Source organism: Saccostrea echinata, unplaced genomic scaffold (genome assembly GCF_033153115.1).
Source record: "Saccostrea echinata isolate AGI-Se365-2 ecotype Australia unplaced genomic scaffold, CSIRO_AGI_Sech_v1 ptg000038l, whole genome shotgun sequence".
Classification (NCBI taxonomy): domain Eukaryota; kingdom Metazoa; phylum Mollusca; class Bivalvia; order Ostreida; family Ostreidae; genus Saccostrea; species Saccostrea echinata.
In genome coordinates this window covers 1,843,034-1,915,122 of record NW_026889787.1, presented here as the reverse complement: position 1 = coordinate 1,915,122, position 72,089 = coordinate 1,843,034, and the positions used below count along the sequence as shown (strand labels likewise).

The window sequence follows — 72,089 nt, the reverse complement described above, 5'->3', positions numbered from 1 at the left end:
TATAAATCATTGTTTTATTAGGCGAGTTTAACGGAAGACTAATACAAAAACAACAACAATCAAAAAACCAAAACAAACAAACAAAAACTAATAACTGGTCCACTGATAAATATATATTTTTTTTAAAGTTGTTTTCAAATACATGTAAATGATCACTTGAATAGTTTGTGTTCCTTACTGGTTCATGACCCCCCAACCCCCCACCCCCCGCCCCACTACATACATGTACATACTGGAGCGGCATGAAAACAAACAAAATTCTAAATGTTTAAAAATGAATAAATACACGAAAGAAAACAAACAAAACATGAATTCAATAACTGTAAACTCGCATGATTAAGTAGATGAAATTGAGATAATAACGCCCGATGTTTGTTTGTTTGTTTGTTTGTTTGTTTGTTTTTTATTGTTTTATTTGGATGAGCGCCCCCCCCCCCCCCCCCTCTCCGTACTTGAATTGTTTTCTATGGGCCGGTTGTATCGATTTTAATTTCAAATAATATACAGTGATCTCTCTCTCTTTCTCTCTCTCTCTCTCTCGTAAAGCTATTTTACTGATTTTCAGCATTCAGGTGGCAGCAAATTACATGCATTGAACATGTACTCTTAATGCAACGTACCAAAGAACTATGACGTTTCCAAATTCAAAAAAAAAAAAAAAATAAGAATAATAATTGAATTTCTCATTGATAACGTGCCCAGACGAGGTACATGTAACTTAAGGGGCATCGAATGTAGGGGGAGTATATACTCAGGTATACCGTGACCATGGAGACAGTATACATCCAGCTAGCAAGTGTCAATTAAAAAAAACCCACAGCAATTGCTCTTAATACCCGCAATATTTTCGAAACAGGTGGATGATTACCGATACGTGATGGCTTTACTTTGAAACTACAATTATTAAAGTGTTGAAATTAAATAATTATGAAAATTACAAAGTTCAAATACAGGTACCTATGTAATGAAAAAAATATATGTTAGTTTTCGTATTAAGGTATCTTTGCAAGCTTAATTTATTAATGTTGGAATTACGTGTACTTTTCATGCACAAGTACCTAACGTACCCGTTTAGTATATTTTTTTATGTTCATATAAAGTATTTCGAAAATTACATGTAGTACATGTAAGAGGTTCGTGAACATGTAAACCTGTATAATAATATATATTGACACGAAGGAAAGTGACAAGCATTTTTGCGTTTTTTTTTTTTTTTGTTTTTTTTTTTGTTTTTTGTTTTTTTTTTTGTCTGACTTGCAAGTACATGTAGTTACAAAAATTCAAAAACATACAATGTAAGGTCTACAAGTAGGATAATTAGAATTGACAAAATAATCTTTCCCTGTATACATGTATTTAAATCAAGCTATTTATTAAATTTTGGTAAAAGATTAATTTAAAAAAATATCATAGTAGTTAAATGAGATTTTTTTTCTCCAATTTACGTATTGACATAATTCACATTTATTCTGTACAATGTACATTTAATTTTTTTTCATGATCATTTATAAAGATCGATATTTTCGAAGTTGATCTGGATAAATTAAAACGTGCATGTAAATTGAAATAACTAATAAAAAATAATTAACTTAAAGCACGTACATGTTCTTATACTAACTGTTCTGATACTAATGTTCTTATACTATATCTTGAGATAAAAAAAATTCTATAATTTATCGAAGACCATTTTTTTTTCTTTAGTAACATATGTTATAACCATTATTATCTTCTTTTTTCTATTATAAATTAAAGTACTAATTGTCTGATTAATTTACGCAATGTATATTTATATATTAATAGATTTTAAAAATATAAAGAAAATAAATATTTAACTATACATGTAACATGCTACCTGGATAATAAAAATATATAATGTTTCAATAGATTTTAAAAATAAAAAATAATGAAAATAAATGTGAAAATATTGCATGTTGTCTGGAGAATTAAAGTATATAAATGTAAAATCATGTTTAAAAATCATATTAATAATATTTTTACATTGTACATTCACACGCTTTGCTTGTTCAATGTTTAGATTATAAACTGGCATGTTGACTGGTCGATGCGCTGATGGTCAACGCATTTTATCACTTATCCTGATTGACAGACCTGTTCGGCATGTTGATTGGTCGAAGCGCTGATGAGTTAATCGATAATCCTGATTGACAGCTCTGTTATGCAATACCGAACGCGCGTTCGCTTTCTGGGACCGCTACTGAATTTGGGGTTCGCTTTCTGCGTTCGCTCTGGGTCCGCTCTGGGTTCGCTGCGGGTTCGCTACGGGTGCGCTCCGGGTTCGCTCGGGGTCAGCACTAGCGGACCCCAAGCGAACCCGCAGCGAACCCAGAGAGCGAACCCGGGGTGCGCTCTGGGTTCGCTTTCTGTTAGGTTGTGTCTGGTCGGTACTGTACTAGTTATACACAGACCGTAGTTTTATTTATTATGATACTGCAATCCAATAGCAGGCGTACAGCTGCAATTTTTTATTATGACTAATATTTTTTAAAAAAATATTCTCAAATGTTTTTTCGGATATCCTGTTTTCAATGATATAACGCCAGATTGCATTGCTACGAGAAAACCTACTTGAATTACAATAAAGTAGTAAAAACTTTGAACGATTTTAAGGTTTGTCCTTCAGATGATCTAAAATTCATATTTTAGAACAATGAAATAACCGTGTATCCTGTTATGATTATCACTCAAATCACAGTTTTAGTTTTGCTAACAATTGCGCCCCCTTATTAGCAGACCTATTTTGTTTTCATATGAAGCAGAATTTATTTAAAAACTTCTACATGAGAAGAGGAAAACACTTTTCTGTTTCCTTTTATTTTTATGACTTCTTAACTGTTTTCTTTGTCCTGAAGAAGGGACAGGGCGGCCCCAAAATTTGACAATTTCAATTAATTTTGTTCGTGTCGTTGGTCATTTTTAGTGAGAACCAGACTGGACAATCCATTACCTAACAGTGTCTTTAGAGCTTGCTCTGACAGAAGATGTTTTCTCTTTAAGCACAGCTGTGACACTTTTTGACACAGCTTTAACTGCCCCGTTATAGGCTGCAGATACAGAATTCTAGGGAATTTGTCTTGTCAAACAGAAAACTGCATATATCTCATCATTTGTAAAGTTTGTTCCAAACAGTATAGGGGAAACGGGAGATCTCCGTATAAGAATCAATAATCACCGTTCGACCATTTAGATCAAGAAACTCAATGAACCCACTGGGGAACATTTTAATCTTGAAGGTCACAGATGGGAGGACATGGCAGTAGTGGTTATTGATCATATTCTTTCTTTACAACTGGTTATAAACTTCAAATTAAACATTGTAAATACATAGTGTTTGGTAGTTAAGTAGTAGTGCTATTTGTTTTTTTTCTGTTTCCTTTGTTTTTATGACTTCTTAAACTTTTTCTTTGTCCTGAGGAAGGGACAGGGCGTCCCGAAAATTTTACAATTTCTGTTGTTCGTGGCGTTGGTCATTTTTAGTGCTTTGTATAAATTTCCATCCTTGACCTTGTATCTATTTAGTAGACTCGATACTTAGGATATGCAGTTTACAAATCAAGTACAAGCTATGTGTGTCTGTTCACTATCTCTCTCTCTCCTTAAATACCCTGTCTAACTGAGGTGCTCTCTCTCTCTCTCTCTCTCTCTCTCTCTCTCTCTCTCTCTCTCTCTCTCTCTCAATATCTATCTATCTATCTATCTATCTATCTATCTATCTATCTATCTATCTATCTATCTATCTATCTATATATATATATATGTGTGTGTGTGTATGTATGTATGTATGTATGTATGTATGTATGTATGTATGTATGTATGTATGGACTGTTCTCTGGGAAAAGGGGTCTTAATGACAAAATTCTCGAAATTGAATTTTTCAAATATTTCAAATCTACAACAAATTTAGGACACACAATCAAAATTTGAGGATTTAATTTGCTAAAGTTTTAAAAATATACGTGTTCGAAAACAACACGTTGTAATGAAACAATAATGTGATTGACGTTATTCAATAACGTCATCTTTTTAAAAAAAAAAAATGACGTCTTAGAAACAGAGACTTAGATTAATTTGATGATGAAATAAAATTTTAACCTAACTTTACATGTATCCTTACACATTTTGAATAAAAATATCACTAAGGACATTTATTATATTTATTACATTTATCAAATTATAAAGTGTGTGTGTCTGTACATGTTGCACAGTGAATGACTACAATAAATACATGTTTATGTATATCACCTTAATTTCATAAAGGTAGACTATTATTAAAGTAAAACATTTATTAAAGACGACATTTTTGTCGGTTTGGTGTTGACACAGTAAACGACATTTATGTCGCTTTGGCGTGGAAAGGGTTAATGTTGCACACTGCATATACTCCTTTTCTTATGATATCTGCAGAAAATTAATCTCATTTTCTTTTTAAGAAAATTAACGGCAGAGATACTGAATTTCATTATTTTATTTATGACCTAATATAAAAATGGACAAAGGTTAAAATGCCCTACCCCAGGAAAACATTCACATATAGTAGTAAATTATAAATGAATTTAAATGAAAATAAATTTTAAATAATTATACTAAACCAAGAACACATACAGGATATACTGTATTTACGTTTTAGACATTTAGATAATTCACACCATTTCACCATTTCTCTGAGTCAGTCTAGATTACAGAATATCTAATAAGTTATATGGCTGAATAACCAAATCTGGCGGCCATGGAGTATTCATTAAGGAGCGTTTTACCCTTTATATATTTACAAGAATACAAAAACTCTAGATTTAATATTAAAAAAATAAAAATCATTTTTAAATCATTTATAAAGTCAATAGACTAATATAAGGTTATAAAACTGTAGATTTTTACTTGTTATATTATGAAATGTTCTCTAAATATATTTACAGATCAATTATTTAAGGTTAATACAAGATAGTTAAACTGTTATTTTTACCTCTTATATTAGAATTTATTGACTTGTGATTATTATGTATAATGTTTGTATGTCAAAAATAAAGGCTAACTCAAAAGTGTAGATTTTTACTCCTTATATTTGATATTATTGTCTCATTTTTATAAGTCAATCAATCATAAACAAATAATTCTGACAAAAGAAAACATCTTTCATCACTCTGAAAATTTTCTATCCCAAAAAGTCCAAAACACTAACATGAATTGATGGGAATAAAACCAGAATAGTGGGTGAGAATTACAGAAAATGAAATAAATCTGTATTCTTGAGTTGCTTTATGCTTGAAATAAAATTGCTTCTGGAAGATGCTCTGTCCAATTAAAAACTGTGTATTTTTCAAAACTATGTAAAAGCTATTGAATAAAATGATTAATATATTTATTTATTTGGTTTAAACACCATGAAGTTGTGAAAATACATTATTTATTCTGTAAAATTCGCATACTTTCAAAATATCATTTGTCACATGGTATGAAGTCTTTGAACAATTCAAAATCATAATAATAATTATTCTTGAGATGATGATGATGAATTCATCCATGTTAATTCAATTTCCTTGAGGCTTAATGAGCACATCTTGATAATTATATATCTATATATTTGACCAAACTTATTTGTAATCAACAAAGTATTATTAAATCATAAATATTATTGTCACAATGAAATAAACCCAAAATTTAGATCTTTACAGTTTGTTCTCTGTTTATTTTCTATCACCAATCTCTTTATAATTTGCAATAATAAACATTTATTTAAAATAAAATTTCTAAAGATACCCCGTTTTTTAAGAAAAATGATAACAATCTCAGAAGGAAAACAAATTTTATTATATATGGTAATAATAAATACAGTCATGATTTACATTAAGAAATCTCAAAAGATAATACTGCAAGAATGCAAAATATTCATATCTTAAAAATACCCAGATACTAGAGCAGAGCTCGTTGCAAAGCAACGAGTAGGTCTTCCGTTGGAGCTGCGAACAGGAAGAAGTGACCTTGAGTCAAGGTCATGCCACATTCTAAGGTTATAAGCAATCTTGTAAGGGTATCAGCTTGCAATGTCTCACTAGAAGAAAGACAGTTAAGGAATGTTGTTTCTCCGTTGATGACCTTGAACTCGTTCAAATGACCTTGCATCAAACCATGACACACTCTGGTTATAAGCAAACCCCATCTATGTGTTACCGACTCGACAAGTTAACACATGTTCTTTCAGACCATTCATCCAGTCAAAACATTCTTTCCTTAGTGACCCTAAATTTAATCAACATGGCCGTAGGAACCGAGGGAGGGGGGTGTGCCCCCCAATAATTTGCCGATATATAGATTACTATAGTAGACATAGATACTATAGCTTGTGCCACCTCAATAAAAACGTCTGATAACCTTCTCTTTTTTGCTTGTCAAGGAAGTTTTGGTAGTTGGTGACCTTTTTTTTTTTTGCTTGTCAGGAAATTTATGGTAGTAGTGCCCCCTCAACTGTCAACTGAAAATGTATGGCTGTGCCCCCCCCCCCCCCCCAAAAAAAAACCCTGAATTTGCTTCCTATGGGCTTGATCAAGGCAATGATACACTCTGTATGATATCAGCAATACCCTTTTGTGTGTTTCGGAATTGACAAGTTCACAGTTTGCATTTATTGCATGATAGTGAGGGAGACATGAAGATTTCTTCGCCCATAAAAAATCATATTCCCCGAGGGCAACATGAAGATTTCTTCGCCCATGAAAAATCATGCTCCCCGAAGGCAACGCCCGAGAGAAATATGATTTTTCATTTGCGAAGAAATCTTTATGTCTCCCTCACTATTATGCAATAAATTGTTTATAATACCGAATTAACCAAAATGCAGGAATTACAAAGGAGATCCAATGAATAAAGCAAACATGCATTTGATGAGAACGATATGAAAGAGATGTAAGTTACAGGTACACCAATAGCCTCGTTTCATTAAAAAAATTCCTACGTGACAAGTTTGTGTGATCACACCAGTAACATTCAAACACCATTACATTTTTACACATTTAAATCGACACAATCAATCAACGATAATATGTTGACGGTGCGACAGTTGGGCGAGTGCATTGTTCACTTAATTTTAAGATCCGCCTCTTCAAACAGCACGAGACATTTGGAACGTCTAGACTGTGACGTCTCATGACGTATGTTAGCTGTATTTCCATAAACGAATTTTGAAAAGTGCAAATATTTTAACAAAGAACGTTTAATCTACTATCTGTATGCAATTCCATTAATTAAGGTGATTTTTTGGGGTGAATTTTTAGTTGTTGTTACAGCGCGAACGAAGTTAGCAGCGTCGCTATAAACAATCTAACTCCTTACTCGTTTAATTGTGACGTCACAATCGTGAAACACGACGTTTTGTTGCAGGGCAAACATGATGGACACGTGTCTTTCTCGGCCAATCAAATTCTATTTTACTAGTGATTTTTCACTTGTAAGCTAGTTTTCACAGAGGTATAATAAACGTTTTTTTTAGACCATACATCGAAGTAAATTATCATAATTTCTATAGTCGTAATTTATTAGGTTCAACTCACTGCTTTAAAGGATCATTGTAAATGTTTTATGCCCGATTTGGATACTGAACAACGTGTGATTTTTGAAACACTGATGCCCCCATATGCCATCTTATGGCAAAAGTTAAAAGTTTCTCAAATGCAAGTCAAACTCCATGGTCAAGATCAAAAGTTAAAAAAAAAATGTTATTACCCAAATAAAGGTCTTGAACAAAGAATATACTGTGAAATATATACTAGTATGAAAGCCACAGCAGCAACAGTTTAAAAGTTATGGCCAAGGTTAATTTCTTTAAAAGGTCAAACTCAAAGGTCAAGGGATCATAATTGTTTGTACTTGAGGGAAGGTCTTAATTGTTACAAGGAATACACATGTGGTATTAAAAAGCCTTAGCACCAACTGTTCAAAAGTTAAAACCAAGGTTAAAGTTTTTCAAAAGTAGGACATACTCAAAGGTCAAGGTAAAATGGTCAAAATTAAAGGTATACAATGACAGGCCTTGTCACAAGAAAATTACCTATGTAATATAAAAGCCTTAGTACTAGTCATTCAAAAATTATTGTCAAGGCTTAAGTTGTTTAAAAGTTGGTCAAACTCCAAGGTCAAGGTCAAATGGTCAAACATATTTATACCCAAGGAGGAGACTTATCACAAGGGATACAGATGTGAAGTGTAAAAGCCATAGCACCAACTGTTCAAAAGTTTTGGCCAAGGTTATAGTTTGGTAAAATTTTGCGAAAGAGGATCAAACTCCAAGTTCAAGGTCAAGAGGTCAAATATGTTGGTACCTGAAGGAAGTCCTTGTTACTAGGAATACACATAAGAAATGTGAAAGCAGTAGTTCCAACCAATCAAATTTTATGGGCATAGTTAAAGTTTTTGCGGACAAAGAGGCTAACACAGTCTAACAGACAAATAGACAGGTGGACAGGACAAAAACTGTATGCCCCCCGGATCTTCGATTACAGTAGCATAATAAAATGTCGGCGTCTTTGGGTTTTCGCATTGGCCTTAAATCTGAAAATCCAAAGGATTACAATGTGCATTACGATACGCTTTCACATCATGTTCTATAACCCAGAGCATATTGTCTGCAAAGATAAATATTTAATTCAGTATTTAATTAGCTATGCATAATTATCTATGTTGTTTTAAAAAGGAAATATAAAAAAAATATTTGTTTTATATTTTTCGATGTAGAGATATACAAAAATGTTTTCCAATTTTAAGTCCTATCGCAATACACATTTAAAGAAAAAAAGTGTGTGTTGGGGGGGGGGGGTCATTACATTTTTGCTGGGATTCGCCTATGTATGACCGTAGAGAAACAAAGAGTGGGGAGAGTGCAAGCAGCAATTAAATCAAAATTTACATATTAAAACTACAACAAAAGACTATTTTCAGAAGGTCTGCCCCCCCCCCCCCCCGTACAATCCGTACAACGGACCTGTGAGAAAAATACTGATCCTACATTTAGAGTCCCAGGGCACCAGGAAAGAGTGGCAAAAAGAGAATATCGGTTTATTTCAGTCTATAAGTCGAATCAAAATATCTTTTCCTCAAGAGTCTTCTTTCTTTGAGTTCTTCCCAGTGATCGTGTGATTTATTTCATTTAATTTACGTTCTGTACTGGACTTGGAAAATGAGGACATCTTTAGGTTCCTGAGCTGGCCTTGAAGCCCGCAGAACAGATTTTCTGCTTTATGATAAATTCAAGTGATATGTAATACGGTATTAATTTTGTGTTGATTTTATTAATGTTAATTTCATCAAGAAATATGAAAAATTAATGTTTTAACTATACATAGTGAGGCATTTTTTGTGTGGAACGATTATTTTGGGGTTTTCACGATTTTTTTCATATGGTACACATGATGAGTAAGTGCAATAAATATAATTTGTGGAAAAAATGTCCAACAAGCCCCGGGGTTGAATATCGGGGGGGGGGGGGTCTGTCCACAAGTACCTGTTGTCAAGCCCGTAGAAAACAATTTCAGTTTTTTGGGAAGGGGGGGGGCAAATAGAAATTTCCACAGGTACTTGTACTCGATTTTTTCCTATGGTACACATGATGAATAAGTGTAATAAATACACATAGACAAATAGACAGGTGGACAGGACAAAAACTGTATGCCCCCCGGATCTTCGATTACAGTAGCATAATAAAATGTCGGCGTCTTTGGGTTTTCGCATTGGCCTTAAATCTGAAAATCCAAAGGATTACAAGGTGCATTACGATACGCTTTCACATCATGTTCTATAACCCAGAGCATATTGTCTGCAAAGATAAATATTTAATTCAGTATTTAATTAGCTATGCATAATTATCTATGTTGTTTTAAAAAGGAAATATAAAAAAAAATATTTGTTTTATATTTTTCGATGTAGAGATATACAAAAAATGTTTTCCAATTTTAAGTCCTATCGCAATACACATTTAAAGAAAAAAAGTGTGTGTTGGAGGGGGGGGGGGTCATTACATTTTTGCTGGGATTCGCCTATGTATGACCGTAGAGAAACAAAGAGTGGGGAGAGTGCAAGCAGCAATTAAATCAAAATTTACATATTAAAACTACAACAAAAGACTATTTTCAGAAGGTCTGCCCCCCCCCCCCCCCGTACAATCCGTACAACGGACCTGTGAGAAAAATACTGATCCTACATTCAGAGTCCCAGGGCACCAGGAAAGAGTGGCAAAAAGAGAATATCGGTTTATTTCAGTCTACAAGTCGAATCAAAATATCTTTTCCTCAAGAGTCTTCTTTCTTTGAGTTCTTCCCAGTGATCGTGTGATTTATTTCATTTAATTTACGTTCTGTACTGGACTTGGAAAATGAGGACATCTTTAGGTTCCTGAGCTGGCCTTGAAGCCCGCAGAACAGATTTTCTGCTTTATGATAAATTCAAGTGATATGTAATACGGTATTAATTTTGTGTTGATTTTATTAATGTTAATTTCATCAAGAAATATGAAAAATTAATGTTTTAACTAAACATAGTGAGGCATTTTTTGTGTGGAACGATTATTTTGGGGTTTTCACGATTTTTTTCATATGGTACACATGATGAGTAAGTGCAATAAATATAATTTGTGGAAAAAATGTCCAACAAGCCCCGGGGTTGAATATCGGGGGGGGGGGGGGGGGGTCTGTCCACAAGTACCTGTTGTCAAGCCCGTAGAAAACAATTTCAGTTTTCTGGGAAGGGGGGGGGGCAAATAGAAATTTCCACAGGTACTTGTACTCGATTTTTTCCTATGGTACACATGATGAATAAGTGTAATAAATATAATTTGTGGAAAAAAATGTCCAACAAACATTGGGGGGGGGGGGGATCCTGTCCACAAGTACCTGTGGAAATTTCTTGATACATAAACAGAATTTAAAAGCATGTATTAGACATCTTTTGAAGGGGAGAGGGCACGGCCGTAATTAAAAGTTATATAGAGACTAGGAAGGAATGAACTGTCATTAAATTTTGGTTAAGAACTATTACCTAAACTCTTCACTTTCACATTTTCAATTACAGATTCTTGTTTTTAAAAAGCTATACATGTACATTTATATGTATCTATTAGATGCATAAATTATGTTATTAATCATTTTATCTTAAAGGAAAAGTAAAAATCTCAATCAAACTTGTTCCGCATATTATGCTCTCTGATTCATTACTCAACAGATGCTTCATATACATGTAAGAAGGGAAGACTGCAGACTGCAGGTGCGATAAATTCACAGCATGCAGCTCCAGCCTTAATTCCAACTTTGTTCCAAAATATTATTATTCAACGCGAAAAATTAGAATTAGCCGATAGAATATTTTGAATCACTTCGGAAATGCTGCCGTAACACCAGACTGAGTTCACAATATCGAGTGATTTTGATTGACAGGTGTAGAGCCGTTGTGCATGGATTTCGTGTAACTATACATGTACTGCAGATTGTGGTTGAAAATAATAAGCAAACAGATCTAAAGAAAAGATATTGTATACTGTACATATATTTGTTAAGAACCAGTTCATTCATGAAACGAATTTAGTCGTATTATGTGGGCCCATGTTAGATTTGACAGGTTGATTTACTAGTAGAAATTCAATGGACCACAGTCATTTAGGGTATTCTGAATCACCCCGCACATCGCGACTCTCGGTAATTTACCTTACCGCTGTACCTCGCACAACACATGCACAGGTGTGACAACCAAACAGTCATTATTAGTAAGGTCTATACTTATTGCATACAACAAATAAAGAGGTAAACATAATGCGTTAACTAAAAGAATTAATTATTTTAATTCATTAACTTCCTATCCTTTTCGAAGAAAATGCCCGTGTAGAAACGTATTTCTCATCGATGTCGTGGCGTTGTTGGTGGATGAAACATGGCATATAAGGTATCGATAGAACGGCAATTTTATAAGCTTTTGTGAGTATTATTTGTTTTTTATAACACCTAAAAAATATACTAGTTATGGCCGCATTTGTAGCCCCCTACAGTTTCGAACCACGTGTGTACATGCCCCTAGCCAAATAAATTGCACACGCTACATGTATACTTGTTATATGTCAGATTATTATTTTTTTTATAACATTGTTTTTCTTAAATGCAAGGGGTATGAAAGTAATGATTTGACAAAGCAAGAGCTATAATAAGACTATCCCGGGTCCCGGTATACACTTGATCAGTGTTGATCAATGTTCATATGTACGAGTACACGTATGCAAATAATTCGATAGCTTTTGAAGATTTCAACATACATTTTTGTAACACGCATATTTGTAATAACCACTTTATATACAAAACAAAATTTCATTCTCTTATATGGTAATATGGACGTCGTAATAGATGACATGCCTGTTTCAAAAACGTTTCCTAAGTTATCTTAAGATATGCCTAAGTTATAACTTTAGAAGTTCCTAAGATTTATCACAGCTGTATCGCGAAACAATCTTATCTAAAAAAAATTTATAAGTCATTTCTTAAGTTGTGCCTTTAAGGACTAATAAAATAACATTCCCGCTCTATATACAACTCTCAGTATGGTATATATTTTTAGATTCAAAAAGGAAGGGTGCGAGGATTGGGGATTGCCCCCACTTTTAAAGGATTTGGACACAAGTATGCTTAACTTTGCGAAGTGTGTTGCTAGATCTAAGCATTCACAGACACACCCTTTCAAGCCATCTTCCCTTCCGAGCACACGATATTTGTATTTTAATTTTTAAACATTGTTCTAGGTGTTATACATTTACTTTATTTTGTTCTTATAAGGTATCTACATGTAAATAAAATTTTAAAATGAATGCTTCGTAGCGAACACATGCGAGTTTATATTTTTCAAACAATCTTTGCCAATTACTACACTGTATGTACACGTTAGTTGTTTGTGCGGTGTAGAGCAACTATCAGAGTACACAATGTATTTCAACATCGAGGTGCCCGCGGCTCTCTGTGGCCACGTGTATGTAAACGAGGACTGGACTACAACACTTAAAGACACAAAGCGGCAGAGATGGATGAAACTGTTTGCTATATTACAAAGACTTGAATTATAGTACATGTATATTTGAAGGAATTTTTATTTATGTTAATGTTTATTTAATTCTATAAATAATAAATGGACATTCACAAGAGTGATGGTAAAAATAATATGTGCGTAGCATGCGTAGTAATTACAATTATTTACCGAAGCCCCCATTCAATTACAATTGCAGATGAATTAAAATACAACAACACGGGATAGAGCAATACTTTTTTTAAATGTATTGTTGCGTGAACAGACAAAAACAGCGATTAAAATTCAAAATGATTTTTATGCACCAGTGTTTGGAATTAAGATTATAAAAGATCGTTAAAGTAATCTTACTGATTCGATATAATTAAAAACATAACTTTCCATTAATTAATAGCTCTTTGTACAAAATTGACATTATACGCGATCACAAATACTAGCTTTGTTTATGGCCACAGGTGGCTAGTACACTGGTGACCTCGATCAACAGCGTGGGATTCGCGCGTTGGGTTACATAACTAAACATCGAGCTGAACATGGAGACCGTAATATGCATACAGCTAATGATCGTGAATTATTCAATGCATACAGTTTAAAATCACTTACAAAGTTTGTTGTAATATAAACGTAGACAGATACATTTAATATTCTCCGCTTTTGAACACTATTAACCTAATTTAAAAAAGAAGAAAAGAAAGACTAGTTGTAATAAATAATTTAATAGTGAACCATAAACCACGTTTTAAACCTTATTAAAAAGAAAATTAACATTAAATACCGCAGGGTATATTATTGATAGCAAGTCTGTTTAAGTTATACACATGAAGAGGTCTGATTTCCTTGCCGAATAAAAAAAGTTACCTGTTTACCTGGCCTGCTTTCTAATACGTATTACGCAATACCCACGGTATACTCGAACAAAACAACATTTTCATTAGATCAAAAAGGTGTAAAAGAACAATTTTGTTCCCAAGATCCAGATCGAAATATTTACCGTTTTTGAGTTATAAAGCAAAAACTTTTATGGGCCCAAGATCCCTAATCATAGGGGCCAGCCCCTTTTAAATAGTATAATATGAAAGCCCTTGCAATTATGCACAACTTTTGTTCTACATGTCTTAACAAAATATTTCTAGTTTTCAAGATATAAAGGAAAATATGTCAAATTTTTTGCTGTTTTCCGCGTTCTAACTTTTGACCCCTCTCTAGCGCCATTTTTAATGCAAAAATCAAAAAACAAAAACCGATGTGCACAACTTCAATGCTTCCTCTTTTCAATTTCAAAGGGTTTTGTGCTCCAATTATAACCATTTTTGAGCCTTTGTCTGGAAATCGGAGGCATGCAAAATTCAATCAAAGGGGAATAATTCGTGAACAGAAGGTAATTTCCGAATTGTATTACGGTATTCTGACAGTGTTTTGTAAAGTCTAAAAGCTCTGAAAATTTGAACAAAATCTGTTTAAAAATGAGGAAGATATGAAGCGTCAAAGTTGGCGTCTAGGAAAAAAAAAAAAATAATAAGAATAATCTTAATCATCACAATCAGTAGAAGGTCTTCCGTTGGAAACGGAAGACCTTAATTAAATCCAAAATAATCATTATTCAAAGCAATATGACACTAGCATGTACATTTCTCTCAAAATACATTGTAATGCAGTGGATTTTACAAACAAGGTATAAATTCGGGAACAATTTGTTTAAAAATATAATTATATTCTAATTATACTTTTCTATCAAAATCAAATTTAAAAAAAAATGGCTGTGAAAGACTTTCAAACGCAATGTTTAATAAATTTAATTTCCAACATTTATTCACAGTGTTATTGAATTTCATTGGCTAGATATATGATTAGAAATACAGAAAAATACGCTTATAAAAAAGTGTCAGGGATGGATGATTTTGCTTCTTTATAAACATAATTCAATGTATCCCTCAAGTTAACAATATATTTTAAAGCCACGGGGAATTAACATTCCTTATAAGTGTGTTTTCCTGTAATCATTTAGTTTTTCATTTGGTAAAAAAATGTATACATTGCATTTCATTCCATCTAAGTACCAACATATCAGAAATCTATCTTTGTTGGGTCTATTTTCCTTCTGTCCAGCTTAACTTCCTCTAGTTTGTCAGATAAACAACCGCTACCACAAGAACAGTTTTCACATTTTTGTTTTGTGTTCGTTGATCCCAAGCTTTCTGTCATTGATGCATTATCAGTTGTCTCTTTTGAAGTGTCCATATTTGTACCAACGTCAGTAGCTTCTGATTTCTGGGCCAACATTTCATTCAGCTAAATATATAACCATATGAATTTGGTCATCTTAAAAAGAAGAAACCTCTAGAAAAAATTTTTATTAGTCTTTTTCCTTTTTTTTTTTTTTGAAAATAAACATGCCCCTCAGCCATGCACCGAAAACGCATAAAGGAATATTATTGTATAAATGTACATGTAAAAAAAAAAACAAAAAAAATAACAAATGAAAATAACTTCAAAATATATTATCATTAAAAACTGTTTAGAATATGAATATCTTTTACATATATTTTTTTTAATGCACTTAAATAAAAATAATTCATCCCTGTTAAAAAAAACTAAATTATGTCAAAACCACTAACCTTGCGTCTCTCTTTGTGACTTTTGCCAATTCCAAGTCTATAAAGGAAAAAAAAAAATCAAACACTTATAGGAGTTATTTTACAAACAATTCTATATAGATCTGAACAATTTACACTAAATTTAATACATGTAATACCTTGGCAAGCCTCTGTTGAGTCCCTCCAGTAGAATACAGGCCTTACACAGGGGGTTACTGGAGATATAGCCACACCTCTCACAAGTACCTGTCAACAGAAATGATCTGACCATCTCATCTACAGAAATACACCAGAAACCCCTGACCCTGGGCCATGAAATTCACAATTTTGGAAGAAGCACCCTTGTTCATCATAACTATCCATTTGGTTTGTTTGCTCTATGCTCAGGAGCCAAGAGGAAGATTTTAAAGAAATAATTCATTTCACAACAGACCCCTCTCTTCAGAAAACCCTTGACCATGGGGCCACACATTTCATATTATTTTGAAAGAGGCATCCTTGATCATCAGAACCATGCAGCTACTTTATCTGTATTATTTACAGGTAATAAAAGATTTTAAAAGAATTTATGCTTTTTCACTAAATGATCATTAAAGCCCCACCCAAACTCCAGAACCCCTCAATCAGAGACCATAATTATTTCAAAACTTTGGTAGATGGCTCAATTCTCATTACAATCATGCCAAAAGTGTGACTTCTTGATGTCCAGGAGCAAAGAAGATTTTTATTTTGATGGAAACAGCCCCATCCCTACGGGGGCAGGGACCAAAAAATTCAGAATTATACCTCTTGACCAATTAATGCTATATGCCAAAGGACAAGGTAAGGTAACAGCCGAATTTGGCCCCTTATTTGATGTAAAAATCAAAACACAATTACAAAAATTGTGATCGTTTGCAGTTAAGAACTTCAAATAATGTTTGTTTTAAAACCAGCAATAATTTTGAATCAAAGAGTACAGGGTGGCCACAAGAGGGTGCCAAAGTTGGACATTTTTCCAAACTTCGTCAATGCTAATGGAATTTGTTCAAATTTGAGATACTTTTCACTTTGGGAAACACAGTGCACAAGCTTGCCTTTCTGAGATTTTTATACACAAGAACAATCTGATACAAGTGCATGAAATATATAAATTTGGTAGATAGGCAAGCTTGTGCTCTTTTTTTCCTGAAACAAAATGTGCAATAAAATTGATGAAAATTTGCATAAAAATGACCTTCCTGTGACCTTTGGGTACCCCATATCTTAGAATCAATATCCATTTTATAAGAGGGATGACAAGTTACAGTGGCTGCAACGTTATTGTTGACAAACCAATCGTGCAGAATCGTTCGTGAAACATGCGTGATCGTTCATGTAACGTGCAAGATCGTGCGTGTATCAGACTCAATCGTTTGCAGTTTTAATCGTGCGCGATTGTGCATTAAGAAACGTGTAAATTTCGTTTTGTAAGTTTTATAGGAATGTTATTTGTTATACAAGCATTTCGCTTGTCTGTTTTTTTTTTTTTTTTTTTCAATCCAAATAAAATAAATGACGAGCGATTTACATAATTGAAAGCAGAACGAACTAATTATCGCTTGGAAATAAGCAATATAGTAAGTTGTTCAATATTGTGTTCTCGTCAAATAGCGTGATTTTTTGTGATAAACCGTACTTAGATGTTTAAGGATTTTTTTTCTCTGATGCTAATTATGTTTACTGCTAATTATGGTCAAGATATTTTTGAAATCAATAAATCAAAAATAGATATTTTTACAAATAAATAAATAAACAATTCTCAATGCTTAAATAAATATTTAGTCGGCGAATGTACATGTATTGGACATGATTGTCGGGGATTCGTTTATCAGTGTTTATCTCTAGAGCTTACTTTTAATTATTTTTATAATTTCTGCAAATAAATGATTTGTAAAATAATTGTTGATTTTAGAAATTCACAAATGGAAACATGGATATATCTTATAAATTAATTCATTTTCATGCCATTTTTTTTCCAACTTATCCCTTTCTGCATATTATGAAATCCAATTCAATCAAAACTCACGGTCCACCTACACGTACATTTTCTCATAGAACAAAAAAAATCAGTTTTCTTAAGTCGAAGAATTACGTAAATAAATAATAAATAAGTACAATAATAATTGCAATCTAAAATAATTAATAAGTCTTACATGTATTTAGTTCCAGAAATATCCATTTCTATTTTTTTTTCCATTTTAAAAAGTCTATGAATTAATATCAATAATTATTTGAAATCTAAAATAAGTATTAAGCCTTATTTCGTTTTGAAAATATCCATTCCTAAAGAATTTGAACTATTTTGCATGAAGAATCGTGTAACGTGTAGAATTGTGTGCATGAAGGATCGTTCGTGTAACAGATTTTATCGTGCGTTAATCGTGCGGAATCGTTCGTGTAACGTGATCGTTCGTGTAAGTTGTCAACAATAACGTTGCAGCCACTGTAGTAATAAACTATTGCATCGCTCCTGGAGACACCACAAATCAGGGGCCAAAAAGGGGACTAAGCCAGTCTTGTCCTTTATGATATTAAAAATGAGATGTGAAAATGTTCAAAAGTTTACACCTATGCAGAGCATGTGTGACTCAGGTGACCTTTAAATTAACCACGAGCATATATTTTGAATATAAATGAACACAATCATTTACTGTAGATCATTTTATTTTCGCAACACCTTATTTTCATGCGATAGTCATCAATTCTTTATTAGCGAGACAAAATTTTCACAAATTGTGGTTACTGCTCTTTATAATCTTTAGAAATAATAATATAGGCGAGAATGAAATTTTCGCGAGCACACTGTTTCACCTAATTATGCGAAAACAAAGTTCTCGCAAATAAAAAGTGATTTACAGTAATTACATGTATTCAATTTCAGTTTCTCTTCGTCTTTTAAAATTATGCTTGCAAAAACTATACATTCATCAGAAAGAGGTACCTTGTACTGGTAGGTTCACAGCTTTCTTTACCGACAAACTCTCTCCCGAGTGAACAATATCTAAAAAGAAATTATACATATTACTGAGGAGACAATTTATCTTCTCACACTGTTAAAGAAATGTACATTTTATTATTTATCCTTAAATAAACTAGTCGCCCACATGGCACAGTGGTTAGAGCGACTGCTCTAGAGTGGCTATGTAAGGAGTTGATCCTTACGTTGCGGGTTCGAATCCCACTGTGGGACATGGAGACCGGTCCTTCAGATGAGACCACACTGTAGGTGCTGGCATGAAAAAGATCCCTCACTGCTCAATGGCCGTAAGTGCCGAGTATAGGACAAAATTTGCAGCTCTCCACCGACAAGTGGCAGGGCTCGACATTAACGCTTGTCCGCTTGTCCGGTACCAGTGAAAATAAAATACGGACAAGTGAATATTGCTGGGCACTTGTCCCATTGGACAAGTGGATTTTAATGTAAAGAAGTCTTCAAATAATAAAAAAAAACGACTGTTGAAAGTCATCGGTAAAGACAGAAGTAGTACATAATAAACAAACTTCGATCCCGATATGGATCGCTATGAAACTAAGTTCACACTCGACGTTCACTAATTGCATACTACTGCAAAGGCATGAAATTTATGTCGAGTTACGAAGTTTAGATTCTGTTTGATGTTGACAGTTTCATTTGTGAATATTTATGTTTTTGTCAGGATAGAAAGTTTAGATAAAATTTTGTTTTTATGTGTTTGGTGTATTTATCAATAACATCACGAATCAATCACATGAAATGGACTTTATTTTTAATTAGTTTTTAAGCTAACAGTATTGTATCTTTATTGAACAATTTTCGGACAAGTGAAGTTGAATTTCGAACAAGTAAAAGTCTTGGTCACTTGTCCGAATGGAAAAGTAGAGAAAAAAGTTAATGTTGAGCCCTAAGTGTTGGCGTCTCCATATGAGTGAAAAATTCTCGAGAGGGACGTTAAACAACATACAAACAAAAACAAACAAACAATAAATAAACTAATTCTGCATTGTAATTACTGATTTTAACTGGACATGCTGTGTTTGTTCAGATTTATAAGGATGTTTTTTGGGGGCTAGTTGCCAAAATATGCTAAAGAGGTACTATTGTCAAATAAAATGTAATAGGTGTCCAAAATACACCCTCATATGCATTGCTACTTCTTACAATAATAATGTTTTTTTAACTTGAATGTACGAAATTTTGACCTACCAATTATAGCACTTGGTCGGATCTTTTCCAAGTCTTTTATGTAAGCCCTTGCAAATCCCCTAGAGAAGTAAAAAAAAAACAAAATAATGAAGAAAAGCTTATGGACAAAAATTAGAATAATACTTTGATCATATTACAAAGACATGCCTTGTCTTACCTATAAGCATTAGGAGAATATATACGCTCTGTGGAGAAATAATCCAGCTTTTTAAAGTAGGCATACCTAGTAAATGGAAACAATTTATATGTACAGTTGAACTTCGGTATCTCGAACACAGATATCTCGAATACCATGGATATGTCGAAGTCATTTTGAAGTCCCATTTGCTTATTCCTTAAGTATTTTGAAGTTCCATTTGCTTATTCCTTAAGTATTTTACCCTGGATATCTCAAATCCTCCGTTACCTCGAAGTATTTTCACGGTCCCTTTTAGTTCGAGATAACGAGGTTTGACTATATTTATGTTTTCCTTAATTTACTGACATGTCTTCTCTAAGATATAAAAATAAATCTGCATAATCTAAAAACATTCTGTGGTTCAGCAAATGAGGAAGGTAAATGCCTATAGTTTCTCCTGCCTCACAGTGGTGGATTTATCAGCTTTCATATGATCTAGAGGTTGGACTTACATGACTATCTCTTTCTCGTATGTATACTTGAATGGTTTACTTCTGGGAAGGGCTCCCTCAGTTCCCTGTAATAAAGATCATAGTCTGAAATTATCTTGTCAAGTTCTTCAAACTCACATTTAAATATTTATTTTTATACTTTTAAAAATTTTTCCTATATATAGTCTGAAATTATCTTGTCAAGTTCTTCAAACTCGCATTTAAATATTTATTTTTATACCTTTAAAAATTTTTCCTATATAAATCTATACCAAAAAAAGTGTAACATTTCCAATGTTTTACTGAGCGGTCCATAAAAAAATTGATTTTTACTACTGAGTGAATGATTAGGGCTTTGAAGGAGAAACTGTCCTAGTCAACAACTGTATAATATTGCAAATAATTTCCAAAATAAAAACCTCTCAATGATGTTTTTACCTGGTACTTCTACCATTTCTAAATCATTAGGTTCCATTTTGTTATCAGTTTATCATTCACAACTAAGCATGGCTGCATTCAAGATCGTACATGTTAGGGGTGCAACGGTACATCAACCTCATGATACGATACGTATCACGGTATTCAGTTCACGATACATGACAAGGTTAAAAAGTCTTTCAAGTTTGTCATCATATTTTTTAGAACTTGACAGGGTTGTATCAAATGTTAATATTTTTTTATAATAATTAAAATATCATTTTGTTAACTTGAATTGGATTGATAGGTAGAACTTTGAGTCGTGACAATATTCTAAACCAATGATGATCATTTACAGGGAACTACGGGGACTTTTCCCAATAATCTTCCTTATAAATTGGAATGAAAAAGGAAGACATTTATTTTTTTTATTTATGTTGAAAACCAGTTGTCATATTTCTCGTGTTAACACGTTTAAGTCAACAAGACAGCGAATTTTCATCAAGATACACGCGTGATGAGATATCGTGTATTACCAAAGAATACTTTTAGATCTGAAGGGTTTATAATTTGTCTTAACATCTCTAACTTTTAATCACATTAAGCCCTTCTCCTTGTTAAATCTGAGGACTGTAAGATGCTGGAGAGGAGTTTAACTGCTGTTAATGCGTTATCGTTGACCTCACATTTTGCGCAGAAGCCATTTTGAAATTGTAAACAGGGAAACAAAACGGACGATTCGGATAATTCTGGACCGATGGAACCGAACCGCGATATCCGTCTAGCATATCGTGAATTGAACTGTGGAAAAATATACCGCGATATACTGTCAAGCGGTTTATCGTTGCACTCTTAGTACATGTAGCAGCTAGCCTAACTGCTAGGTTAGATATCTACATATAGGTCATATTGAACACACTGTATAAATAATGCTTATCATAGCTAGGCTAGTATATCATTCAAGATCGTAACAGCTATGTAAAGCTAAGTAGCCACTATGATCTTTAATACAGCCCAGATTTATAACAGATTATTCTCTGTTTTGCTACTTATCTGTAATTTACATCTGACACTGATGTTTATTTTGTTACCGTGGTGATGGCTGTACACCTCTGTAATCTTCCAATGTCACCTCTCAGTACTGTAATTATATACAAAGTCAAAATTTATCGCACAAATTTAAAACTTTATGTCATTATGAAATCATCTTTCTTCTTACCTGTACAAAAACAACATCAACTGTACAATCATGTAAACAAAAATATACAGTCTACTTTTCAAACATACATATAAATGACAAACCAGTGTACTACATTATAAGACAATCTGAAACATTTCAATCAACAAGATGTGTTTGTGAACCACTGATGCCACCGTATCGCAGCTTATGGCGAAGGTTAAAGTTTCTTCAAATGCAAGTCAAAATCCAGGCCAAAAGATAAAAAATGTTGATACCCAAAGAAAGGTCTTGTCTCGAGGAATACACCTGTGAAATTTGAAAGACCTCAATACAACTGTTCAAAAGTTATGGCGAAGGTTAAAGTTTTTTAAATAAAAGTCAAACGTCAAGGTCAAGTTCAAAGTGGTTGGTATCCAAAGGAAGATCTTGTCACAAGGATTACATATGTGAAGTATGAAAAGCCCTAGCACCAACCATTCAAAAGTTATGGCCAAGGTTAAAGTTTTTCAAAAGTAGATCAAACTCCTAGGTCAAGGTCAAAATGTCAAAGTGGTGGTTGGTATCCAAATGAAGGTCTTGTCGCAAGGATTACATATGTGAAGAATGAAAGCCCTAGCTTCAACCATTCGAAAGTTATGGCCAAGGTTAAAGTTTTTCAAAAGTAGGTCAAACTCCTAGGTCAAGGTCAAAGGGTCAAAGTGGTTGATATCCAGAGGAAGGTCTTGTCATAAGGAATACACATGTGAATTTGAAACCCTAAGCACCAACTGTTCAAAATTTATGGCCAAGGTTAAAGTTTTTCAAAAGTAGGTCAAACTCCAAGGTCAAGGTCAAAAGGTCAAAGTTGTTGGTATCCAAAGGAAGGCCTTGTCACAAAGAATACACATGTGAAGTTTGAAACCCCAAGCATCAATTGTTCAGAAGTTATGGCCAAGGTTAAAGTCTCATAAAATTTTGTAAAAGTGGGTCAAACTCCAAGGTCAAGGTCAAAAGGTCAAATATGATGGTACCCAAAGAAAGGTCTTGTCACAAGGAATACACATGTGAAATATGAAAGTCATAGCTCCAACCAATCAAAAGTTATGGGCAAGGTTAAAGTTGACAACAGACAGACAGACAAACAGACAAACGGACAAACAGACAAACGGACAAACGGACAAACAGACAAACAGACAAACAGATAAACAGACAAACAGACAGACAGGACAAAAACAATATACGCCCGGGATCTTTCGATCCGGGGGCATAAAAAGTTAGAGACGAATTTCCAATCAACTTACTGTGAAATCACTCATTTTGGAGAGATTTTAATTTTTGTTGTTTTTCGTGGTAGGAAAAGACCCATGAATTCGTGTACGAAATGTGAAAACTGCACAGTGCAGTATAACTTTTCTCCTTTAACCATATGTAATCATATCCCCTCTCACCAGTAATTTTTCCATCAAATCTTGAAAAATAAATGATTTTACAGTAGTTGTTCATTTTCAGTATGATTAACTTACCATTCATTATCACAGTCTTAGCAATTTCATCCGCATTGTGTCCTGAAAATTAAAAAACAGAATAATGAAAGACAAACTCTATCAAAACTATTTGTTCAAAAGAGGAAAATGACAAATAGAACAAGTCTTGAAATTACAGAGTAAAGGAAATGGATAAATGTCACTCACTAGTTTCTTCATCTCTTCCAAAGAATTGTTTAACATAAGTATGTAGTTCTTGGCTAATAATAGTGTAGCAATTTTTGAAAGTTTTCGAACTGATGGTCCATGAGCATAGGGCATCACTTCTCGTAATCCATCCAAAGCTGAATTTAAATCGTGCATTCTCCTTCTCTCTCTAGAATTGATCTTAAGTCTTAGATCTTGTACCTCTTTTTCGTCTATACACTTGCTGGCAATAGTTTTCTTCTTTTCACTTTTGTACTGTGTCTTATCATTACTTTGATGACGGTTTTCGGGATATGTAAATACGGAAGACATAGAAGTGGAATTCTGAGAATCGTCGCCGTCATCAATGGTCACGTCGTCCGAGTCCAACTCAAACGATGACGTCGATGACATATTTCTCTCTGTCGTCTGCTGCGCGGGGTCGCTCATATCCTCATCAAACCTTACGTCGACAAGCACTCTCAACACGTTTACAAGGTACTGAAAAATGAACGATTCCTCCCGAATCAATTTGTCCCCACTTCAGTGACAATGTCTTGAATTTGTTTCGTATTCAGATAGTGAAATCAGCCGTCGGTGAGATTGGCAGACCCTTCACTTCCAAAGAAAACGGAGGGCGGGGCTAGCGTTTGAAGCAGCATACAAGAATCACATTCCTTCCTAGGGGCTACGTCTTGTGTGTGAATTCATACTAAACCGCTTTAGAAGAATACTCTTGAAATAAGACGGATGAATAATGCTAAAGATCTGATTAACTTTTATTTTGGTATCCCAGATTATTTTTCGAACAATATTTGTAGCATGGCGTTTTGATTATGAATAAAGCCATTGATCGAATTCACTTTCACTATTTTATATATAAAGCAATTGTTTTGTTTTGTTTTGTTTGTTTGTTTTTATTTATTTATTTATTTATTTATTTTTTACTTTTGACAAGCGTTTTTAGTTTTCATTAGAATCATTTTTTAAATGTTATGTAAGATTTACCATGTTATGAGAATTAATCTATTTTATACTTTGCTATAAAAAATTATTTTATTTTATACCTTGCTATAAGAATTAATTTATTTCTTTAAATTTTTTACATTTGTAGAAAATTTACATTTCTATGGCTACCAATAAGACACATACATGTTCTTCAAAAAGACATGGAATAGTGCAATTATACACAATTTAAAATTTCAGTAAAAAATCATTTTTTTTCCTCCTCCTCTTGTGATTTGAACATTTAGTTGTGTCATGTTGGTCATGTTGGAATATGGTTTTATATTCAGTCTCTAATGTGTTTGAGTTTAAGGCTCCAAGATCAGAACCTGAGAATATAATGAAGCTGATTTAATTTTAAATATCTTCAATTTTGTTTAAGAAATTAAAAAAAAAAAGGTTCAAGTTTGTATAGAATATTCAAATTAAAACAAGCGAAGAAAAATTTGTTTTATTTTCAAAATAATTGCAAAAGTTATTATAATACTAATTAGAAATTTTGACTAAGTCTGTTCTCCGTTTATAATCCTGGACCCTGATCGCTGATCTTTTTTTTTTTTTTTTTTTTTTTTTTTTTTTTTTTTTTTAAAGTTGTTCTAAATGTTTCAAATTTACTCCCATCAAGTAAACTCGAAATTGAGAACATGGCAATAATGTACATTTTAGATCCCCCGAATATTAGATCGTGTAATAGATTTACTTTCATTGTCATCAACGCAGGTTTTGACATTGGAACAAAAAAGTTGTAATTAAATGCTCTGAAAGGCGTGTGAGGTACATGTACATGTATAAGTCATAAGCTAAACTAATTTTAGGAAATCAAAATTCAATAAACATGACAATTTTTTTTTACAACCGTGGATATTTATACGAAAAAAGGCGTCAAATAGTACTTATTTTTATGAGTTCAACCTGTTAAAAATGTACATCTACTGATAAGAAACACTAGACAAACATATTTATAACATTAAAATAAATTTATATTTACAACTTGAACTTAAATGACAGGTTTAATTCTAACATAATACTTTCATTCAACATAGTCAGTGTTCATGATGCACGATTTTCTGCTAAGGGAGCTGAGTTAACATAAACTAATCGATGATAAAAATTGACGGAGTTTAAATTTTCAGATTAGTTCTCAGCAGCCACCCGAATCAAGAAACTGCAAATATATACTTTTAGTTTGTAAATAGAAATTGCAACATAATAAATCTCATAAAATATTAAATTACAAAAAATTTGATGATATAGGATTGGAAACGTGATTTTTAAAATGAAATTTCTGATAGTATATAGCGGTAACCTGACAGTAAGACTTCTTAAAAATTTGATTTAATCGAAATACTTTGAAAATTTAAAGTATATCCGCACAGGTATATGTGTTGGCTTTTATTCATGCAAAGTTTCATAAAGAATTTCTAATCCATCTACGAGAACAACCCCGGGCAAAACTAAGATAAGCTAAAAACAATAAGTCATCCAGATGTCCTTCCGATGACATACGATTTCATTTTTTGCAGAAATCATTTTAATACAGTGAAAGAATTAAACCAATAAAGTATTGAAAAGATTGTTTGGGTAGTTACTGAGAAAATTGAAATAAAAAAGATATTTTTTCTCCTGTTTCCATTGCAACGATAGGTATTTAGAAAAAAATGAATATTGACTGCACAACAAGAGTGTCTAGAGAGTAATATTTTCTGTAAATTTTCCTCACAATTTTCAAAGCCACCTTGGAGAACGAGTGTGATAAGTTGCATATTATTTCAATTTATAATATAACAATTGTAACAACTGTAAAAAAAACATGAGTGGTAAAAACCTAAATAAACATAGCAATATGTTTAAATATTAACAAAGTTAATTTTTTTTAATATCAAAAACGACTTTTCAGTTTGATTATGCAGATGTCTACTAATAATATTGCGCAAACCTAAATCAACAATTTCTCTACTTAAATTGTTAACAACATTATCAATATTGTTTTAATAGTAGAGTTAGTATCTGCATCATACGAGGGGTGATCAAAAGGTTCGCGAACTTATTGAATAACTTCCATAAAAAAATGAAATTAGGTTTCAGTGTTCATTATTTTTTTTAAAAAGGCATCTTCAATTTAAATGTACATCTGCCACCGTTTTGCCCATAAGCGAATCACTTGATATAGACGCTCACGTGACATGCTCCGCAGCGTTCTGTTCAACGAAGCTCAAAGATTTTTCCGAGAAATGGCCAAATCTCGGCAATAGAATGGGTGGATAAGGAAATCCTTTCCTAGAATGAGCATGGTGACTATCACAATCCGAGTCCTATGTCTTGGGAGCGTCGTTTATCCAATGCGGATAAAGTACGGGCGCCTTCTTTGTATTATATCTGATATGTATTAAGTCTAAAGTAAACAATATTTTAGGGATTTAATAATTATATTATTGTTAAAATATTCAACTATTTTTCTAACTGTAACTTGGCGAGCTTTCATAACAATTTGCTCAACTAAGGACACATCTCTTCCCCAGCTTACTTTCACAGGGCAACAGAACAAACATCATTTTTAACCATCTCCCTTTCTTCACTAAAACAATCAATCAATTTAATGATTAAACTTCTGGGAAGTCTTTTGTCTTCAAAAACCTTGTACAAATTATTAGATGCTACTGAAAAGGAATTTCCAAGATACACGTTAAACTTTACAGCCGTTTGTCGCTCGAGTACGACTGAGTCCATCATTTTTTGTCACAGGTCACCTACATATTGACATCATTTTCACATTATGACGTCACAAACATGGAGCAAAACATTACATAATAGCTGCTATTTATAGAACATGTGTATGACTATATGTGTGCCAAATCTCATTTCGATCTGAATTGTGGTTTTGTAAATATAGAGATAGTTCGCGAACTTTTTGATCACCCATCGTAATCTACGAAATTCTTTAAAATTTTAATGACAGAGGTATCCCCGTTCATTCCTCCATGGCACCTGATCCAACCTCTGATATCTTAGAAGTCCGTAATTGTCCTGCTCCTGGTTTGAATTTTCTGAATGAGCTTGGATACTGTTTGTTATCTCCATATTTTATACAAAAAAAAAAAGAAAGAAAAAAATCAACGTCTTGGTTAATATATCTTCTTCTAGCATATTTTTTCTCCAAGATATTGAATAAAAATATGCCTATCGATTTTCCTTTAAAAAAATTATTTCAGGCAGTAAATGACATACACATTAGTAAGCAGGAATATCTGCATTTACACCTAAAATTTGTGAACATAACAAGTATTAATGTAAATGCTCGATAATAATATATTTTAAAAGTTTTTTTTAGTTTTTTGTTTGTTTGTTTGTTTGTAAAAGATTTAATCAACCGTTCTTTTCATGCTTATATAATCATTCTGTGACAGATAAATTCATTCTAATAAGAGCATCCTATGAGATAGTCAGGAGATATGTGCTGGCAGTGGGATTCCCATGCATACCTGAAGAAGAAGGAGAACGAACTAATTGTATAATTATATAAAAAGAATGAAGTTCATAAACATGAACGACTACTGGTTACCTGGTAAATCAAAGGAGTTCACTACATTTTATTAGATTCTTTTCATTCAGATCCACAAATTTTGCTGAGCTTAAATCTGTGAATATCTGGCCCATTATATCAATATGGCCAGTGTAAAGAAGAACACTATTTATGGCTGATAGAGAAAATTAAGTTCTGTATAAACTAAAAAAAGAAACATAAGTCCTTAATGTATTATGCGTATGTATTCAATATATATATATATATATATATATATATATATATATATATATATATATATATATATATATATATATATATATATATATATATATATATATATATATATATATATATATATATATATATATATATATATATACTTGAAGAGTAATTAAAATTTATGTCGATTGGTTCTTAACAAATATAATATAAAGCAAGTAGCTGATTTGGGTTTAGAAGTTTAGAAAAAAAAATCTAATTTAAGTTAGCTTATTTATAAATATTGGAAAAATCCATTAAGATCTAAATAAAATAAGTTAATTTAACTAGGTATGTCTCACATATACTTTGCTACTTAAGAGGTTTTGATGTTTCCGGAAAAAAAAACTATTCAATTGAAACTTACGAAAATCCAAATCCATGATGTTCTCTCTTCAGCTGTTTTACACACACGATGTCATCAGATATATCGTCATTTCTGAAATCTATTAGAAGAAAACTGTAACAGACCTGCAGTTAATAAATTTTGAAGCTATAATTGACATTACAAATACAAACGATTCTTTAATGAATTAAAAAATACGTAAATCTGAAAACTAATTACACATAAACATGTTATTATAACCTTACAATCAATTTTGATTCTGGAAAAATATCTGAACTGTTTATAGAATTAAAAGACCTCTGAGCTGAGTTATTAATAAAGAAAGATTTATCCAGGGATAGAACCATATATACTGGATGACTATTTCTGCATTTAGAATGTTGGATGGACACTGTAACTTATAAATACTTATTCATTTTGGAATTGTTCGAATTAATTTTCCCTCATAATTTCGATAAAAAACTGATTAAATTGAACTGATATACATTTTAAAATTGAAGAAAGAAATCTTTGATTTAATAATCCGTCTCCATGCATTTAAGTTGCGTTGTTTGCAATTGTGGCCATGGTAAATACATTAACCTAGTTCTTGTTTTTAAGTTAGAACTATGCAAAAATGTAATAACCATCAAAATAATTTTACTTCTTACTCTTCCCCCTATTTTGCCGATGACTTTAACAAGAAATATTTGATTTTAAAACATATGCAGTATGTTTTAAAGGGGCTTGCACACAGATTTGGAGTTAATATTTTCTAAAATTTTCAGGTACTGTAGATCACCAAATTTTCATGACATCTTATTTTCGCGAGATATGTACTTGTTATTTATAAGTGAGACAAGATTTTCACGAATGCTGGGTATTGTTGTATATAACCTACACTAACAGAAATTCACGCGAGAATTAAATTTTCGCGAGCACACTGTCTCGCGTAATAACGTGAAAATAATGTTCTCGCGAATAAAATTAATAGTGATTTACAGTAAATGTCATGAGTTACAGTGTATATGCACGCCGAAATATTATAAAAGCGTGTAAAGAAACTTCTTTTATCTAGAGATTATTAATACTACTAATTTCGGGACGCGTATGATTGACACATATCCTGCCACTTTCAAAGAGTAAACATTATCCTTAATACTAAGGTTGAAATTTTGTTGAGTATCAATGAAAAAAAAATACAAACCTATAATTCAGAAAATTCAGTGTAAAATTGTGAGAAAGCAAACCAACTCACAAGTATTTTCAGTCCCCACCCAGTGGTGTGTGCAGAGTAAACATAATGAACATACCCCGTAAAACGTAAATATTAACAATAACAGAGCTCGTGCCCATTTTTACAAAGGCAGATCTTTGACATAATGTAAAGAAAAAGGTCGTTGTCCTAGAATTCTAAAAATATTCATATTAGTTCAATACAGTTAACTTTTTTGAAAAAAAAAAATAGAAATCTAAAATGTAAACAAAGCAACTGTGTCCAGGTCCCTTTAAGTATCCATTATTCCAGTATTAACAAAGGTTTGTTAACAGAAATGTATTTTTTCTAGCTTTGAAAATAAGACCTCAAATAGAGAGATGATGTTTGCCACTACTTGCGTATGCATTTTTTGTTGTTCAATAGTGGCGCCTGCATGTAAACATTACCTGAACAATTTGCATTGCAGCCATTCTTGGTGGTTTGTCCATTCTGAGGATCACAGTTCCAATAATCATTAATCTGGAAAAGTCCATGGTCGCGAGATCCATCAATGTTTGGAGGACTTATTACGTTAGTTCTATAGCTCGATTCAAATTCTGCCATACAAACATCTAAATACGACAAAATATACCGTTCAGTACGACTGCCACAATTTCAAGCAAAAGGGGACATATTGAGGAAAGTATATTGAAACAAGAGGTCCAGGGGCCTTAACGGTCACCTGAGTATAATGCAACAATCCATAGATTAAAACAGAATGAACTGATAAATAAAGCTATGTTGCCCAAAAGCAAGAGAAATAGGATAATAAGGGATCAGCAAAATATTAGTATTATTAATTAGTACTCAATAACAAATCTTAAAAGTTGATCTATTTATTTGCCTGTACTTTCCCCATATGTCACTATCCTCATGCGGACTAGACAAAACACTATCAGTTACACACATTTCATCCCCCCTCTTCACATTGGCCTCTCTTGCTATTTTAAGGTTATTTATTGTACAAAGATATGGTATTTTTTGTACCATTTTCATTTATCTATCATTTAAAACTTTTCCTGACCATTAAAACTATAAAAGTACTTTTGTAATAAATATTATAAAAATTTCTTGTATAATTCTGTTATTCATTTGACCTTTTAAGTTATATTATATACAGTGTTTAACTATTATAGGTGAATAGCAAAGGGGAATAACTCCTTTCAGTAGAAATTAATAAATTGACCAAAGGGTACAGCATTTCAAAATCTGGTAAAATGATCCCTGCTTATTATAACTTTTTCCATACTCTATTTACCTCGTAGATGCCCAGGAGCAGAGACGAGGATTTCAAGGAAATAATCCATTTTACTATAGATTCAATATAGACCCACCCTAATACCAAAGCCTCTAAACCAGGGGCCAAGATAATCATACTTTTGAAAGAGTTGCCCTTGCTCATCATAATTATAGACTTAGTTTATCTGCTAAATACCCAGGGACAGAGAAGTAAATTTCAAAGAAATAATGCACTTTCATGTTATAATCAATAGAGCCCCGCCCTACAATGTAACACCAAAACTCCCTGTACCACAAATTTCACAATTTTGGAAGAGGCGCCCTTGTTCATAAATATATATTAGTTTTATCTGCTTAATACCCAGGAGCACAGATGAAGACTTTCACAGAAATAATGCACTTTCATTATATAATCAATAGAGTTCTCCCCCCTTTCAAGGAGAACCCCTCACCCTGGGGTCACAAATTCACAATTTTGAAAGAGGCACCATTGATCATCATAGCTATGCAATTAGTTTATCTGCTTTATATATTGGTGGAGAGAAGAAAATTGTATTTTCATTATATCATAAATAGAGCCCCACCCTAACACCAGAACCCTTGACCCAGGGTCCAAGATATTCATAATTTTGGAAGAGGAGCCCTTGCTCATCATAACTAGGAGGAGAGAAGATTTTTAAAGAAATAATGCAATTTCACTATATAATCCATAAAGCCCACCCTCTTCCCACAAAGCACCTCACCCTGGGACCATAAATTTCACAATTTTGGTAGAGGCACCCTATATCATCATAACCATGCACCTAGTTTAGTACAAATATCATTTCTGCTTGAACTTTCAGTAAGGCGTGATATTCTCGGCTATACATAATTAGCGTCTCTCAGATAGTGACCTAGATTCTCATTGGTTGCCAGATAAGCTCATCAATACTGAAATTTACACAGCTTTTCATTCACGGGTGAAATACACATGAAATAAAAATGGTTCAGACATCAACAAGTGACGCAAGGAACCAATTACATCGTTTCTTACAGTAAAGAGGTGTGGCTTATGTCATCTCATTGTTTGTTAACAACGATCTAAAGTTGCTAATGTTATTAATTTCTTAACATATGAGAATCTAGGTCACCATTTGAGAGACGCTAATCATGTATCGCCGAGATTGTCATGCCTTACTGAAAGTTCAAGCAGAAATGATATTTGTACTATCTGCTTTATATACAGGGGGAAAGAAGAAGTTTTAAAGAATTTGTGCATTTTACTATATAATCTATAGAGCCTCACCCTAACATCAGAACCCTTGACCCATGGGTCAATTTTGGAAAAGGCGCCCTTGATCATTATAACTATATACTTGATTTATCTGCTAAATACCTAGGAGCAGAGAAAAAAAACTTCAAAGAAATAATGCACTGTCACTATATAATCAATAGAGCCCCCCCCCCCCTCTCCCAGAGAACCCCTCAACCTTGAGTCAGAAATTCGATATTTTGAAAGAGGCACCCTTGATCATCATAACCTTGCACCTAATTTATCTTCTTTGTATACAAGGGGAGAGGAGAAGATTTTTAAACAATTAATGCATTTTCACTATATAATCAATAGAGTCCCGCCATAACACCAGAACCGTTGACCCAGGGGCCATGAATTTCACAATTCGGAAGAGATCTTTCTTTAGCATAACTATGTACTAAGTACAGTACATCGGCTAAATGCCCAGGAGCAGAGAAGATTTTCAAAGAAATAATGCACTTTCACTATATAATCGTCACCCGCGTGGCGCAGGGGTTAGAGCGTCTGCTCTAGAGTCGCAGAGTAAGGAGTTGAGCCTTACGTCGCGGGTTCGAATCCCTCTGTGAGACGTGGAGACCGGTCCTTTGGATGAGACCTTATAAACCGAGGTCCCGTGTCGCAGTAGGTGCTGGCAAGAAAAATATCCCTCACTGTTCAATGACCCTGAGTGCCGGTCAAAATTTGCAGCATTCCACCGGCAAGTGGTGGCGTCTCCGCATGAGTGAAACATTCTCGAGAGGGACGTTAAACAATAAACAAACAAACAAAACACTATATAATCAATATAGACACCCCTCCTACAGAACCCCTCACCCTAGGGTCAGAAATGTCACAATTTTGGAACAGGAACACTTGAACATCAAAACCATGCAACGAGTTTATCTTCTTTATGTACAGTGGGAGGGGAGAAGATTTTTAACGAATTTATGCATTTTCACTATATGGTCAATAGAGCCCCGCCCTAACACAAGAACCCCTGAACCAGGGGCCATGAAATTAACAATTTTGGAAGAGGCCCCCTTGATCATTATAACGATGCACCTAATTTATTTTCTTTATACACAGGAGGAGAGAGAAAGATGTTCAAAGAATGAATGCATTTTCTCTATATAATCATTAGAGCCCCTCCCTAACACTAGAACCCCTGACCCAGGGGCCATGAAATTCACAATTTTAGAAGCCTCCTCCACACCATAACTTTGTACTTAGTTGATGGGTTTAATACCCAGGTGCAGAGGAGAAGATTGTCAAAGAATTAATGCATTTTCACTATTATCATTAAAGCCCCGCCCTAACACCAGAGCCACTGACCCAGGGGCCAAAATTGTGAAATTCACAATTTTGGTAGAGGTAACCTTCCTCATCATAAGTATGCATTTAGTTTGTTTTCATTGTACCCAGGAGCAAAAGAGAATTTTTTTTTTCAGAAATAATGCATTTTCAACAGAGCCCCACCCTAGCACCAAAACCCCTGACCCTGGGGCCATGAATTTCACAATTTTGGTAGAAGGCTCAATCCTTATCACAATCATGCCAACAGTTTGACTGCTTAATGTCCAGGAGTAAAGAAGAAGATTTTTAAAGATTGCAATAATTTTAGTGGTTTTGGCCCAACCCCTCAGGCCCCAGGGGGACAGGGAGCATGCAATTCACAATGTTTGTTCCCCTCTACCCATAGATGCTATATGCAAAAGTTGGTTGATATTGGTTGAGCGATTTTAAAGAAGAAGTTAAAAATGTTCAAATGTTAACGAACATCGCACTACGCACATCGACGGACGAAAACAGATAGCAATAGGTCACCTGAGTTTACTCAGGTGACCTTATAACTTGTATTAACTCGATCCTTTAAAGTAATTAATTTATCATAGTTGTGCCCCTTTATTAGCTGACCTGTTTTATATTCCTATTAAGCAGAATTTATTTAAAAAAAAGTCTACACGTGAAGAAGAAAGCACTTGCTGTGGTCTTCAATTCGCGACATTCAGATATATCGACCTAAGACGTATACAAGGATAGAGACTGTCCCTTCGCCAAGTGCCCGGCTCTAGAAGCTAGTGAAAGGCACGGGTCGTTCGGATGTGACCTTAAAAAACTGAGATCCCGTTTCACGGTAGGCGTTGACAAGATAAAAAACCCTCACTGCTCAATAGTCCTGAGTGCCGGGTATAGGTCTAAATTTGAAGCCCTTCACCGGCATACGGTGACGTCTCTATATGAGTGAAAAATTCTCAAATAGAACGTTACACAACATACAATCAATATTAGAATTCTAAACCACCTTTGTTTGCTAGTTTCGTCCGTTTTTCTATTAGCTTAATGAGGGATTCTTCTCATATTTCTTGTATTTAAACATTGATGAAATTTCCATAGATTCAAGAGGACATAATCAGTAAGTGATGGTAGCAGTTAGATTAAATTTGACCGTTTTATCTTAAAACCAAGGTCAGGTCAAGGTCATATCTTTTTCCTTCACATTACAAATTAAAAAAAAATACTATTGCCAATCATGCAATGTCTACTTCAATTTCAAAAGTTGATTTTTTTTTTTTTTGGCGTAAAAAGATATTACCATTTAGGGTTTTTCAGATGATACTACCAAATCGACATGAATAATTCAACTAAAATTGATTTTGGCTAATCCGAATTTCCTCTATTTTTAGTTATTTTTATATGCTTCCTATATTTAAATTTTTCTTATTTTTATATATGGTAAAGGAGTCACACAAAGATAAAAATTGATACTAAAACAAAAAGGTTTGACAGTTTACTAAGGGAGAAAAAAACCCCATTTTTTACAGATTTTTTGTTCAAATCTGTACTTAAATTGGAATCTTTTAAATGCTAATAAAATTGTAGTTTGTTTTGAACATCATATTTATTTGATATATTTTATAACTTCAGGCCATTATTATTTATTTTACTTACATTTGAATTTTTTAAAGTCTTTGACTGTTAAAAATTCTATAATTAAATTCATTGTTCTATGGTAATTTTGAGAAGCAGAAAAGATCGAGATTTTTTTCATAGGCTGTTGTTCCGCCAAAAATATAGTCCCTGCTAGATTTCAAACTCAGTTTACCATTTCTATGTAAAGTTTTACAACTATGATGAAGAAAGAAAAATATGATTTTTTAAATAACTTCCATGTAAATATAAAAGACATATAAGCAAATATACTTTGAATATTTCATCCATCTAGTCAGAAACCAGACAAGCATCCCTTGGATTAAAAAAGAAATTGACACAGTGGCAGTTCGATGGATATTCAGTTGATGCAATATCCGTGTTTGACCCGATATTGCTCTCTTTTAAGAAAAGTCTTGTTATGTTTGAATAAATTCACTTACAGTCGTCAATATCACTACGTGGTATATCGTGGTTTGATTCTGCTAACTCTTTTGCCAGTTCACACTTTGTAAAGGTTTTTCCACTCACTGAAAATAAAAATGATAAAAAATTCTTCTCATAGTTTAATATTTATTCTGTCTAAAACTATAGATTAATTTTTTTTCAATGGTGACAAAAATAAGCTCTAGTGAACTTGCGAATACTTGTATTGAATAATCTCCAATTTTTAAAGGCATTCATGCTAAAGAATATTTTTTTATATACTAGCAGAAACAGTGCTTGGACATTTGATATTAAGTTTTTCCCAGTCCATCATAATAAGTTGTATTGCTGAGTACATGATTGATCACACGTCGAGAGTGTCCGGTAGAAAGGGGTGCATGACAACTGATCCCATCTCTTACATTTAAGAGGTTTGTGTTCCTTCTGCTCCCAATGTTTTTTTTTCAAGGGAATTTGAGCTTTATTAGTGTTCGTTATTTCCATATTTCATTGTTATTACTGCGTACTTCATGCAGGATGTCTTCAGAAGACTAGCTTCAAATTAGGCTATAAATCGGCATCCAGGGTCATTGAGCAGTGAAGGTTCTTAAGCGTGCCAACACCTTCAACGGTTTTAAGGTCTCTTTTGAAATAAAGCAATTGTCATTTCAAAAGAGCCTAGTGCTAACCGACTGAGCAGTTGCAAACTATTTTAACCGCGTTAGAATTGCCCTGGTTGGGCACAAGCCCACGACATTTCTACTACGGAGTGAGCTCTCTACCGACGAACAGTCAATAGAAAGACAAAAGTACAAAGTCCAATTTCTTTTTTTCCCCTTATCATGGCAAACGTACAATATGATGCATAAATGAGTTATATGATGTTGATGTTTTATTATTAGTCCTTATGGATTACTAAAATAATACTTCTAGTATATTGATGTTAGCGCTAAAGCAACCACTGTTAAAAATGCTTGTATTATGCATTTATTTCATTTGAACTATACTTGTTGTCTATAATCCAGTCTATAGAATCTGTGCTTCTTAACATGACAGTCACTCTACATTAAGTATAATTTAAGTTAAAATAATAGACACCGCAGAGACCGCCACATCGGGTTATAATAAAGATATCTGACTGATTATAGACGATAAAGGGAAATTAACAACTAAATTATATGACACACTAGGTAACTTCAGCATTTTTCATCGTCAACTTTCCTTAAAATATTCATGTAGTAATATTCCGCTATCACATGCATATAGTGTTTATTCGCTACTCAAGAGCTTGATCTGAGTACGATCAATTTTTAAAGCAAGGCATACCAGTCACTGATTTAAAAAACCTCCTTTAAAGTCGGCATTTCGTAAATGCTATGGTCGACATAATGACCTATTAGTAAATACATGTATACCTATTGATGGGTCGCATTTTGGCTAATTAGGGTCTTCCGTCTTCAGCATAAGACCCTTCTATTATTCTTAGGTTTCTTTTTTACCTTTATTATTAGGGTCTTCCGTCTTCAGCGGAAGACCCTTCTATTATTCTTATGTTTCTTTTTCAAGCTTCTTATTAGGGTCTTCCGTCTCCAACGGAAGACCCTTCTATTATTGTATTGTTTCTTTTTCACTTTTATTATTATTATTCCACTTTTTCTTTACAATTTTTGTGCAGAAGATATCTCGCAAACGGTTCGATCGATTTTCATGAAATTTTCAGGGGTAATGCCTTTTGATCTGAAGATGATCCTTTTTTGTTCAAATCCTTAAAATTCACTTCCGGTCGGAAGTTATCGCCCTTTAATCGATTTTCAGATAACCATTTTGTCGACACAAAAACTAAGAAACGGCAAAAGCTAGAGCGCTGAAATTTTCAGCGATTATAGACGACATGTTGAAGTTTTCCACCTGGGTTTTCAAATTTTCCGGAAGTACCTAGTATGGAAGCTCGGTAGGGGTTGAAATCTAGGACATGAATCGGGAGTGAATTTTCAAGACATTTTTTATCATATCTCTAAAACTATGGAGATTTTCTAAAAACATATTGAATAGAAATTGTGTAGAATTACAAGATCTTTTATATGATATCAAAGAAAAAGGGCTGACTCATCACATTAGGGGCCGAGAGGGGCCGAAAGTCTTTAGTCAATAGCTCTTTAACGATCAAAATTTTGTAATGCATTACTGAAGCAAAAATGTTTATCTCAATAATTTACAACTATATATTGTAATATTCACATCATATGTTACATAATTAGGGGCCATTAGGGGCCAGAATGCTAAATCTTTGACGATTTATATCTCAAAAGTGAGAAATATTTTGATAAGCGATATTGAACAAAAGATGTTCAAAATAATGTTCTAAACAATATGCAACCTTTTATTTTTTGCTAAACGTCCCCATTAAGGAATTGAAGGGCCGGCCCCTAAATACTTCCTTTGCAAATATCTCAGAAACGAAAAAGAATTTCTGAGTAGTTGTTGAACAAAAAGTGTTCAAAATCATGAGAGCTTTAAAGTGATATGAAGAAAAAGGGGCTGGCCCCTCAAAATAGGGGCTGAGAGGGGCCGAAAGTCTTTGAACAATAACTCTTTCACGATCAATATTTTGTAATGCATTACTGAAGCAAAAATGTTCATCTCAACAATTTACAACTATATATTATGATATTCACATCATATGTTACATAATTAGGGGCCATTAGGGGCCAGAATGCTAAATCTTTGACGCTTTATATCTCAAAAGTGGGAAATATTTTGATAAGCAATATTGAATAAAAGATGTTCCAAAAAATGTTCTAAACAATATGCAACCTTTTATTTTTTGCTAAACGTCCCCATTAAGAAGTTGAAGGGCCGGCCCCTAAATACTTCCTTTGGATATATCTCGGAAACGAAAAAGAATTTCTGAAAAGTTGTTGAACAAAAAGTGTTCAAAATCATGAGAGCTTTAAAGTGATATGAAAAAAAGGGGTTGGCCCCTCAAAATAGGGGCTGAGAGGGACCGAAAGTCTTTGAAAAATAACTCTTTCACGATCAATATTTTGTAATGCATTACTGAAGCAAAAATGTTCATCTCAACAATTTACAACTATATATTATGATATTCACATCATATGTTACATAATTAGGGGCCATAAGGGGCCAGAATGCCAAATCTTTGGCACTCTATATCTCGAAAGTGGGAAATGTTTTGATAAGCAATATACAATAAAAGATGTTCAAAATAATGTTCTTAACAGTAAGTAACCTTTCGATTTTTGCTAAAGGTCCCCATTAAGGATTTGAAGGGCTGGCCCCTAAATATATCTTTTGCATATATCTCGGAAACGAAAAAGAATTTCTGAATAGTTGTTGAACAAAAAGTGTTCAAAATCATAAGAGCTTTAAAGTGGTATGAAGAAAAAGGGGATGGCCCCTCAAAATAGGGGCCGAGAGAGGCCAAACGTCTTTAATCAATAACTATTTAATGATCAATATTTTGCAATTCATCACTGAAGCAAAATTGTTTATCTTAACAATTTACAACTATATATAAAAATTTATGTCATATGTTACATAATTAGGGGCCATAAGGGGCCAGAATACCAAATCTTTGGCACTCTATATCTCGAAAGTTGGAAATATTCTGATAAGCAATATTGAATAAAAGATGTTCAAAATAATGTTCTAAACAATATTTAACCTTCCGATTTTTGCTAAACATCCCCATTAAGGAGTTAAAGGGCTGGCCCCTAAATATATCTTTTGCATATAGCTCGGAAACGAAAAAGAATTTCTGAATAGTTGTTGAACAAAAAGTGTTCAAAATCATAGGGGTTTAAAGTGGTATGAAGAAAAAGGGACTGGCCCCTCAAAATAGGGGTCGAGAGGGGCCAAAAGTCTTTAATCAATAACTTTTTAACGATCAATATTTTGCAATTCATTACTGAAGCAAAAATGTTTATCTCATCAATTGCCAACTATATATTATGATATTCACATCACATGTTACATAATTAGGGGCCATAAGGGGCCAGAAGGTCAAATATTTGGCACTTTATATCTCGAAAGTGGGAAATGTTTTGATAAGCAATATAGAATAAAAGATGTTCAAAATAATGTTTAAAACAGTAAGTAGCCTTTCGATTTTTGCTTAACGTCCCCATTAAGGAGTTGAAGGGCTGGCCCCTTAATATATCTTTTGCATATATCTCGGAAACGAAAAAGAATTTCTGAATAGTTGTTGAACAAAAAGTGTTCAAAATCATAAGAGCTTTAAAGTGGTATGAAGAAAAAGGGGCTGGTCCCTCAAAATAGGGGTCGAGAGGGGCCGAAAGTCTTTAATCAATTATTCTTTAACGATCAATATTTTGCGATTCATTACTGAAGCAAAAATGTTTATGTCGGCAATTTCCAACTATATATTATGATATTCACATCACATAATACATAATTAGGGGCCATAAGGGACTAGAACGCCAAATCTTTGTCACTCTATATCTCAAAAGTTGGGAATATTTTGATAAGCAATATTGAATAAAAAGATGTTCAAAATAATTATCTGCTCAATATGTAACCTTTCGATTTTTGCTAAACAAGGAGTTGAAGGGCTAGCCCCTAAATATATCTTTTGCAGATATCTCGCAAACGAAAAAAGAATTTCTGAATAGTTGTTGAATAAAAAGTGTTCAAAATCATAAGAGCTTTAAAGTGGTATGAAGAAAAAGGGGCTGGCCCCTCGAAATAGGGGCTGAGAGGGGCCAAAAGTCTTTAATCAATAACTATTCATTGAGAAATATTTTTAATAATATTACTGAAGCGAAATAGTTCATCTTCACACTCTTTATGGTGTTTACATCATATGTTATGCAATAAGGGGTAATTAGGGGACAGATTGTATAATCTTTGGCGCAATAAATCTTGAAAAGGAAGAATATTTTGATAACCAATATTTTAACAAAAGACGTTCAAAATAATATTCTTAATGATATGCAATCATTCAATTTTTGCTAGACTTAAAGGGCCGGCCCTTAATATTTCTCGGAAACGAAAAAGAATTTCTGAATAGTTATTGAACAAAAAGTGTTCAAAATCATGAGAGCTTTAAGATGATATCAAGAAAAAAGGGCAGATCACTCACATAAGGGACAAAGACGGGCCGAAAGTTTTTAATCTATAACTTTTTACTGATCAATATTTTGTTAGACATTACTGAAGGTAAACTGTTTGTCTTAACAATTTATTTATATAACTATTTTTTAACGAAAATCTCAGTCAAATTCTTACCTCATCTTATCGAAAATCTTAACAAAAATTACAAATTTTTATATAATTTCATTTTTTCAAGATAAGGGTCAGCAGCTGAGAATAGAAATGTTGCATGATACATAATTTAAAAAAAAGGGGGGGGGGGCGATCTTCCCACAATAAACAGAAACTACAGGAAAGAAAAATACTTAGTCAGCCTGATCTGTAGAAGAGATTCTTTCTATATAAATTCTTATCAGACAGGTTGATCACTATATGTAATTTTGTACGTCGTACCTTGGTCAAAAAGGAGTTCGTAGAATCTTTGGCCTGAAATAATAATCGTGATTCTCGTACGTCCTTAGTCGAGGTAATCAACACATGACAAGATCGCAGATTTCATACTGGTCGCCGAAAATGTTTATTTTAAAGCTAAAAATCAATAACTACTGCTACAGGTAACACATGTTAGTATACGAAATTACAATGAATATCACACACTTAAGTCGTAAAAAAAATATAGAAAAGAAGTACGAAAAGAAAGAAGATAAAACAACAGAGTACTAGGGCAATGTTAGAAAACCTAAATTTCTCGGGGAAAAAAGGAAAAAAAAAAGAAAGAAAGAAAAGAAAGAAAGAGAGAACGAAAAAAAAGAACCCAATCCATTTACTACAAATCAAACTAGAAGAGTAGAGTCAGTTTTAACAATTTTTATTTTTTGATCACCAAACAAATATGCAGTAACTTTCAACAGAATATGCTTAAATTGACTAACAACAACATAAACCTTCATTTATTATTATGTCGCCCCGAACGAAGTCGGGGGACATATTGTTATTGTACGCCTAAAAACCTTGTCCGGGAATTCACTCGAAGATTGCTAGGACAATCTTCCTGAAACTTTCCACAAAAGACGATCACTAGTTGTACTTCTGCAGTGCAGACTTTCAGTTTCAAAATGGCTACCGTTGCCATGGAAACATGCGAAAAGTGAGGAATTTTGTCCGGGAGTGTTCTCTCTGGTCCCTTGAACATTCATCATGAAACTTTATAGAAGTCATGATCAGTAATTGTAGTTGTGCGATTCGCATTTAAAATTTTCAAATTGTCAATTGTTGCCATGGAAACAGAGGAAAAGTGAAAATTCTTTAACTTCGATTTTCTCAGTAACTGCTCAAGCAATCATTTTGAAACTTTAATGGATGATTCCTTGATTGTGTCAAAGTGATTTCTATTTTTAGAAAAACCTGGAATTGGCCGCACACAGTTACCAAAGAAACAAAACAGAAAAAAGATATTACGTCACATATGTTCTCAGAGGTAGCTTGGACAATCTTGATGAAACTTTACAGAAATTATAATTAGAAACTCTAGGTGTGCAATCAACATTCAATTTTTTCTAAATTCCTACCGTTGCCATGGAAACGGATGAAAAGTGAAAATTCTTTAATTTCTATTTTTCTCAGTAAATACGCAAGCAATCCTTTTGGAAACTTTAAAGGTTTATTCCTTCTACCGAATCAAGTTGTTTTCCGCAAAAAAATTGGAGCAGGCCCATCGCTTCAGCCACCGGAACGAAGTCGTATTTCGGTTCACCTTAGTTTTGTACTCGAGCGTTCTCGTAGATGGCTTTCAAAATCTTCATGAAGCTTTACAGAAATAAAAATCACCAACCCTAGTTGTGCATGGGCTATTTTTTTTTTTTTCAAAGTTTGTCGCTGACGCCAGGAAGGAAAAAATGATTTAACAAAAGTCGCGGTCACGTGACCATTGTATGCTATCAGAAGTTCCTTTTAATCAAAGCACTGAAAGGACTGATACGAGTTGATGGTAGTCCAAGCTTAGCTAATGGGTATTGCTTTAGTGATGAAAAAATGAAATGTCTATTTAGAAACAGAAATTTAAATTTCCATCTGATTTCTGATGTTAATTTCATGACATGATGCAATGTATTTTAAAATCCAATTAACATATAATACTTTATGAAATTATAAGACAACGATATAATTATTGGTAAGAGGCAAAATGTTGATTGTTATCAACGTTGTGAAGAATAAAGAGATACAGGAAGTGATCACACTGCAGGAATGGAAACCTAACAATGTCTGCAGTGCGTCTTCGGGAGATATCCTGGTTACAATGGACAAAGCTGAAACGAAACAATCCAAAATTGTCCGATACTCTGCAGCTGGTTATGTAGAGGTTCAAAAGATTCAGTATGATGAAAAGGGAAAATCTTTGTTTTCTTCCTACTACCTAAAACACATCTGTGAAAACAGAAACCTAGATATTTGTGTAGCCGATCATTTAGCTCGTACATTGGTAGTAGTCAGTCATGCTGGAAAGCTCCGATTTAGATACACTGGCCACCCGTCCATAGCTTCAGGAGCATTAACACCATATGGGATAACGACAGACAGCCAGGGCCAAATCCTGACATCAGACTGCGACAGAAGTCACATTCACATCCTAGATAAAGATGGACTGTTCCTCCGTTACATAAACAACTGCAATCTTCAGAGCCCATGGGGTTTATGTGTGGACTCCAGAGATTATCTTTTTGTGGCTGAGCTGAAAAGTGGTAAAGTGAAGAAAATTAAATACATGAAAATATTGTAAACCAATCATTGTATACTATATTTCTTTTCCAAAAATGACTGTATATGGAGAACTGGTCGGCAACAAGGTAATGATGATACTCAAGCTTTCCGTATTTTTTTTTTTAAATTAAGGTTTGTAATTCCGTTGTCAATTTTTTTTTTTCAAATTTACACCCACTGTTATGGTGTTACATTATGATTTCATTGGAGCGGCAATGTAATAAAAATTTATAGACAGTGAAGTAGAAAAGTGTAATCTAGAAGTCTGACATTGATACAGGTATTTCTCATTTCTCACTGCTCAGAAATGTATGAAAAATTTAGATTTTGATTACTAGGATTAGTATTCATTTAGGAGCGTTTTACCCTTTATATATTTACAAGAATACAAAAACTGTAGATTTAATATCAAAAAAATAAAAATCATTTTTAAATCATTTATAAAGTCAATAGACTAATATAAGGTTATAAAACCGTAGATTTTTACTTGTTATATTATGAATTGTTCTCTTAATATATTTACAGATCAATTATTTAAGGCTAATACAAGATATTTAAACTGTTATTTTTACCTCTTACATTAGAATTTATTGACTGGTGATTATTATGTATAATGTTTGCATGTCAAAAATAAAGGCCAACTCAAAACTGTAGATCTTTACTCCTTATATTTGATTTTTATAGGTCAATCAATCATAAACAAATAATTCTGACAAAAGGAAACATCTTTCATCATTCTGAAAATGTACAATTTTCTATCCCAAAGAGTCAAAAACACAAACATGAATTGATGGGAATAAACCCAGAATAGTGGGTGAGAATTACAACAAAAAAATGAAATAAATCTGTAATCTTGAGTTGCTTTATGCTTGAAATAAAATTTGCTTCTGGAAGATGCTCTGTTTAATTAAAAACTGTGTACTTTTCAAAACTATGTAAAATATATTGAATAAAATGATTAATATACAGTTGAACTTCAGAATCTCGAACACGGATATCTCGAATACAATGGATATGTCAAAGTGATTTGGAAGTCCTAAACCACGAATTTCTTAAGTATTTTACCCTCGATATCTCGAACCCTCGGATATCTCGAAGTTTTTTCTCAGTCCCATCAAGTTTGAGATAACGAGGTTTGACTGTATTTATTTATTTGGTTTCAACACCATGCAGTTGTGAAAATACATTATTTATTCTGTTAAAATTTAAATACTTTCAAAATATCATATGTCACACGGTATGAAGTCTTTGACCAATTCAAGATCATGTATAATAACTATTCTTGAGATGATAATGATGCATTCATCCATGTTAAGTCAATGTCCTTGAGGCTTAAGGAGCATATCTTGATAATTATATATATATATATTTATTACATTTTCAACAGTGAAATACTGTGATTTATTTATTGAATAAAAGTGATATTTTCTCACAGTGTGAAAGGATACCAAAATGATATTCTCTCACAGTGTGAAAGGATATCAAAGTAAGTAAAAATAATTTCTGGCCTGTCATAAGATAGAGATAGTACATGTAACTAAGCATCTTGATAGAGCTAAAACTGCAAATTCCTTCCCAAATATATTGCTAAAATCCATGCTTAATGTTTTCAATCACACAACTGCTAAGCTATGACGTCTCAACTGCTCAACTATGACGTCAAGCATATGACACTGTGTTAAGAAAAGACAGAGGCAAAGGGAAAATCAAAGAAAATGTAATAAACAGAAAATTCAATGTTTTGTAGATGAATATGGAATTTATTTCACTCGTGAGACAGGATTTTTTATATATTTTCACTCGTGCTTCGCACTCGTGAAAATATAAAAAAAAATCCTGTCCCACTCGTGAAATAAATTCCATATTCATCTACAAAACATTGAATATCCTCTATATATATATATATATATATATATATATATATATATATATATATATATATATATATATATATATATTTGTCTTAACTTATTTGTAATCAACAAAGTATTATTAAATCATAAATTTTATTGTCACAATAAAATAAACCCAAAAATTTAAATCTACAGTTTGTTCTCTGTTTACCTTCTATCACCAATCTCTTTATAATTTACATAAATAAACATTTATTTAAAATAAAATTTCTAAAGATACCTCATTTATTAAGAAAAATGATAACAATCTCAGAAGGAAAACAAATTTTATTATATATGGTAATAATAAATACAGTCATGATTTACATTAAGAAATCTCAAAAGATAATATTGCAAGATTGCAAAATATTCATATTTTAAAAATATCCAGATATTAAATCCAAAATAATCATTATTCAGAGCAATATGACACTAGCATGTACATGTCTCTCAAAATACATTGTAATGCAGTGGATTTTACAAACAAGGTATAAATTCGGGAACAATTTGTTTAAAAATATAAGTGTATTCTAATTATACTTTTCTATCAAAATCAAATTTTTAAAAAAATGGCTGTGAAAGACTTCCAAACGCAGTGTTTAATAAATTTAATTTCCAACATTTATTCACAGTGTTATTGAATATCATTGGCTAGATATATGATTAGAAATACAGAAAAACACGCTTATAAAAAAGTGTCAGGGATGGATGATTTTGCTTCTTTATAAACATAATTCAATGTATCCCTCAAGTTAACAATATATTTTAAAGCCACGGGGAATTAAAATTCCTTATAAGTGTGTTTTCCTGTAATCATTTAGTTTTTCATTTGGTAAAAAAATTGTATATTGCATTTCATTCCATCTAAGTACCAATATATCAGAAATCTATCATTGCTGGGTCAATTTTCCTTCTGTCCAGCTGTACTTTCTCTACTTTTTCAGACAAACAACCACTACCACATGAACAGTTTTCACATTTTTGTTTTGTGTTTGTTGATCCCAAGCTTTCTGTTGTTGATGCATTATCAGTTGTCTCTTTTGAAGTGTCCATATTTGTACCAACGTCAGTAGCTTCTGATTTCTGGGCCAACATTTCATTCAGCTAAATATCAAATAACCATAGTAATTTATTCATCTTAAAAAGAAGAAACCTCTCAGAAAAATTATTAATTAGTCTTTTTCCCTTTTTTTTGGAAAATAAACATGCCCTAAGCCATGCACCAAAAATGCATAAAGGAATATTAATGCATATATGTAAAAAAAAAAAAAATAACAAATGAAAATAACTTCAAAATTTATTATCATTAAAAAAAAATGTTTGGAATATGAATATCTTTTACATATTTTTTTTTAAATGCACTTAAATAAAAATAATTCATCCCTGATAAAAAAGAAAAACTTATTTTTATGTTAATGTCAAAATTTTTATGTTTATGTCAAAAGCACTCACCTTGCGTCTCTCTTTGTGACTTTTGCCAATTCCAAGTCTGTAAAGGAAAAAAAAATCAAATACATAAGGAGTTAATCTACAAACAATTCTATAGAGATCTGAACAATTTATACTAAATTTAATACATGTAATGACACATCTATTGATTCTGTTGAGTGAATACCTTGGCAGTCCTCTATTGAGTCCCTCCAGTAGAATACAGGCCTTACACAGGGGGTTACTGGAAATGTAGCCACACCTTTCACAGGTACCTGTCAACAGAAATAATACATCTGACAAGCACATCAACAGAAATGATATATGAGGGCTGATCAAAAAGTTTGCAAACTAATTGAATTACTTCCTTAAAAGGAATAAAATGAGGTTTCAGTGCTCATTATTTTTTAAAGTAGTCATCTCGGATTTTAATGCACATCTCCCATTGTTCTGCCCATGCGCGAATCACGTGAAGCATGCGGTCACATGACATGCTCTGTAGCGGTCTGTTCACAGTATCTAAAAGATTTTTCTGAGTCTTATATTTCCTAACATGCAAGTTACTTTTTATAACAAGTACAGTCCATCTGTCAGAAATGACCAAATCTCAGCAATAGGATGGGTGGATAAGGACATCCTCTCCAGAATTAGCATTTTGATCATCAAAACCCGAGTCCTCAGTCTCGGGAGCGTCGTTTATCTCATGTGAATAAAGTATGGGCGACCTCTTTTCAGCATATATATCTCATATGTTTAAAGTCTAAAGTAAACAAAATTTTAGGGATTTGATAATTATATTATTGTTAAGATATTCAACTATTTTTCTAATTGTAACTTGGTGATCTTTCATAACAAATTGCTCAACTAAGGACACATCTTTTCCCCGCCTCGCTTTCGCTGGGCAACAGAACAAACATCATTTTTAACCATCTCCCTGCCTTCACTAAAACAATCAATCCAATTAATGAATGAACTTCCGGTAAGTCTTTTGTCTTCATAAACCTTGTACAAATTATCATATTCTACTGCAAAGGAATTTCCAAGATATACCTTAAACTTTACAGCCGTTCATTACTCGAGTACGACTGAGTCAACCATTTTTTTTCACAAGTCACCTACATATTGGCGTCATTTTCACATTGTGACATCACAAACACGGAGAAAAACATTATATAACACTTGCTATTTATAGAATATTAGTATGACTATATGTGTGCCAAATTTCATTCTGATCTGAATTGTGGTTTCATAAACATAGAGATAGTTCGTGAACTTTTTGATCACCCCTCGTATCTGACAAGCACATCTACAGAAATGCACCAGAATGCAGGGGCCATCAAATTCACTATTTTGGAAGAAGCACCCTTGTTCCTAATAACCATCCCTTTGGTTTGTTTGCTTAATGCCCAAGAGCAGAGAAAAAGATTATTAAAGAAATAATGCACTTTCACTATATAATCAATAGACCCCCTCCCCCACCTTCTAACAGAACCCATGTTCCTGGGACCACAAATTTCACAATTTTAGAAGAGGCACCCTTAATCATCATAACCATGCACATAGTTTATCTACATTAATACACACGGGGAAAGAAGAAGATTTTTAAAGAATTTATGCATGTTCAGTATATGATCTTTAGAGCCCCACCATAACTTCAGAACCCCTGACCATTGGGCCAAGAAATTCAGATTTTTATTTTCTAGAGAGCTAAATGCTTATTAAAATTATTTCAACAGTTTGACTGCTTGATGTCCAAAAGTAATGAAGATTTTTAAAGATAGCACTAATTTTGATGGGATAAGCCCACCTCTAAGGCAGAGGGACAGGGACTATGGAATTCATAATTTTTGTTCCCCTTCACCCATAGGTGCTGTATGCCAAAATTGGTTGAGTGGTTCAAGAAGCTGAAAATGTTCAAAAGTTTTAAATTATCATCGATGTACAATGCTTGCCGCATGAAAACAGACGAAAAATATAACAATAAGTCACCTGAGTGACTTAGGTGACCTTAAAATCAACCACAAGCATATATTTTGAATATGTATGAACTTGTTTAATTATCCAATTTCATGTTCTTTTTGACTTTAAGAATTATGCTTGCAAAAAGTTACCATTCATCAGAAAGAGGTACCTTGTACTGGTAGTTTCACTGCTTTCTTCACAGACAGACTCTCTCCAGAGTGAACGATATCTGAAATTATACAAATCACTACTGAGACAATTTATCTTCTCACACTGTTAAAGAAATGGACATTTTATTATATATCCTTAAATAAACTAATTCTCCATTGTAATTATTGATTTTAACTGGACGTGCTGTGTTTGTTCAGATAAATAAGGATGTTTTTTGGGGCTAGTTGCCAAAATACTCTAAAGAGGTACTTTTGTCGTATAAATTGTAATAGGTGTCCAAAATACACCCTCACATGCATTGCTTCTTCTTACAATAATAATGTTTTTTGAACTTGAATGTACGAAATTTTGACCTACCAATTATAGCACTTGGTCGGATCTTTTCCAAGTCTTTTATGTAAGCCCTTGCAAATCCCCTAGAGACAGTAAAAAAAACCAACAAAATAATGAAGAAAAGCTTATGGACAAAAATTAGAATGATACTTTGAACATATTACACTGACATACCCTTATCTTACCTATAAGCATTAGGTGAATATATACACTCTGTGGAGAAATAATCCAGCTTCTTAAAGTAGGCATACCTAGTAAAAGGAAACAATATATATTATGTACAGTTGAACTTCGATATCTCGAACACAGATATCTCGAATACCATGGATATGTCGAAGTCATTTTGAAGTCCCATTTGCTTATTCCTTAAGTATTTTGAAGTCCCATTTGCTTATTCCTTAAGTATTTTACCCTGGATATCTCAAATCCTCCATTACCTTGAAGTATTTTCATGGTCCCTTTTAGTTCGAGATAACGAGGTTTGACTATATTCATGTTTTCCTTAATTTTACTGACATGTCTTCTCTAAGATATAAAAATAAATGTGTATAATCTACAAACATTCTATAGTTCAGCAATTGAGAAAGGTTAAAACCTATAGTTTCTCCTGCCTTACCAGTGGTGGATTTATCAGTTTTCATATGATCTAGAGGTTTGACTTACATGACTATCTCTTTCTCGTATGTATACTTGAATGGTTTACTTCTGGGAAGGGCTCCCTCAGTGCCCTGTAATAAAGATCATAGTCTAAAATTCTCTTGTAGTTCTTCAAACTCACATTTAAATATTTATTTTATACCTTTAAAAAATTTTCCCTATATAAATCTATACCAAAAGAAGTGTAATATTTCCTATGTTGAACTGAGTGGTCCATGTAAAAAATCAAGTTTTACAACCGAGTAAATGATTGGGGCTTTGAAGGAGATACTGTCCTAGTCAATAACTGAATAATATTGCAAATAATTTCCAAAATAAAAACCTCTCAATGATGTTTTTACCTGGTACTTCTACCATTTCTAAATCATTAGGTTCCATTTTGTTATCAGTTTATCATTCATAACTAAGCATGGCTGCATTCAAGAAGGTACATGGAGCAGCTAGCCTAACTGCTAGGCTAGATATCTACATGTAGGTCATATTGAACACATTGTACAAATAATGCTTATCATAGCTAGGCTAGCATATCGTTCAAGATTGTAGCAGCTATGTAAAGCTAAGTAGCCACTATGATCTTTAAGGCAGCCCAGATTTATAACAGATTATTCTCTGTCTTGCTACTGATCTGTAATTTACATCTGACACTGATGTTTATTTTGTTACCGTGGTGATGGCTGTACACCTCTGTAATCTTCCAATGTCACCTCTCAGTACTGTAATTATATACAAAGTCAAAATTTATCGCACAAATTTAAAACTTTATGTCATTATGAAATCATAATCAAAAAGTTAGTGATGAATTTCCAAACATCTTACTGTGAAATCACTCATTTTTGATGGATTTTAATTTTTGCCGTTTTTCTTGTTAGGAAAAGACCCATGAATTCATGTACGAAATGTGAAAATTGCACACTGCAGTATAACATTTCTCCTTTAACCATAAAATTGCTCCACCCGGGCTCATGCCTGCAGCTTCAAAGCTCACTACGACGGCCCTCTTACTCGTGGCCGCTTGTCACACTGTGTGCTTGTATTGCGGCGACGGCCAGTATAGGTGCGACACTTTAGGGCCATCCATTTTCAGGGCTAGTTGATTTGGCAGGTGAGTTGTTACACACTCCTTAGCGGATTCCGACTTCCATTGCCACCGCCCTCTAACCAGTAATTTTTCATCAAATCTTGAAAATTTGACCCCACGAAAATAAGTGATTTTTCAGTAGTTGTTCATTTTCAGTATGTTTAACTTACCATTCATTATCACAGTCTCAGCAATGTCATCCGCATTGTGTCCTGAAAATTAAAACAGAATAATGAAAGACAAACTCTATCAAAACTACTTGTTCAAAAGAGGAAAAATGAGGAAAAAGAACAAGTCTTGAAACTACAGAGTGAAGGAAATGGATAAAACTTGTTTTTAATCCACAATAATTTAGATTATGTTTTCATGTGACATTTTGCAAAAGTTATAGATGTATCATTAACTGTCTACACCTTGCAGTACCTGTTACTATCCTATCCACTTTCATTAGAAGGGCACCTCTATCCAAGGCTTGGCGCCTGAACACACCACAGAATGTACCTAAAAGTATCAGATATTTTCACAGAATTCACTTCTGAATCAACAGACCTTTAAAACTATGGACAAATCTCAGTATCTCTAGTCTGACTGCCTGTGCAGACAACATCAAGATATCCAAGAGTTTGAAACATCTCAAATGCTGACTTTCTACCTTGTTTCCATGTAAATCTATTAACTTCTTTAAAAGTTACCGGTAGATTTTTCTTTTTAAAGTAATGTAAGTAGAGGAAAATCCTTGCATTTTGTTTCATATGAAACCATTGTATATTCTCTTTTTTTTTTTATAAAGACCTTTGATAGTTTTAAATTTGTAACTACTGGTATATTTCGTATAAGATACATACAGTTATTTTTCAGACCAATCTGTTTGACAATAGCATCCATGGTCCATCCATACAACTCTTCATATGACACAATCTTCAGAGGCAGATCATATTGTTGTTGATTCCTCTTTACTGTCTGAAACAATCAGGAAAACTTTAAGTAACAATCAAATATAATATTTACACATACATTGTGTTTACAGCTACATGTATCATAGATATAATATTATAAATTTGTATGTAATGGACAGATTCAGCTGACCATTTTGCCACCTCTGAATAAGCAGGACAATTATCACCAAAAACACCAGCCAGAGGTTATTCAATTTCCTTTTTTTTTTAATTTTTTTTTTATTACTTGGACTTTTACCATTGCTTTGTAATCATCAACTCACTAGAATCTCACTCTGGATCAAGAAATGTGCTAGGCTAAGATAAATATGTTTCAACTAATGAGATGCTTTAATATACAGTAGTAGAGATCCTAAATTATTTGTTGTACAAACTTTCAACTAGCTCCTAACCATCTGTTGATGTAAACAGCAAATACTTCCCTACTGATTAAAAGATGCATTGATTGTTTATATAAGGTACATTCCTAATGAGACAAGTTCTGAAACTATATATATACAAATTTTATAAATATTTTGGTTTGTCCAAAATTGATCAGTATTTTTCTGCAGATATTTCTGCAAGGTTTTTAAATCATATATCTACTGAGTATTCAAAGGTTTTTAAATTAGAAAACATCCATAGTTTACAGGGTATTTAAAGCTATTTAAATCACCTGACCAAATATCAAGGGTTAAAATTCAGAATTCTATGCATATTAGCTGGACACTATATTAGAGGCCAGCCATGTTGGATTTATAGGTAAGGAAAGACAATTTTACATAGCTTTAGCACATTTCATTCTGATAATTTCTCTCAACAGAGAAATTGTACCATATGAAAACTTCAAAAATTTAGAAAATCCTTCAAAGCCTGATTCATTTTATTAATTAGGCAAAATAGGTATAGTGGTTATTTCTGCAATACCATTATAATGTATCCTTAATAATGTTAATACTGAATGAAAAATGTACTTCAAAGATATTGGTATGCATGCAGAGGAATATTCACACAATAAATTTCTTAGGCACAAGGAAAAAAATCTTTCTATTACATGCCATAAAAAAAAAATAAATAAAAAATAGGACTGGTATGTAGGTTTTGGTTTTTAATTTTCATTTCTTTTCACATAAGGGCAGAACTTTGTAAATGTAATTTTGTAAAGACTGTTTGAAGCTCTCTTCTTCTTGCCATATAAGTAACATCTTTTTTCCCCCTAATCTACCTGATAGCTATAAAAATGGCTATTTACATGTAAAAAGTTATTTTATAGCCTAGAAACAGTAATATTTGAAGAAAATGCATATACATACAATTTAAACGTTTTACAATGAGAAATTGGATTGACGCATAAAATTAAGATCAGTCGGGTAACCCAACACAAATACATTTTTTAACCCAGTAGGTCTTATAGCTGTAATTACCTCAAAGTGTTAATTTCCACATTAACAGAATTCTTTAATAAGTATTTTGTGTTCTAGTTCATTAAACACAGTTTAAACATATCCAAATTCAATTAATGAATTTGCAATTTCTGAGCATTCTCTTATACCCATTTTTCTGATTTATAGTTTCAGCTGGTCATGTGACCAACACAGCAGTTATGGACCCTAGGTACAGTGCTCAAGATGTCCTCCGTTGTGATCAATGTCAGACTGATTTAGTACAGAGCTTCTGTCAACTTTGTCACATTAAACTGTGTAAGGCCTGTGTTGGAGAGCACCTCTCTGATACATCCAGAAGTCATAGAGTCGTACCATACACAGCAAAGAGTTCAGCTTCTAACTACCTGGAATGTCCAGATCATGCCACAAAGCTTTGTGAATTTTACTGTGAGAAATGTAAAGTTTCTGTCTGTAATACCTGTATCATGTCGAGTAAACATCATGGGCATAAAATTATAGGTATTCAACAAAATCTCAGCTCTGAAACAAAACAACTGGAGAAAAATCTTAAAGAACTTGAGGAAAAAATTGGTCCACAATATGAAGAAATTTTCTCTGAGTTAAAGTCTGAGAAAGCCAACATAGGAAAACACTTTGAGATGCTGACAAGAACCGTTACTAATCATGGAGAAGACTGGCACAGAGAAATTGACACCATTGTCAACAAACTCAAATCTGATATTGATGACATGAAAAACAAACACCTGGCTGACCTTATCAAGCAGGAAAAAGAAATTACCCAGAATATTTCTGAAGTGAAAAAGAATATTCTTGAAATGAAGAAAATTCTAGCAAACAAAGATATTTCCCTTATCTCTTCATACAAACCCAGAAATGATGAATTTATAAAACTTCCTCCTAAGCTGAAAACTTCATTACCCAGTTTTCCTCCTCAATCAATCAGCAAAGAAAAAATTTATCAACAATTTGATTCCTTGAGAGAATTATCCAAGGTAACAGAAGAACACAGCTACACACTGCTTAATGAACCAAAGCTGATCAAAACCATAGAAACTTTGGACAAACTACGGAGTGTTGTTTGCCTCAGTGATGAAGAAGTCTGGACATGTGGGCAGACAAAACTCATGAAACTCCACAACTTGCAGAGAAAACTACTGAAGTCAATCAAAACCAAGTCAGGGGAATGGCCACAGGATATAGCACTGACAAGGAATAGAAATCTAATTTACATCGACTCTACTAGACGTACTGTGAACAAAGTGAAGAATGAACAGATACAGGAAGTGATCAGACTGCAGGAGTGGAAACCAAACAATATCTGTAGTAGCTCCTCTGGAGATATTCTGGTTGTCATGGACAGTGATGATGGTAAACAATCAAAAGTTGTCCGATATTCTGGTTATGAAGAGGTACAAAGCATTCAGTTTGATGATGAGAGTAAACCACTGTATTCTTCCTACTATCTCAAGCACATCAGTGAAAATAGGAACCTGGATATTTGTGTGGCTGATTGTTCAGCTCGTGCAGTGGTAGTGGTCAGTCATGCTGGAAAGCTACGATTTAGGTACACTGGCCATCCATCTACTGCCTCTGGATCATTTAACCCATATGGCATCACAACAGACAGCCAGAGTTTGATCCTGACATCAGACTGTGAAAAGAATTGTATCCACATCCTAGATAAAGATGGACAGTTCCTCCGCTGCATAAATAACTGTAATCTAGACCGTCCAAGGGGTTTGTGTGTAGACTCAAAAGACAACCTCTTCGCTGCTGAGTTGCGCAGTGGAAAAGTGAAGAAAATCAAGTACATGAAAACACTGTAAACCAGTTCTTCTATGCGATACATTTATTAATGAAGAGCCAAGGGAAAACCAGTCTGCAAAGATTAATTTTGCTGAAAGAGCTTTTGTGTTTTAAAAACAATTTATTAGGTCTTCAATTCTATTTCCAAATATTTCAAAATCTCAAAATCTGTAATTTTGTTATGTGTTCAAGGGAGCTGTTAATATAATGGCAATAGAAAGATGGACTTGTTTTCTTTGCTTTCTATCAAATAATGATCCCTCGATCCCTGCTTGTTGAATATTCTTTATAATCATGGTTAAACTTGTCTAATCCAGAAACCACAGGTTCCATAGAAAGTGGCTGGATTAGACAACATTTTAAACAATTGAATTTACTGAAAAGAACTACTGAAGATACCTTATTTTACATGAGTACTTAATATTGCAAAATGATTCGTAGACGTCAAATCTCGAGAATATGAATTTGTAAGTGGACTGTTAAAGCAGAGTTTTCACATGGATTTCAGCAATATAAAAATAAAAGTGAACAATTTTATTTCACAAGTGATGCTTCTTCTCTTGAAACAATGCAATTTTAAATTCCTCTTGTATATTTTTGAATCTATTATAATAGTATAAAATGTTTTCATCATTGCAAGATTTTGGAATACACAACATCCAGATTAGACAAGTTTTACTGTATTTCATTTTTAGTCCCCTACCAGTGAAACCAGAGGGGACTATAGGTTTCCTCTGAGTCTGTCTGTCCGTCCGTTTGTCTGTCCGTCTGTCTAGCTCTACCTCTGTCAGTCTGTCCCACTTGGTTTTCCACACTTTTTTTCTAAATGCTTCCAGATATTGAGCTGATTTTTGGTATGTGAGTGTATCTTGATGAGTTACGGATCAAGTTTGCATTTCGTTCCACTTCAATGATTTTTGACGGAATTACAACCTTTTCAATTTTTCACGGTTTTCCGCAATTTTTTTCTAAATGCTAGCAGATATTGAGCTGAGTTTTGGTATGTGACTTTACCTTGATGAGTTATAGATCAAGTTTGCATTTCGTTCCGCTTCATTGATTTTTGACGGAATTATGGCATTTTCAATTTTCATCGGGAACCAGATTACACTTGCCGGTAGGGGACTAGTATTGCTAATGCAATACTCTCAAAGTGCTTGTTCATTTTGTCTTTATCTTTTGTTATGTGTAAGGATACAAACCCCAGTCTGAGGTATGATTCCAGATAAGGCCACATTTTTTTTTATTAGTTGTTTTTCAAAACTGACCGACCCAAATTTTTGACAATTTGAAAAAAATAGAATTTTTGTAAAATTTTTCTAATTTAACCCAAAAAATAAGACATTTAGCAATATTTTTCAAAGCTTAAATCTGAAAATTTTAAGATGGTTAGCTATCAACATGATCAATATATCATATATTTATTAAAATGGATGTTCAAGGTGTGGGACTCGATCCCCACTGAGCTACTGAAATATAAGTGTTATGCAATTTTCTAACACCTAGAAAACTTGAATTCTATTTATGAAGAAGTTTTGAACACTGTTGAAAGAGGGAATTTTTTTTTATTTTAATTTTTTGGGGAGGAAGGAGGGGGTTAATTTATACATTTTTTTAAAATAAATTCTTATGTAAGTTTTTGTTTCTAATTTAATTTTTTTTCTTCTACCAATCCAATTTTTGGGAAAAAAGTCTCGAAAAAACAACTAATAAAAAAGGTGGCCTAATGTGATATAAACAATCCCAACTTTACAAAGCAATAATAGGCCAAGGGTCTGTGAATAGTGTTGTAGATATGAAATATTTCACTGTGGCTAAGATGCAAAATCATTTAAATTTTATCCAAAATCCCAAGTACATCTAAGGCTCATCTTATACATGATTTTGATGACCTTACATGACAGATAATGACTCATCGAAAACATACAGTAAAATATGTTTTTACAAGTGAACATATGCAAATTCAGTTTTTCAACAAACATCTTCTTTCAGTCAGAGCTCAAAAATAATTAAAAAAAAAACAATACATGCAACTATTCAGCCACATCTGACGAATTCCATTAACCAATGTTTTACTGAACAAATATTCCACCGAAAGACAGCTGTACTAAATATTCCTTAACCCAGTCTGGAAGGGACATGAGAAAAAAAAGAATGAGGGCAGCTTACCTCTAGGGAATCGTCCCTGTACCCAGTGATCCCCTCATCCACAGACAGAAGCACCAGGTTAACGCCATAGTCATACCTCTGGTTAAGGACTTTAAGGACGTAAGCCAACACAGTAGAGTCTGTTAACAGCATAAATGTGTGTTTCAGAAAAAGACAAACTTAAAGTAATTGTGAAAGAGTAGCATATAAGTAGAGTATGTTAATTGTGAACATGCATGGATAGTGCAAAAGACATGCTTGACATAACAAGCTACTATTTTCAAACTACAAAAATGATTTTTCTCTAAATAATCTCCTTGATATCAATATGATCATGAAGCACTTTCAGTCATCCTGCAATTTCCTATATTTGTGTTTTACTCTAATTGGAGAAAAAGCTAAAAGTTCATCATTTTGAAATTCATAAATACAAATTTTTCATTGATTGGTAGAAGCAAAATTATTATTGACTCTTGTGTATACGAGTCCCTTTGTAAAACATTATTATTAAGTGATCAGAACATTCAGTAATATCGTACAATTTTTAGCTCACCTGAGCTGAAAGCTCAAGTGAGCTTTTCTGATCACATTTTGTCCGGCGTCCGTCTGTCTGTCCGTCTGTCTGTCCATCTGTCTGTCCGTCTGTCTGTAAACTTTTCACATTTTCGACTTCTTCTCAAGAACCACTGGGCCAATTTCAACCAAACTTGCCACAAAGTATCCTTGGGTAAAGGGGATTCAAGTTTGTTCAAATGAAGGGCCAAGCCCTCTTCCAAGGGGAGATAATTAGGAATTAGTGAAAAAATAATGGCATAACTTAAAAATCTTCTTCTCAAGAACCATAGGGCCAGGAAAGATGAAACTCATGTGAAAGCATCCTTAGGTAGTGTAGATTCAAGTTTGTTCAAATCATGAGCCCCGGGGGTAGGGCGGGGCCACAATGGAGGATCAAAGTTTTACATAGAAATATATAGGAAAAATCTTTAAAAATCTTCTTCTCAAGAACAGCAAAGCCATGATGAGTCATATTTATATGGAAGCATCCTCAGGTAGTGCAGATTCAAGTTTGTTCAAATCATGACCCCCGGGGGTAGGGCGGGGCCACAATGGAGGATCAAAGTTTTACATAGAAATATATAGGAAAAATCTTTAAAAATTTTCTTCTCAAGAACAGCAAAGTCATGATGAGTCATATTTATATGGAAGCATCCTCAGGTAGTGCAGATTCAAGTTTGTTCAAACCATGATCCCCGGGGGTAGGGCAGGGCCACAATGGAGGATCAAAGTTTTACATAGAAATATATAGGAAAAATCTTTAAAAATCTTCTTCTCAAGAACAGCAAAGCCATGATGAGTCATATTTATATGGAAGCATCCTCAGCTAGTGTAGATTCAAGTTTGTTCAAACCATGACCCCCGGGGGTAGGGCGGGGCCACAAGTGAGGATCAAAGTTTTACATAGAAATATATAGGAAAAATCTTTAAAAATCTTCTTCTCAAGAACAGCAAAGCCATGATGAGTCATATTTATATGGAAGCATCCTCAGCTAGTGTAGATTCAAGTTTGTTCAAACCATGATCCCCGGGGGTAGGGCGGGGCCACAAGTGAGGATCAAAGTTTTACATTGAAATATAAAGGAAAATATCTTCTTCTAAAGAACTGCAAACCATGATTAGTCATTTTGATATGGAAGCATCCTCAGGTAGTGTAAATTCAATTTTGTTCAAATGGTGACCCCCAGGGGTAGGGTGGGGCCCAATCAGGGATGGAAAGTTTACATAAGAACATATAGAAAAAATATTTCTTCTCAAGAACAGAAAAGTTATGTTTAGTCATATTGATATGGAAGCATCTTCAGGTAGTGTAGATTCAAGTTTGTTCAAATGATGACCCCTGGGATAGGGAGGAGCCACAATGGGGGATCAAATTTTAACAAAGGAATATATGGGAAATTTTTTTTAAAATCTTCTCAAGTACGACAAAGCCATTTGTTATATTGACATGGAAGCATCATCAGGTAGTTTAAAATTCAAGCCAATGTGCTCAGGTGAGCGATGTGGCCCATGGGCCTCTTGTTTTAAAATCCTAACCTTTTCCGCCTGAGGCTCCAATGGCTACCGTTTCCCCTCGAACAAAAAGATTGGCATCTGTGATGGTTTTATGCACCTCTTCTTCAAAGGCAAAGTAAAAACAGCTCTTACACAATGCATCTCCCTGTAAAGACAAGGAAAAGTTCTTCATGCATATATAGGCCAAGCTTAAATATTTCTTTGTTTGCAGTTGCCAACTCATAATTCTTAGAGTGGATTTTTTTTCTTTCTTTTTTTTCTTTTTTCTTTTTTTTTTTGAAAACCAATCAATCTCAGTTCCCAGGGGTTTTTTTTTGGATAGTAATAAATCATGGAATCATGAAGATATTCAGTATAAAAGTTTCAATGCCCTGAAAACTTAAATTTACAAAGAAATCATCTCAACAAATAGTTTTAAAAATTTTGAGTGGGTCAGTAGACAATCAAAAAACAAACAATATTTTATTGTACGAGGGGTTATCAAAAAGTTTGTGGACTGATGCGATAAAAATAGTACTATGTAGTCTGTGCTTAAAAAATTTATAAGGAACATTAACCAACAAAAGTTAAAGAAGTGTTGAAAATTTTAACTTGATAAGTTGCCAAATCATCATTAAATAAAAAAGACATTATATGATCACCCTGTGCTGTCTCTGTTTAATTTGTTGACGTCCGACAACGTCATTGTTTCTCAATGTCCACTCACTCTTTTTCATACACTTGATGAGATTCCCTGTAGTTAAATAACTATTTGAACTGGTCTTGTTTACCAGGTACATGTACAGGGGTGTGCAATTCGCATTGCCCGACGCCCAGGGCTACCATTTTTGGGGGTCAGGCTAGTGTTTTTCTGCATAGAGGTAGCCCCTTGGGCTAGTAAAAATTAAAAATAAGCTTGTAATACATGAAAAGCACAACTGGTATTTTCACTCATTTTTTTGCCATCAAATTCCCAATCAGTGAAATATTTCCAGGCATCATGTAACTATATGATTTTACAATTTCACGACAGGCTGATTTCAATGCATACGATAAAATAAATGGTTTTATACATAAGGAACGCTCCTCACTTGATTATGCCAGCATAATTTTCTGGTCGGAGTTTAATATCTACCTGTCATGTCAGTGACATGATCAATGTCACATTTCGACGTGACTGACTTTTGAAAACCCTGACTACAGATAGACATTAACTGTGCATCTCTCCTTTCTCTGAATCTTTTTCGGCATTTAAAAAGAAGTACTCTGGATGCATTTTATTTCTTTGTAGCCCGTTTAAACATTTCTTAGGTCTATGCTAGTTTTTCCAGGGGTAAAACTTTAAAGAATGCTGGTAAAAGAAACGCGTCACCCTTCTTGATGTCATTTTCAACCCCTTAATTGTTTGGACATTCCATATAGATTTTACAGTTAAATTTCACAGAACTTACAGAATGTGGTAAAAATTGCAAATTTTACGGCACAAGTGTGTCCTACCACATGAGTGAATTAACAGGATTTTTGGATGACAAAAGCTCATATAAGAGTTTTCTCAGTAATACTCAGGTAGAAAAAAACGTCATCTTCGAGGTTGCGCCGCCTGGACATACCATTGCTTACAAAACCATTAACAATTTATTAAAAAATAAATTTTATTATTTTTAATTTATTATATACATAGAAAAGATTATGCTTATTAATTGTTTAAAAATACATTGATATACCTTAAGTGGTTTTAATTTTATGGGGCTAGTCCAAGGACTTTTTGATAACCCCTCGTAGGTCTTAATAATTTCAAAATTTAACCAGAATTTACCGTCCTTTATGGTTTTAACATTTATGAATGTCATTTTGTCAAGTTTGTTGTTGTTGTTTTGGTCTGCTTGAACAAATCAAAATTTACAATGTTTATTATATAAAACTAATATTTAATAAAAAGAATATACAGAATGAGATTTAGACTTCAAATATTATTTTGCTCTAGCAATTACCAATTACAATATATATATTGTTTGCAAACCCACAAAAGGGTCTAGCAATACAGAGCACGTAAATGGGAAAAATGATGGTAAGGTTATAAGAGAAGAATACTTCGTAAAATAAAGTTCATTCATACATTGATAGAGTAACAATGTACATTATTGTAAGCATTCACTTAAAGCTAAATAGGATGAGGGCAACTTGGACCCTCCCATTTTTAAATTAAACAGCCAGGGACTAGATTTGGTCATCAACTGAGTAAAATAGCCCTGGACACTAATTTAGGCCTCCAATGATTACGCACAAAACAATCTCATCAGCGAGTCCCAGTATTTAATGCTATTTAAAATCTGTTTATCTCCAACAGGACAAATCACTGAAGCATGACAAAGAGATCTTGTCAAGGAGACAGATCCCCACTGACAAATTTTTCCCTCCCTGACAGAAAACTTATTAACAGCATTCTGTAAGACTCGATCTCTTGCGCCTGATTTGCACTGATGTGCGTAGATTGTCACTCTGGTCTCGGGATTTGAGACACTCGCCGGGCGCATCCCATTGTCCAAGCAAATTAAATCGTTCAACATGAAGCGTGCGTTTATTTATTCCTAATTAGTTAATTTGGGATTTTCGTAGTCGGGCATGTATTTGTGCAGATGTTGGACAGGAGGTTTTTGAAATGTTCCATTGGGAGAACAGACAGAAAACTCACACTTGAATCAATTTCATTTCAAGGTTTTCCGACATGTTTATTACAACAAATTCATAGGGATGACAAAGTCTTTCTGTCATTTGATCTTGATAGTATCAACAAAAGCTCAAAGCCATGACGCCACAAAATCAGAATTGAAACTGGGTGGAGAGGACTTACATTGGCACTCTAGCCTGCTGTCTAAAACCTTTTCTTAAATGGAAAATTTTTATAAATATCATTTAAAAAGACACTGAGTTGACATGTGATGATCACAATATTATCATTTTGATTTCAAAACTCAAAAAAAGCATTCATTAACTCATCAGCTAAACACTTATGACAGCGGAGAGTAGTATTTTTGTAATCAGTGAATATTACATTACATTAGACATGTTAGAAATGGTCCACTACAACTGGAATCATGCCTATCGGTAATAATTTTTTTTTAAAACTGGACAAAATTAGTACAATTGTCATGATAAATACTGTATGAAATGACTTGTGTATATAACTATTAACTTAGGTTTTACAAAAGAAGCTGCCGTGCATTCTGTGAAGGCTCCTGTAGCAGTCTTCAGGTTCAGATGAAGAGGAAAAAATATTTCCTTCTGAACACACAATGACATGTAAATATTTACAAATCTATGTATTCAGAGTATACATCATGTACATGCAGAGAATGAATATTAGCCAGAGCCATATCGAAAATCTCTGACTTCTTTCTAAATACTGCTAGTGCTTGTCCTAATTTGGGAGTCATCTTTTTTTTAAAAAAATTACAATTAAATACTGGCTCTGTAAGTTGCTTCCAGCCCTATGTCTTCCAACTTCCAATTTTCACAGCATGCCCCTTTCTGTGTTGCCTTGCAGCAACTCTTTAAATCCAGGATAAAGATGGTCTTGACTGAGCCCTATCAGATCTAAGGTTGTGAAACATCAAAGCAATTACTTCAGGCCCAAAGATCTTCACAAAAACAACTGGTGCTCAATGCTTTTCCCTCTCTTTCCCATATGTATTTGGCTTTTGGGGTTAAATATCTAATAGGGGCGGGCTTAAAATAGTAACCAGAGCCGCTTGCCTTAATTAAGTTTTTTCACTCTTGGGGAAATATATGCTACGCTAATACCCAGGTGCTCCTTTCCAATCTGACACGTGAAGACTGATTCCAAAGGTAGAACTTTTCAGTTCCTTAAAATAAGATGCATAGAATCGGTTTCAAATTCAGCTCTAATTATACGATAATCTCATCATAGAGGTGACGGATCCCTGGACCCTCTAGGTCCGCTTTTATACTGCTTGGAATCACTTTACAGACCATAGACATATTTTATGTACCGATAGCATTTAACTTTGGACAGCTGATGAAATAATATTCTATTAAATCCTTTATGAAGTCCCAGCATTCTACTGGAAAAACTACCTAATTATTTGCAGAAAAGCAACCCTCGTTAAATTGGTAGCCTGCTGTTTCCCAGTTGACTTCAGAATGAAAATGATCTGGGTATTTACATTAGCAAACAAATCAGACATTTAATGTGCTCCACAACAAAAACTTTTCCCAACATAATTTACATTTCACCAACAGCAATATCACTGCCATGACTCACATGAAGAAACTTTGGCCATGGTTTTTGTCCACTTGAATTTATTTATTTTCAATTGAAAAATTAATGTGATACCGTAGGATAGAGATAATGAAAATCAATAAAAGCAGTCAGATGCATGAACAATGTTCTAATTTTCCTTATCTAGATCATATGTCCAATTGATCGATGCACAAATACAATAAACTTTGACTTGAAAGAAATGTTTAAATCACGTTTCATATTTTCGCTGTTTTTCTTGAAATACACATGTCATGTATATAGGAAAAAATTAATTTTTAAAATGAAGAGGAGAAAATTCGAAATGTCACATGTGTCTTTTAAAAAATGATTTTTTTCACAGACTTACTGTTTTCGGTCGCTTCAAAATAGCTCCAGAATCACAGAGGTTACATTTGATAGGCATTGTGGTGGTTATTCACGATGTATTATACACTAATAAACACTCATTTTGTCAACACTTGTGCAATATTTTCTCCTTGTTTTCCTCAATGTACTATTCCAACCTCAGCATATAAAAGAGTTCGCTGTCAAAGAGGAACAACTCTTATTAACTCTCAAGAGTGAATTGTTTTAATCTGTTAAACACTGTAAACCAATTTCATTCATGTAAATTTATCTTTAATCACGAGAAAAGATTTATACCAATCCTTATTTCTGAATAACTTTCAGAAATAATATTTAAATAGAATTATGTTTAAATGCTGTTAAAGCTACATATATGGCGTATCTAAGCTAAAAAATAAAAATACGTCGAGTGTATATAAACGTGATATATGTTTATTTACATTCAAATTAATTCAAATTTTCACCAATTTTGAATGTTAATAACTTCATGTTTCCATAGTTAAATTGACCTTAAACTGTGCCTGTCATTTAAATGCGGAGTCGGTAAATAACTCGGTTATTGTTTTAAATTTCTAATATCTTTGAAACGTGATTGATTTAAATTGTGTAATTTACAGGAAAGTACTATCTTTATATAAAGTAATAAAACAAATAGAAAGATCTCTTTAATTTTAGTTAGTCTTAACTTATAAGAAATACGCCATATAAAATTCGAAATCTCCATCAACTTTCAACTCTACCCAAATATTTACTTCTGTCGTTTACTGATTTTTATTTGAAAATTAAAATAAGTACACGACTATATAGTCGTGTACTTATTTTAATTTTCAAATAAAAATCAGTAAACGACACTTCCATAACTTTGTTCGTGTATATTTTTGATTTAAAAAATATAGTGAACTCCAAGCATCAATCTTTAGGGGGAAAATCAGTACATATGTTCAATTTTCATCCATTCGTTCGTCTAACTACATTATTTATTCCATATATTTAGACCAATACCCTCTTAAAATGATTATGAAATCCGTGATCATGATATAGACTATACTTGTAAAATCTGGAAATCAAATACAACTGATTTTATTACATTTTTACAGAACGGTCTCGGGTGGACTTTCCGTGCATAGAAAAACAACCTTGATAACGAGATGCTTTTCCGAGCTTGCTAAGCGGAAAGACTTTCTTAGATTTTCTCATTTGCTCATTATTTGTTCATATTGTGCGGAGAATCCACCAGATCTGGAAATTGAAGCATAAATTTATATCTGTTCATTTTGAACTTATTTCATGTCATTTATTGCACTCGAAGTATAGGAAATGAATATTTCTTGGTAACCTAATAATGATTGTTCTTATCGTGCCCCCTTTCCCCACCACAAACCACCCACCAATTAAAAGTCGTAAATTTGACCCTGAGCAAGATGTATTTCATTACATTTCATCATTCTTATTTTATTGGTGATATTGATTGCAAACACTTTTTTTTCCTTTCCTATAGTTTCATCATTAATCAATATGTCAAAAATACCAGAAAACAAAAGCTGCCTGATACATGTTATGACCAGGGGAGAAAACTTCCTTTGAAGTTGGCTGTACGTAGACGAAACCAATATTTATATGAATCCAAATACAATAATTATCTTCTTAAGACTTTATGATTTGATTATATAAATATATATTTGATTCTGTTATATAAAACTAACAGGTTTAACCAAGTTTTGTAAAGCTGTTCTTAAATAATTTCATACCTGACCTTCCTACAATGTAAACATTAAACGTTTTTAACAACTGTCAGTACTGTCCATATCATAGATGATCTTTTTATAGTTTATTATGTTAACTGTTCACATGTTGATTTGTTCATTTGTTGAATTTTCATTCTACTAACACACTACCATGCATGTTGGGAGCTTTAGTGAAATAAAGAAGTCTCCAGTCTCAAGTCCCAGTTTAGACTATCAGTAAGATAGATTAACTTTGTACATAATTTTAAATTTTTATCATTGTGACCAAAAAAAAAAAAAAAAAAAAAAAACGGTGATGATTTTAAGATTGATCATTGTTCAAAATCTAATATTTCTGAGATTTTCAAATATCTCCCTAAGTACTGCGCATGGCATGCGACAGCACCTAACTACTCGAGCCCGCCCTGAATAACAGGCAAAGAGACAAAGCAAATCTTGACCCCCTGTTCACTCAAAACCACATTAATGGCTAAAATATGAGTCCAGGAACCGGGAATAAATTATCATATCCGCCGCGATTAAGTTAGACAGACATTGATAGGTCGTTATTCGTTGATTGAGTTTATTGGGAAAATCGTGTTGAATTACCCAATAAATCGCCGATTTTCATTCATCCCGGCCCTACCCCTTGACCGGTGCGGTATTTTATTTCCTGGGCGACAGATTTTTCATCATCGTTTTGAAGTCCTAACTTCACGGGAGTGCGGGATTTGGGTAATCAAAATAAAACATCGAACACACCCCGCCATTCTCATGTCGGGTTGTTGTCTGATATTGACAACCAAAAGACAGACTCAGTCCAACGACACCCCCTCCCAACCCACCCCGTGTATGAGATGAACAGTATTTCATCGAGGTACATGTTGTCTCATTCATATAGCATATCCCCAAACATGTACATGTATGTCTTTTTGGCATGCTTATCATTTATCAGTTAAATCTTCATTTTGACTACTTTTGACTACTTTAGTAAAATAATAAGAATGAATTATATATCCTGTATAGAATACAAAGTAAATTTTAAAGAATTTCAGAAACAGTAAAAATTCAAGGTGAATCAAGTTAAAAAAAAAAAAAAAAAACATTTCCTTTAATTAGTAAACTGTAATGAGTTCAATAGTTTTGTATCTGCATGTCGTCCACAACGGATACCATTAAACTCTGCTTTTAAAAACTACATATACACTCACCTTTAAAAAATCTTGCATATGTATTTCAAGAATAAGAGAATTTTTACGCTCCATTTTTTTCTAATTCTAAATGTAATTCCGTTCAACAATACAGTGTATTCTTGGCCTTAGATATGCGTGCAGTGAGTACATTTCAATTTTTCATAAAATCAGGTTTGAAATGCGAAGCACACCAGCCTTATTTGAAATATCAAAAAGTAATTTTATTTATCATAAAGAAATTAAATAAAACACATGTTTTTAAAGCCCTAAAGCCTTTTTTCGTATCAATATCCACGGTTGTAAAAAAAATGTCATTTTTATTGAATTTTAATTTCCTAAAATAAGTTTAGCTCATGACTTATACATGTACATGTACCTCACACGCCTTTCAGAGCATTTATTTACAACTTTTTTGTTCCGATGTCAAAACCAGCGTTGATGACAATGAAAGTAAATCTATTACACGATCTAAGATTCGGGGGATCTAAAATGTACATTATTGCCATGTTCTCAATTTTGAATTTACTTGATGGGAGTAAATTTGAAACATTTAGAACAACTTTAAAAAAAAAAAAAAAGATCAGCGATCAGGGCCCAGGATTATAAACGGAGAACAGACTTAGTCAAAATTTCTAATTAGTATTATAATAACTTTTGAAATTATTTTGAAAATAAAACAAATTTTTCTTCGCTTGTTTTAATTTGAATATTATATACAAACTTGAACCTTTTTTTTTTTAAATTTCTTAAACAAAATTGAAGATATTTAAAATTAAATCAGCTTCATTATATTCTCAGGTTCTGATCTTGGGGCCTTTAACTCAAACACATTAGAGACTGAATATAAAACCATATTCCAGCATGACCAAGATGACACAACTAAATGTTCAAATCACAAGAGGAGGAGGGGAAAAAAAATGATTTTTTACTGAAATTTTAAATTGTGTATAACTGCACTATTTTATGTCTTTTTGAAGAACATGTATGTGTCTTATTGGTAGCCATAGAAATGTAAATTTTCTTCAAATGTAAAAAATTTAAAGAAATAAATTAATTCTTATAGCAAGGTATAAATAAAATAGTTTTTATAGCAAAGGATAAAATAGATTAATTCTCATAACATGGTAAATCTTACATAACATTTAAAAAATGATTCTAATGAAAACTAACTTGTCAAAAGTAAAAAATAAATAAATAAATAAATAAATAAATAAATAAATAAATAAATAAATAAATAAAAACAAACAAACAAACAAACAAAACAAAACAAAACAAAACAAAACAATTGCTTTATATATAAAATAGTGAAAGTGAATTCGATCAATGGCTTTATTCATAATCAAAACGCCATGCTACAAATATTGTTCGAAAAATAATCTGGGATACCAAAATAAAAGTTAATCAGATCTTTAGCATTATTCATCCGTCTTATTTCAAGAGTATTCTTCTAAAGCGGTTTAGTATGAATTGGGCAGACACACACAAGGCATAGCCCCTAGGAAGGAATGTGATTCTTGTATGCTGCTTCAAACGCTAGCCCCGCCCTCCGTTTTCTTTGGAAGTGAAGGGTCTGCCAATCTCACCGACGGCTGATTTCACTGTCTGAATACGAAACAAATTCAAGACATTGTCACTGAAGTGGGGACAAATTGATTCGGGAGGAATCGTTCATTTTTCAGTACCTTGTAAACGTGTTGAGAGTGCTTGTCGACGTAAGGTTTGATGAGGATATGAGCGACCCCGCGCAGCAGACGACAGAGAGAAATATGTCATCGACGTCATCGTTTGAGTTGGACTCGGACGACGTGACCATTGATGACGGCGACGATTCTCAGAATTCCACTTCTATGTCTTCCGTGTTTACATATCCCGAAAACCGTCATCAAAGTAATGATAAGACACAGTACAAAAGTGAAAAGAAGAAAACTATTGCCAGCAAGTGTATGGACGAAAAAGAGGTACAAGATCTAAGACTTAAGATCAATTCTAGAGAGAGAAGGAGAATGCACGATTTAAATTCAGCTTTGGATGGATTACGAGAAGTGATGCCCTATGCTCATGGACCATCAGTTCGAAAACTTTCAAAAATTGCTACACTATTATTAGCCAAGAACTACATACTTATGTTAAACAATTCTTTGGAAGAGATGAAGAAACTAGTGAGTGACATTTACCAGAACCACCCAAACAGACCAAGAGCACCACCTGCTGCCCACTTGCACCATTCCCACCACCTTCCTTCCCCACATCTTTCCCCGGTATCCTCCATTACTCAGCTCCAGCATCAACTTCACCCTGCTGAGGTTGAAAGCATTCGTGCTAGTTCTTCTAAAGAGGGCCCAATGACGCCATTACCGAATCCTCACGAGCGACATATGCTCCCACATCGATGGCCCGTGCCGTGCGCGTGCAGTCAATGCATGATGGATTCCATGAGAATGTCCTATGGGACCATAGCAACTAAGTATCCAGGGGCAGCTCTACCGAGTCCGTCGTCCTTTCGGAAGTAATAAGTAACACTGTGCAACTTTGATAGTTAAACTCCTCATGACCATGTGCCATATCTAAAGAAATTGTGCCTTCCATTTACCAATATGCATTTATTTTTTATTTGATTCTAATCGTTCATCATTGCTCTGGAAATTTATATTTTTGTGCATTTTTTAGGGAAAACTTTCTTGGATTAAGTACTTTTCAGAAATAAACCACATGGAAAAATCCTTATGCTGATAAAGGTCCAACTGGTTTTGAACATTTCATATGTGTTTTTAAATATGACTAAATTTGACTAAGATGACAGTTTATATATTTTTTATGTACATAGTCTTGTGAATAATTTTTATATCGATTGACTATGCATCTCAACGTTGTAATATGTGCATGAACACAGGATATATATGGACATAAAATATGCTTTTTATACAAAATTAAGTATTTAAGAATTAAACATGATCAATAAAATTGTAAACAATATAATAAAAAGTATATTTAATAACTATTTTTGTAACCCAATCAAAAGGATCGAAATGTTTTATGTAAATTACAGATGATGCAGATACGTCTTCGGAAAACAAACCAAATAACTTATCTTCTGCAGATTTCTTTAAAAGCTGTTTCAAGGAGTTTTTCAATTACATGCATTAAATCTAATATTGTTGATTCATAAATGTTTCATTTTCGGTTTTCAGCCAACGATTAGTCTTATTTTTAGCGCATAAATCTAATCTTTCAAGGATTTTCGTTCATATTTTTTCATTCAGGCAAAATTTTGTTAATCTAATCGTCAGGTGAGTTTTTTTAATGCATTTAAACGATGTTACGAAGTATGTTTTTTGGCGGCAAAAATGCCCTATTTCTGAATCATTATGGCTCCATCATTTATTTTTTTTTCATTAACTTAATAATTTTCATTTATTTGAAGAAAATAAAGATTGATTTTGATATTTTACTTAAAAACTTTTTACATAAAGTCTCTTATTTTATTTTAAATATCAAGAAATTTAAAAAAAAAAAACAAAACAAAAACAAAAAACAAATAACAAAAATAAAAACAAAACTACATATACTTTAAAAGGGATAACTGTTAATTCCCTACATTTATGTCGTCATTGTTCTGTTTCTTTAATTATTTTTTTATACTATTAAAACAAAAACAATGCCATAAGAAAAAATTTTCTTCCAGCGATATTTTCCCCAACTATTTCAAATTAAATTACAAACTAAGTTCTCTCAAAAAGATATTCATTAAGAAATTTCATAGATTTAAAAGTAATCTGTTTCTGTGCAGAAATAACATATTAAAATAACATGTATGAGTAAGACACATTGAAATATCGTTTACTTACACACGAAGAAATCGACCCGATTCAGGCATCGTCAATATGTAACATATCATTCGTAAGTATAATATATCAAAAGGTTTCCAGCTAGGTCCCCCGTGGGGATAAGGAGAATTTTAAACTCTGTCAACGCCCCTCATTTAACCTTAAACAAACAACTATGAGGGACAGTCTTCACAAAGAACACTGCGGCGGGATACAGGGGTAACTTACCACAAAAGTGTACTCCAATATTGGATCTGTCAAGACTTGATGCGTTAGTCACATTCAGAAATTTATGGACAAGAAAATTAGTTTTAACAGAAACACATTTTTTAAATGAGCAACTGGAAATTTCTTTTCCATGACAGAATACACCATGTTCTATTGTTTAATTTGTTTAATTGATTAAAGATTTTATGGTTTATTGTATGTTCAAACTCTTGGAAACTAAAATGAATTCTGCAACATATATACTTAACAATTTCATTAATGAACACATAAAATCTTTAAAGGTATAAAACATCAACAACATTTAATATAACTGTAAATATAGAAAGAAAACAAAATTAAAATTTGATTAACAATATGCATCGAATGCAAACATATAGGTAAAAAACTTTGCTTTGAGTACATGATGAATTTGATACAATGATCGAAGCCGTTTACTATTTTGTTTTTCAAATGCATACGCAATGAACTGTTGAAGGTTTTAGGACAGATAATACAAAAAAGACTTTTATTAAAAATCTTGAAAATAACAACTTAATTCATGTATGTACAAGTAAAATGAACAAGATCAACAGCACATATTTTGATTTTTCATTCAAAGTTTCACAATAATGGGATTTAAAGTGACAAAAAATGTTTAGATTAATAAAGAGTATTTGAATATGATCATGTAAAGTTTACAATTTCTTTATATTTTAGAAATTTATTATTCGCATCATTTACAACCAACATAGTTAAAAAAATATATACCACTCCAGACATCCATTTTTTTTTTTTTTTTTTTTTTTTTTTGTATCATGTGTCCTGAATTCAAACAAATCTTTTCGAGTTCCACTACATGCGTTTGGTTCCTTTTATCT

General features: G+C 33.1%; 4 protein-coding genes across 5 annotated transcripts; 1 reads left to right on the top strand and 3 right to left on the bottom strand.

Annotated features, from left to right (window-relative positions):
* Positions 1–14,693: 14,693 nt before the first annotated feature.
* Positions 14,694–24,156, bottom strand: LOC133200305 (uncharacterized). Its single transcript, XM_061336126.1, has 10 exons — positions 23,724–24,156; positions 23,560–23,601; positions 21,969–22,018; positions 20,482–20,546; positions 20,009–20,074; positions 19,852–19,910; positions 18,610–18,669; positions 15,806–15,893; positions 15,669–15,705; positions 14,694–15,342 (listed from the first exon to the last, which is right to left on the bottom strand). Exons 1-10 carry the CDS (start codon positions 24,154–24,156, stop codon positions 15,118–15,120), a joined length of 1,125 nt encoding a protein of 374 aa, XP_061192110.1. The 3' UTR covers positions 14,694–15,117.
* A 4,593-nt stretch (positions 24,157–28,749) lies between these two features.
* LOC133200304 (lysozyme 1-like) lies at positions 28,750–36,272 on the bottom strand. Its single transcript, XM_061336125.1, has 5 exons — positions 36,224–36,272; positions 35,959–36,045; positions 30,483–30,647; positions 28,860–28,938; positions 28,750–28,756 (listed from the first exon to the last, which is right to left on the bottom strand). Exons 1-5 carry the CDS (start codon positions 36,270–36,272, stop codon positions 28,750–28,752), a joined length of 387 nt encoding a protein of 128 aa, XP_061192109.1.
* A 7,152-nt stretch (positions 36,273–43,424) lies between these two features.
* LOC133200284 (cytoplasmic tRNA 2-thiolation protein 1-like) lies at positions 43,425–64,375 on the bottom strand. 2 transcript variants are annotated; one of them, XM_061336104.1, is made up of 15 exons: positions 64,265–64,375; positions 59,679–59,802; positions 57,609–57,727; positions 52,138–52,252; positions 51,716–51,793; positions 51,463–51,504; positions 50,878–50,927; positions 50,221–50,285; positions 49,743–49,808; positions 49,582–49,640; positions 49,223–49,282; positions 47,279–47,366; positions 47,116–47,152; positions 46,536–46,767; positions 43,425–43,742 (listed from the first exon to the last, which is right to left on the bottom strand). In XM_061336104.1, exons 1-14 carry the CDS (start codon positions 64,319–64,321, stop codon positions 46,543–46,545), a joined length of 1,185 nt encoding a protein of 394 aa, XP_061192088.1. In that variant the 5' UTR covers positions 64,322–64,375; the 3' UTR covers positions 43,425–43,742; positions 46,536–46,542. The 2 variants fall into 2 exon arrangements, with proteins under 2 accessions (XP_061192088.1, XP_061192086.1); XM_061336102.1 differs by lacking the exon at positions 43,425–43,742 and having other exon boundaries at positions 45,981–46,767.
* Positions 64,376–68,909: 4,534 nt separating this feature from the next.
* LOC133200367 (oligodendrocyte transcription factor 2-like) lies at positions 68,910–69,690 on the top strand. Its single transcript, XM_061336181.1, has one exon. It carries the CDS (start codon positions 68,911–68,913, stop codon positions 69,688–69,690), a length of 780 nt encoding a protein of 259 aa, XP_061192165.1. The 5' UTR covers position 68,910.
* The last annotated feature ends 2,399 nt before the right edge of the window (positions 69,691–72,089 follow it).

Excerpts from the sequence above, each read along its gene's own strand:
- LOC133200367 (XM_061336181.1), top strand. The coding sequence starts at position 68,911 with ATGAGCGACCCCGCGCAGCAGACGACAGAGAGAAATATGTCATCGACG.
- LOC133200304 (XM_061336125.1), bottom strand. The coding sequence starts at position 36,272 with ATGGACTGGGAAAAACTTAATATCAAATGTCCAAGCACTGTTTCTGCT. Across the intron at positions 30,648-35,958 it reads ACGTAGTGATATTGACGACT|ATGTTTGTATGGCAGAATTT; the intron begins GTAAGTGAATTT and ends TGTCGTATTTAG. Across the intron at positions 28,939-30,482 it reads CTGCAATGCAAATTGTTCAG|ATTTCAGAAATGACGATATA; the intron begins GTAATGTTTACA and ends TTCTTCTAATAG.
- LOC133200305 (XM_061336126.1), bottom strand. The coding sequence starts at position 24,156 with ATGAGCGACCCCGCGCAGCAGACGACAGAGAGAAATATGTCATCGACG. Across the intron at positions 20,075-20,481 it reads TACGAGAAAGAGATAGTCAT|GTATGCCTACTTTAAAAAGC; the intron begins GTAAGTCCAACC and ends TCCATTTACTAG. Across the intron at positions 15,343-15,668 it reads GTCACAAAGAGAGACGCAAG|CTGAATGAAATGTTGGCCCA; the intron begins GTTAGTGGTTTT and ends TTATATATTTAG.
- LOC133200284 (XM_061336104.1), bottom strand. The coding sequence starts at position 64,321 with ATGCCTATCAAATGTAACCTCTGTGATTCTGGAGCTATTTTGAAGCGA. Across the intron at positions 57,728-59,678 it reads TGGAGCCTCAGGCGGAAAAG|ACTCTACTGTGTTGGCTTAC; the intron begins GTTAGGATTTTA and ends TGCTGTTAACAG. Across the intron at positions 47,367-49,222 it reads AGTGAAACTACCAGTACAAG|GTACCTGTGAAAGGTGTGGC; the intron begins GTACCTCTTTCT and ends TTCTGTTGACAG.